This window comes from Silurus aristotelis, assembly GCF_946808225.1.
Source record: "Silurus aristotelis genome assembly, chromosome: 27".
Taxonomy (NCBI): domain Eukaryota; kingdom Metazoa; phylum Chordata; class Actinopteri; order Siluriformes; family Siluridae; genus Silurus; species Silurus aristotelis.
Window position 1 is genome coordinate 6,594,579 of NC_139600.1, and position 72,089 is coordinate 6,666,667.

The 72,089-nt window shown below is 38.4% G+C and overlaps 3 protein-coding genes across 3 annotated transcripts in view; 1 reads left to right on the forward strand and 2 right to left on the reverse strand.

Moving 5' to 3' along the window:
* Positions 1-6,167: 6,167 nt before the first annotated feature.
* LOC310721559 (multiple PDZ domain protein) lies at positions 6,168-28,912 on the forward strand (the record flags this gene model as incomplete). Its single annotated transcript, XM_083533343.1, has 19 exons — positions 6,168-6,339; positions 7,988-8,186; positions 10,868-11,170; positions 11,316-11,570; positions 11,707-11,884; positions 13,351-13,449; positions 14,252-14,311; positions 14,470-14,535; positions 14,652-14,826; positions 16,371-16,564; positions 16,637-16,728; positions 20,594-20,639; positions 20,745-20,816; positions 20,912-21,259; positions 22,156-22,239; positions 22,647-22,864; positions 28,246-28,393; positions 28,524-28,595; positions 28,829-28,912. The coding sequence occupies exons 1-19, from the start codon at positions 6,255-6,257 to the stop codon at positions 28,910-28,912; spliced, it is 2,778 nt and encodes a 925-aa protein (XP_083389469.1). The 5' UTR covers positions 6,168-6,254.
* Positions 28,913-39,870: 10,958 nt separating this feature from the next.
* On the reverse strand, positions 39,871-68,683 carry rfc1 (replication factor C (activator 1) 1). The gene is made up of 24 exons (XM_083532526.1): positions 68,396-68,683; positions 67,266-67,361; positions 67,122-67,188; positions 66,564-66,662; positions 63,134-63,429; positions 61,894-61,968; positions 60,381-60,458; positions 59,730-60,053; positions 59,438-59,542; positions 58,350-58,529; positions 58,118-58,222; positions 56,851-57,238; positions 56,557-56,669; positions 55,196-55,310; positions 52,425-52,513; positions 52,201-52,338; positions 52,000-52,095; positions 50,409-50,507; positions 49,298-49,452; positions 47,339-47,456; positions 46,007-46,152; positions 44,869-45,082; positions 41,954-42,142; positions 39,871-40,673 (listed from the first exon to the last, which is right to left on the reverse strand). Exons 1-24 carry the CDS (start codon positions 68,396-68,398, stop codon positions 40,584-40,586), a joined length of 3,378 nt encoding a protein of 1,125 aa, XP_083388652.1. The 5' UTR covers positions 68,399-68,683; the 3' UTR covers positions 39,871-40,583.
* A 2,576-nt stretch (positions 68,684-71,259) lies between these two features.
* rpl9 (ribosomal protein L9) overlaps positions 71,260-72,089 on the reverse strand; it is a 4,344-nt gene continuing 3,514 nt past the window's right edge. The window contains exons 6-7 of the mRNA XM_083532606.1: positions 72,073-72,089; positions 71,260-71,420 (exon numbers count right to left, since the gene is read on the reverse strand). The exon at positions 72,073-72,089 is cut by the window's right edge and continues 100 nt beyond it. Coding sequence (XP_083388732.1) covers positions 72,083-72,089 — 7 coding nt within the window. The 3' untranslated portion in view covers positions 71,260-71,420; positions 72,073-72,082. The remainder of the gene's footprint in view (positions 71,421-72,072) is intronic.

A 72,089-nucleotide genomic window follows, 5' to 3' on the forward strand; every position in this document is an offset into this window, starting at 1 on the left:
ATTATTTGCTATTTACTATTCATTTACTATTTGTTCATTTGTATATATTTGCACAAGTTGTAGTGATTACACAATGCTAAAACACATGCTTCATATTTATTTTATATTGTCTAAAATGGTTGATAATTTCTACTTGTATAAAGGAGCCTTTAGAAACAGAAAGGCATAGCCAGGCATATACAAACTGAGTATGATTTTTTTATATGTAATGTAATACATTTATCCACGGTCACCCCATAGTATGGTGTATTTGCACATCATGTGTTTTTCTTAGTTTTGTTTCATCCTGCTGTGCTTTCTCAACAAATGACTAATTTGGGATGAATTTCATCACAACATCAATGTCATCAATATCAGCTTTGAGAGTTCAGATGACCTTGTGCTATGATGCTCTGGAGACAGGTGAGTTTGACAGTTGACGGCTTTTTCTGCATCGTAAAAGGCACTATATAATACATAAATTAGTTTCATCATTGCAAATGTAAAATTTTGACATTCTCTATTTTGTACAAAAAAAAAAAATAGATTTTAAATGAAATATGTTCCTCTTTTGCACATATCTCATCCACAAGTGAACAAGTAAAGGTTTTAATTACTCCATAAAGGACAATTATTATATAAAGATAGTTGGACAACATTTTGACAGTCAGTACCTAATTATATCTTTGAGTTGATAAGAAGTATGTATTTTTCTCAGTGACACAGCACTTGATGAAAGCCTGTCATTCAGTCTATGAGGTCATCACACTGAGCTAGCAAGGTTTAAGATGTTTTTATCTAAATCATCATGGGACACTGAGTAAAATGTAAATTAAAACAGAATGCAATGATTCGCAAATCTCATAACCACATATTTTATTCGTAGTAGAACATAGAAGGAAAAATGAAGGGCATTTTTAAATTGATGGATGCAACACAACTTAAAAGTTGGGACAGTGCCATGTTTACCACTGTGTAACATCACATCTTCTGTCCTTATACATCTGGGAACTGTGAAGACCAGTTGCTGAAGTTTTGGGAAAGCAATGTTGTCCCATATGTGTTTGATAGAGGATAGTTCTGAGTGTCATTTCATGATGCAGCAAATGTTATCAAACTGTGAAAGTTCTAGACTGCAGGCAAGCCAGTTCAGTTCAAGACTCTTCTAAAAAAAAAGTAATGCTATTGTAATAGATGCAGTATGCAGTTAGCATTGTTTTGCTCAAATATTTAAGGCCTTCCCTGAAAAATATGTTTTCTGGATGTTGCTTTAAAACCTGTATATACCGTTCAGCATTGATCTAGCCTTTCCAAATGTGCAAACTGCCTATTCAACAGGCACTAATACACTTCCATACTATTATAGATGCAGGTTTTTAAACTGACCGCTGATACCAAGCCAGATGGTCCCTCTCCTCTTTAGTCTGGAGGATGTGGGTCCATGGTTTTCATGCAGCTTTTGTAGCATTCAAATAATACACCTAAAATGTTGTTAAGAAACAGGCACAGGTCAGGCAATACACTAACAGACAAAACTAGGCACTGACAAGATCAAAAAACAAGGATAAACCAGGTCGACAACAAAGGTTGGCTTGGGAAAATGCTATGAAACAAATTTACCAAGCTTCTACTTCACATTGGTTTTGTGAATGAGATCTTTTGTGTGTGTGTGTGTGTGTGTGTGTGTGTGTGTGTGTGTGTGTGTGTGTGTGTGTGTGTGTGTGTGTGTGTGTGTGTGTGAGAGAGAGAGAGAGAGAGAGAGAGAGAGAGAGAGAGAGAGAGAGAGAGAGAGAGAGATTGAGCACAGGTGTGATGAATCAGTAGCTGGGTGATATGTGATATTGGAGTTTGGCCATGTTTGGAGGCTGGGAATAGGAATCATGGTGGAACTGAGATCTGACAAGATAAAAATGTTGCCACAGTGTTCAGTTTATATATAATTATAGTATCATAAAGTTTAACAATAAACCTTTATTTGTTACATACAACATAACAAACAATGTAACATTGTTTTTAATTAATTTCTACACATATTCAAGATCGTTAGGAAGTTGCAGTCAGAGCTTAGGTCAGCCAGGATATGGTGCCCCTGGAGCAGAAAAGGTTAAGGGCCTTGCTCAAGTGCCCAACAGTGGCAGTCTGCCAGTGCAGGGGCTTAAAGCCCTGAGCTTCTGATCAGTAACCCAGAGCCTGAATATTTTATTTAAAGTAAAATAATAATAAAATATATAAAAGTATGTTGTATAAGGTTATTAGACTTATTTAAATTTACATTTATTGTATTTTCTTGGTAGAAAACTTAAGCAGCAACTGAATAGCAACAAATTCAAGACACAAATACATTTTGAAAGCCGAGAGTCAAACAAGAAGGACGAAACAAGTATTAGACTACATTTATTTGATATAAGTGCTCATGGCTCTCAGGCCCTCAATAGCATGCATTTGTATGGGTATTGTTCATTGGGTTTTGTTGGGAACCAGTAACCCAGGCACATGCAGTCTCCAGTTACTTCACACACTTCAATAATTAATGTTGCCTGAATTCAAACTCCAACCTCTCCTTCAAACCAGAAGTACGCTAATCAGGACCTAATGAGTCTAATCCCACAGCCACACCTAAACTAAACAGGACATGTTTGCATCTCTGCTAGTGTAGATTTGTGTAGCGTGTAGATTTATTGTGTAACTTAAATGTCTACGGGAATACGAAACCGACGAGGACACACAAGCGAAGGTCATACTAGACAAAGTGATGTGATCATCTCTGCACAGCGCAGGTACATAATCTGTTTTTTGATTCTATTCACTTTCTATGAAGAATATTGTCATAAAGCTTGTTGTGGTTTTCTGAGCATTTTTTATCATATTTTATTTTAAGTAATAATGATGTCCAAATATCTGTAAACCTTTATCTTAACACATTTATTCTTATCTAAGGACACTGTGAAACCTATAGAACAAAATGTTTATCATTTGATTATCAAGGAATGAATAATGGTATCATTATAGAGCTGTATGAGTAGCTGTGTTATTTTACCATCTAACAAGAATTACACTCATGGTTAAAATTTTCTTTGAATATGTGTTTAATAAAAACATGTTTAGGTCAAGCACAAGGTCAGGTTTTTTAAGGTGGTAGTGTCAAAGTTAATAAACTGCCCTTTTATACTATTTATCTATAGTGGTAAGGTATATCTTTTAAAATGCAATAGAAACAATTCAATTAAATGCTTTAATGTTTGTGATTTTCATTTTCCCGATAATAGAAGTAGACATGCATGCCATGTAAATCTACATTCTTGAAAAATATAAGTGTCACAGAAAACCAAAAAGAGCCCAAATTGATTCCTTCAAAAGCAAAAACCTTTACATTTATTATATTAAGAGCAAAGCAACTCATCGCTTTTACAGTTGCCATGTACAAGTTCACACATACAATCTGTATATAATAAAGAAATGAAAGCATGTGCAAACCTTGTGCACTATTAACCCCCATTCAAGCATCAATTATTAAGTCACAAAGTAAGAATTTTTTTATGTTTATTTTTACTTTTAAACAAGTGAAAAATCAAGCCATGATTTTTATGCTTATTTCTAATATACTTTATTTTGAGGGAGTTACACATATGTCCACTGTAACGGACACCATGCATCAACAGTATAAAATTTTAAAACAAAAAAAGCAGATGGCATAAATAACACATAAGAACATTAAATATCAACAACAATAGAAAGAACATTTAAAAATCACATTTTATGTCTTGAAACATGATTGTTTAAAATAGCTTCTGAATATTTGTCCACTGTAGTGGAGACCATGTATAAAACGGTTAAACCGTCATACAATCTATTTAGTTTTATCCTATTCAGTCTAATCCAGTGAACCACTTTATATGAAATTGTAAATGATCAGCATTTTAGAATAATGAGTTTGAAGAACATTGTTCTTTTAAAGAGAACCTTCCATGCAATAGAAAGTTTCCATGGACATTAAATGTTCTTCGAAGAACCATATACCCATTTAAAAACCTTTATTTTAAGAGTGTAGGCATCTACCAACCATGAGTGCAAAGTAATCCCCCCCCCCCCCACAGTAAATTCCTTTGTGGTTGACTAGATCAGTTTACATGGTCCCTGACATATATTATATTCAGCTGCTTGTTTACAACAGGAGAAAGTGTTCGTTTTTCTTTTTCCACTGACCTCATTCACTACTGTCACTCTAGACCCAAAGGTTAAATTAGTGGAATATTTGTTCACAGGAGACGTGTGACTTCATTTCTTATTCACACACACTCGAGTATAGGTTACTTTCAACAATGACTACATTTGTCGAGGAAGTTCCACTCAAAAAAACATATTGAAACATCTTTCACACAGAGGCACTTTGTGTCTTTCAATAACTTTCAATGATGCGCTTTAAGGATTAGTGTTTAGAAATGTGCAAGATAAGAAAAAACATAACAGGACGGGACAAAGGCTGATAATGTAGTCTCTCTCCACAGGACATATCAAGGCAGAAAACTCAAATTGATTTTTACAAGGACAGGCCAGAACAGGAGTAAGCCATGTTTAATACCGTACATATAGTAAAAAAAAAAAAAATAAATAAATAAATAAATAAATAATAATAATAAATCTCACAGCCATTAAAACCTTAGTTGTTTACTGTAACCTCTTTAAGTAGGTGTTTTAGTGATGATTTGAACTTTTTTCCATGTTCTTTGCATTATGCAGAGCTACATTTCCCAGCAAGGGGTCTTGTGCTTGCTCTCATGTCAACACCAATCTGGAAGAGCATCGGCTATACATGCCTGCTCCAATAAACCTGAAGCCTTCCACTTAGATCAGTCAATTCTTCCTGTCATCCCATCCATATGTATGTACAGTCACCACTACAAAAGTATTGGAACAAAATATTCTGCAAGACACTGAAGACATTTTAGATCAGGCTCAAAACATGAGATTATCAGGATTTCAGCTTTGCCTCTGAGTTTAACACATCTTGATGTAAATATCATGATGTAAGTTTTAGGAAATCCAAATATCAGTAAAGCTTATATTCATCTTCTCGATTCTCAAACTCAAATGACTAGAAGAAAGCAAAAGATAATAGAAAAGGTTCTGGCTCAGCAAATAACATGCTACATTATTAGTGTTTACTTTCATCAGTCGAGACATCAGTTCGAAATGGTTCATTTTATTCAGATTGATGCTTCATGTTAACAATAATGCTGCCACATTTGATTAGTGCCACAGACTTCCAGATGTCTGTTTTAAACTAGAAGAAAGAATAAATGTATATAGTTGCCTACAGTATATATAATTTTGCTGTTATACACCTAAAAGCATTCTGCCTTTTGTTCTAAAGAAATTGTAAACAAACAAAAAAACTTTATGCAAATTTAATACCTGCAGTTCGCTCATATGAATTACAAAATAATATTTTGTTTAGAAAATGACTTTCAGAATTGGTATGATTTAGTTGGCACATTTTCACACACATACACACAGTGGAAATATAGGACAAAAATACTGCTTAATTTAGAGTTAAGTAAAAAATAAGGTTTAAAAAAGGTTTAAAAAAAAAAATGTTACCTGCAAAGAAAAACGTTACAGTAATTCATAAACCTTCTATTGGTTCTATATACAGTATTTTGTGTCTATTTTCTAAAATGTAAACTTTCTCTTATAGCTTTTTGAGAGATTTACATAGCTAAGACCATAGTAGCTTTACATTTATTAAACATCCCATAAGAGAAGGTGCAGCTGATTGTACATTTCTACACATGCAAATACTGCTATCTAAAGTGTAATTAAGCAAAAACCCTTTTTTTCATGATGTAATTGTATCGTAAAGGAAAATCTCAAGCGTCGGACACTTATGTGTAAGTTATCAATCAGTGACAGACACAGAGCTCTTTCCATTAGAGTCCCTGATCAAAGAAAAAGTGAACGTGATCATTTATCAGCTCTTCTGCTGAATATAGAGAAAAATATAATCGTGATAACGAGAAAGCAATGTTTGTTATGTTTGAGATCACAAGAAAATTAAGTCGTTATAATGAGCAAACATCTTTTGTTAAGTCGTGATCACAAAAAAAAAACACTCGTTATTTCAAGATCACAAGAAAACAAGAAATTAAAATGTTACAATATTAAAAATGTAAATATTATAATGCATGGACTTGTTGGTTTTGTGTAGCGTCACTTCCCCTTTGTCAAGATTGATGCGTACTCTGACTTATTTTGCAGAATAACTGCAGGGCAGCAGCATGGAGGCACTTTGTAAAGTCAGCGCTCATCAATCTACAGGCCTTGAGAAGACCATCACTGTGTTCAGGGGCAACGGCAGCCTGGGTATGTTTATACTGAATATGAATAATATGAATGAATATGAGTTAATATGAAATGGTAACGTTTATCTGAAAGAAAATGTAGTTTGTTTACTAAAACTTGGGCGTATTAATTGAGGTTACAAGGTTAAGCCACTTCATTTCAATGCTGATAGATTTTATTGTGTTGCCCAAAGGCTATTTTGGAAATTACACTGCTATATCTACAAATCTGCTCCTTTCATCATTCTTTGAGAGCATCTAATTAGACTTTTGTCTTGAAAAATAGATTAGAATGTAGAACTATCTACATGTTAAGTCATGTCTTTCAATGAATTGTAAGACTTCTCCCTCATGAAAAAGATGTCAGGCTATGTATGTTTAACTATTGGTTATTGTATGTCAACTATTTTTCATGCATGTGAATGTTAATTGGTCTTGAGAAATTTGAAAGCTGGGAATTGTTTAGTTCACACATCATTTTAATGTTTTACAATTACAATAGCTCCCATTAGGGGTCGCCACAGCGGATCATCCGTCCCAATACCACTCTGTCCTCTACATCTGCATCTTTTAAACCGAATACCTGCATGTCTTCCTTCACCACATCCATGAACCTCCTCCTTGGTCTTCCTCTTTTCCTCCTTCCTGGTGGCTCTATTCTCAGCATTCTCCTACCGATATACCCCATGTCCCTCCTCTGCACATAACCAAACCATCTCAATCTCGCTTCCCTCACCTTATCCTCAAAACGTCCTATATGCGCTGTCCCTCTAATAAACTCATTTTTAATCCTGTCCATCCTCATCACTCCCGAAAACCTCAACATCTTCAGCTCCGCTACCTCCAGCTCCACCTCCTGTCTTTTACTCAATAATAAGCAGATAATAATATGTTATTAATTAGATGATACTGGAGCAAATGTTATCATCATTTGTTGTGTATTTATTTGTATTTTTTCATCTTTCTCTAAAGATTTACATTGATTCGGTGGATTAAGCTTGATGTGGTGTGGTTTTGCTGCACTGTATTTTCAGACTGTGATGTGCTTTATTAATGAATAGACTATGTTGTTATCTAGCGTATATTTTTTTTCTTGCAATTATTAAATAATATCTTTTAAACGTTTTTAGAGCCATAATATATTTTTGATATAATTTTGATGTGAACAAAAAAAACTTCACTGTAAATGTGCTAACATAACATGAATTAAGATAGTAAAAGTGTATGTAATTTATTTCATAAAGTAACATGAAGTAACACAGCTGAATGTTTAAAGCAGCTTTGCCTGCTAGCTAACATCGAAAAAATTTGCATTAGCATTTTATACATCTAGGTACATCTTAAGTATATTCAATTATTTAAGCTGCACTGTAAAACTTATCTGTCATTCCTACCAATGCTCAATAATGTTTTTTGTTTTTCATACACATTTTGTGTAAACTCTAGAAACTGATGTGTGTAAAAATCTCAGGAGTTCAGCAGTTCCTGAAATACTCAAACCAACAACCATATTACGGTTAAAGTCACATAGATCACGGCTTGTCTTTCATTCTGAAGTTTGATGTGAATGTTAAATTAAACTCTTTGACCTAGTGTGTGTGTGTGTGTGTGTGTGTGTGTGTGTGTGTGTGTGTGTGTGTGTGTGTGTGTGTGTGTGTGTGTGTGTGTAGGTATGACAGTGAGTGCTCTAAGAGATGGATCAGGCGTATTTATACGCTCCATGGTTAATGGAGGTGCTATAAGTAAAGATGGCAGACTGAAAGTGGGAGATGGAATCATATCCTTCAATGGAGAACCCACCACCAATCTTACAAGCACAGCGGCAAGAGCTATGCTACGCAGACATTCACTTATTGGACCTGAGCTCAGGTATGCACACATGTGCAGGGAAACTTTATACCACACCATACTGCACATGGACACTTTAAGGACAATCACTAAATCACTTTAATTTGTACTGTTAAAATCTGCAATACGCATCCACCCCAGTCTAGATTTAAATCAAATCAAATTAAATCAAATCAAATTTTATTTGTCACAAACACATACATACAGAGTACAACATACAGTGAAATGCTTTTTATGACGGTCCGGCATGAGGGAATAGGATGTGGAGAAAATAAACCAAGAAAAAGAAGGCAGATAAATAAAGACATTAACTGTATAATATATAAAAAATTTCAGCGATTACACTTACTCACAGTTTCATTTCGTCTTTTTCTTTTCACCAATTTAATCATATTTTTAATAATAAAAATAGTTCAATAGTTCAAATCAATGAGATTATTTGGGAATGATTAGGTAGAAAATCTTTTGCATGCATCATTAAGCTATCTTTGAGAATATCCATAGGAAGGTTTAAATGCTTTTAGCAATCACAAAATGATGGAATGTTTTTTCCATTTTATCAGTTCCTCAACAGGATCCACATTTTACATTCAATTGCCGATAAATTCAATCCAATTCATTTTTAATTGTATAGGGCTTTTAACAATGAACATTGTCTCAAAGCAGCTTTACACAGATGATGTGGTGATTAAAAATGAATATGTTCTTTATAAGTGTAAGTTTGTACCTGATGAGCGAGCCGGTGGCGACTGTGGCAAGGAAAAACTCCTTGAGATGGCATAAGGAAGAAACCTTGAGAGGAACCAGACTCAAGAGGGAACCCATCCTCATCTGGGTTACACCGAATGTCCATTTAAAGCAGATATACAATGTTGCAGGGTGCAGTGATGATGATCAGAAGCGAAAAGTAGTCCTGAGTCAATGTAGGAGACTGTTGACATTAACTACAGTCCAATCCATCCTCAAAGCTCCCGTTCTTACTTCAGAATTTCATGAAACCACCCAAGGTGTTGATGAGAAACCGTCCCAAGCTGCACAGAGTGGCCTCCAGTCGAAGAGAACACTATCCAGACGCAGGCCTGGACGAAGTGGGAAGATCCACGTAGGGGAGAGGGGCAGGAACAGTGGTCACTGGAGCCTCAGGAGAATGTTTAACTCGACTGAGAGAGAGAGAGAGAGAGAGAGAGAGAGAGAGAGAGAGAGAGAGAGAGAGAGAGAGAGAGAGAGAGAGAGAGAGAGAGAGAGAGATGGGTGACAGAAGGAGAAGGATATGGATTATTAAGTGTTCTTATTGTTGTAAGAAAGTTAATGTCACTGTGCAGTTTGGACTCCAGCAAGACTCGCTATAGCAACGTAACTACAAGGGAGAACCAGAAGGTAACACAGACATGAGGGATCTCTGGGATAAGAGACGACCCACCACACCTCCATCAACAAACCTGAGTGAACGTGTGAATGTGACGGGACGACAGCATACAAATATCCCAGTTCACCAAACACTCTATATCCATGTTCCCTCCAGATCTGTGCTTTTACCTGAGAAAAAATCTACTGATCAAAGGCTTGTCTAAATAAATACGTTTTCAACCTCGACTTGAACACTGAGACTGTGTCTGAGTCCCGAACACTGATAGAATGGCTGTTCCATAACTTCAATAACCATTATGTGAGGAACCAACAGATAGCCAGCACCTTTTGATCTAAGTAGGCGTGGAGGATCATACTGGTAAAGAAGTTCACTCAGATACTGCGGTGCGAGACCGTTAAGTGCTTTATACGTCAATAGTAGTATTTTAAAATCAATGCGAGATTTGATTGGGAGCCAGTGTAGACTGATTAAAGCAGGAGTGATGTGGTCATAAGATTACAGTCTAATAAGAACAAATCATGCCCCAGATATGTGATCATATTGCCATGCATGAAAGCTCCCAGAATTTCATGCACCCTGTGTATGTTTAAAGCCCTTAATAGGTGCAAAAAATAAATAGCCTATAAGACAGAGAAAGGTGTACATAATTATGTAAATACATTTTTTATTTGAATTCTGTTGTAAAAATAAGGTTCAAGAAAGAGTTCACCTTACATTATCGGTTTGAATGCTGCTATTTTTAGCTTTGCTATGGATTTTGTTAAATAAAAAAATGAAAGTTTTAAAATGCAGCCACTGTGTTAAAAAAAATGAACAAAAAAGTGCTAATTAACTCTCATTTGCTGCGTTGCCACAAAGAGCAAAATCATTTATGCCACTGCATTTTATCTCAAAGACAATCTCAGTGACAGTTCAGTGTCAAAGCTTGTCATTTAATATGTTAACTTCTAGCTGAATTCCTAGTATAATACCCTTCACCCATACTCATAAACTCCAATGTAATGCACAGGGTCACAAGCTTGTAGCAACCTCCTTTCCTCAGTTTTCCCTGCTTTATTGCACCCATTTCAACCCAGAAAGGGTTGATGTGCAACAGAGCTCCCAATGATTCAAAAGAAAAGTGTCTGGAGATGAGTGAATTTAAATCCTGACAATGCCCCAGCCATCTGTGGCCAGGAGTCTAAGAGAGCAAAACTGGGCATGATCACCTGTGAGCTCATGTTTTTGGAAAAGCGAAGATCATTTCTGTATCTGTCTATGTCTATTATATCTTACATTTACTGCCAATTCATTCAGTACATTTATTTTATCTTATCTTATCTTATATTGGCAGTGTGACTTATGTACCTGCTACATTTTATGACATACACCGAGCCATCCAATTAAAACAAGCTGCTGAGACAAGCCAAGCTTCCATCATCCATTCAAAACATGAGCACAAACTGGACCAAGACACCGTCATCCAATCGAAACAGGAAATGAAACTAAACCAAGACTCCATCATCCAATCGAAACAGGAGCCGAAACTAGAAAAAGCCTCTGTCTTCCAATCAAATAAGGAAATGAACCTGAGCAGAGACCCTGCTTCCCAATCATTTAAAGGGCAGAAACCTCATGACACAGCTTTTTCAAAGAGGTAAGCAAAATGGAAAAAGAAAAACTTATTCACAAAAATGCATTTATTCAAAATGATTTAGAAATTTTAACAAGTTTAATATTTTATTTTATTTTGTAAAATATTATGCTGCATTTTTAAATATTTATGATGTATGCATTTTCAGGGAAGGTATTCCAGAACTAGCCAAACTTCAGGAGGAAGGAGGAAGAGTGATTGAAAAGAACTGCAGACAACAAGAGAAGGAACAGGCTGAAAAAAATCTTCTGAGATACAGACATAACAGAGAGAGACAAGACAAACAGGAAAGTGAGGCAAGAGACAGAATACTTTCACTGCAAACAAAGGGATGGAGAATAAAAGTGACAGAGGACAAGAGGCAACGAAGTGATGAACAGGATTCATGGGGTCATCCCAGGAGGTATGATTTAATTTATATTTCTCATCGATTCTAGTGATTTTAAAAATATAATAATAATAATAATAATAATAATAATAATAATAATAATAATAATAATAGCTGTGGGTGGATTTTACCCAACACTTTTTTCTTTCAGAGTAACACTGATCAGGACAAATGGAGAAAGTCTTGGCATCAGTGTGTTCGGGGGGCGAGGTATGGGCCATCGTCTCAGCAACGGAGAAATTCGGCGGGGCATCTTTATAAAACACATCTCTGAGTGCAGTCCAGCAGCCAGAAACAACATGCTGACACCCGGAGATCAGATATTACAGGTGCGTAGAGAAGCCACTCAGGTACACTGGGATGCTCTGGTCTTCTAAAACGCTGTAAATATTCATGGGCTGTTACCGATCATAATATCATAAAGGCAATACCCCGATAGAATCGATTTATATCATGATTATTACAACCCCAATTCCAAAAAAAAGTTGGGACACAAAAATACAACAAAGGACACACAGAACTGTTGAGCAGTTAGAATACTGGATTCAGACACCTATTGATCACCATTCTTCTCCCAAAACTTCTCCCAGCAACTTGTCTCCTCAATTCCCAGATGTATACGGACAGCAGACGTGATGCTACACAGTGGTAAACTTGTCCCAACTTATTTAGACCAGTTGTAGTTCTTAAATTCAAAATGGCCTTTTTTATTTCTTGAAAATGGTTGAAACATTTTATATGTTTTTTCTTTTACTATGAATAGAATATGGATTTATGAGATTTGCATTCTGTTTTTTTTACATTTTCACAGCGTCCCAACTTTTTTGGCATTGGGGTTGTATTTCAGTGTGTGCAATAATATTTTGGCTATTTATTATTTAGCTCTAGAAATACAAAAGAAAGAGAAGAAACAAGCAAAATACAAACTATTCCATTTACTTTTGTTTATTGCTATATCACATTAGAGGTGGAAGGGGATCTGACATTAACTTAAAAAAAGAAAAACACTTTCAGCCTTCACATTTTTTAGCTGATCACATTTGGAAGGAGACTATTAAGCTTTTGAAAGCATCATGGCTGTCAGAAAAGGCCTTTTTTGTTTCCCAAGGTGAAACGTAGCATGTATTCTAGCAGCAGTCCTTGAGGTCTAATTATGAACTTTAATAATGTTCCTCTATAAGCATGCAGGTCTAATTAATAAGCCCTTGAAGCTAGCACCACAATGACAGGCATTTTTACATTGAGTACTTTTTAAATCCTTTTTCTGTTTCCTGAGTGTCATGGACAGCCAGGACAGTTACAAATACAGGTTAGGCAGCTTTCTTTAAAGCACAGGCTAACAAATGCAAAATGTAGCACAGGTTTAAAATCAGAAAAAGCAGCAACAAATCAGATAATTTGGCAAAGAGGATAAACAGGATGAGAATGAGGGCAGAAACATGAATCAAATTGGTCAGAACAAATAACACTGTGTTTCTATGCATGCAAAGTATATGCTCAGTCTTGTCCTTATGCACGTAACATTTAATACTCTCTCCGTTTCTGTTTTTGCAAAGTATACGCTGTAGTTTGCTCATGACTTATTCCATATATCTGGTTTATTACTTATGATCATCAGGTCTGGTTACTGATGCACAATAAATAAACTCATAAACATAAACAACATATTAGATGTATCAGACTGACACCAAGTATTTTGTGTGTGTGTGTGTGTGTGTGTGTGTGTGTGTGTGTGTGTGTGTGTGTGTGTGTGTGTGTGTGTGTGTGTGTGTGGAGGTTTATAACTGCGTTCTAGGTTGGAGGTGTGGATGTGAGTGATTTCACGCATAAAGAAGCAGTAGAGGTGATTCGCCAGGCAGGGGACAAAGTGGAACTTGTAGTGCAGAGCCCACAGGTAACACACATCACTTATACAACAATCAGGCATTACATTATGACATTATAACATTATGACTGGTGAAGTAAATAACACTGATTATCTCTTCATCATGGCACCTGTTAGTGGGTTGTATATATTAGGCAGCAAGTAAACATTTTGTCCTCAAAGTTGATGTGTTAGAAGCAGGAAAAATGGGCAAGCGTAAGGATTTGAGCAAGTTTGATGACTGCCAAATTGTGATGTCTAGACAACTGGGTCAGAGCATCTCCAAAACTACAGTTATTGTGGGGTGTTCCTGGTCTGCAGTGGTCAGTATCTATCAAAAGTGCTCCAAGGAAGGGAGCTAGTGTAGCTCAAATTGCTGATAAAGTTAAGTCTGTTAATGTTTGACAGGTCACGAGTGTTTTGGCAGGAAAACTATTTTAAGCAGGTGGCCGTAATGTAGCACAGTGTTTATGGCTCTGGGTTACTGAGCAGACGTTTGAGGGATTAAGGCCTGGTATTGCCAAGCTGCCAGTCTTGGGGCCCTTGAGCAAGGCCCTTAACCCTCTGTGCTCCAGCGGCTCTGTATCAGGGTGGACCCTGTGCTCTGACCCCAGCTTCCCAACATCACTGGGATATGTGAAGAAAGAATTGCACTGTGCTGTAAAGTACAGGTGATGAGGATAAAACACATTTATTTGTAATATGTTTCAGGTGTATAACATGGATTTATTACTATTCCTACACCTAAAATCTCATTCACATCTAATTTCAGTTTGAAGGTTTTTGCAAAATGAGAATTAAAGGATGTTTTAAAGTGCACATTTTCTTCCAGGTCCAGGTTTCAGACCTTGTCACAAGCATTGAGGAACAATCAGTGCAACACAATCACTTGGTATGTTTGTTTTCTTTTGTAGTGTGTGTGTGTGTGTGTGTGTGTGTGTGTGTGTGTGTGTGTGTGTGTGTGTGTGTGTGTGTGTGTGTGTGTGTGTATGTGCTGTAACACTATGCGAAGGGTTACATTTATATTTTTTTCTTTTTTTTGTCCTGTAGATGTGTGAAGATGCCAGCAGTCTATGCCTCTCCTCATACAATCCCCTCAGTCCCTTCCCATATAAGGTTTAATACAATCTTAACAGCTAAAGACAAGTTATGCATTACCTGTGGTTTGGAATAGAAACAAGAAAATTGTAAATTAAAAATAAATAAAATGCAGGTGTATCCATCTCTGCTAGCTTACAGGGAACAGTTTGTTGAAAAAGCCTCCACTACACCCACCTCCACCTCCCTTAAGGGTCCCCTCAGGGCCTGTCAGCCTGTTAACAGATGGAGGCAAAAATGTTTTAGAAAGACTGAGTGGGCCATCAGAGAGTACACAGCACTGCCGACAGGGACAAGTGTCACACTGGGGTACGTGTACGTGTGTGTGTGTGTGTGTGTGTGTGTGTGTGTGTGTGTGTGTGTGTGTGTGTGTGTCTTGTCTATGTGGGAACAGTAACATTTTCAGCACTTTCAATCATGGTTTTAAGGCTTTCCAAAGGTTCGAAACAAGTCCGTTATTTCTGTCGATCAAAATAATGTACACTGTGAAGTCAAGTGTAGTAGTAATTACACTGTACGACAAGTAAAAAAAAAAATAGCCAGTCTTCATTTAGACCATGTTGATAGATAAATGGGATATCATCTATCAACCGACATGTGAATGTAACATTCCAGTTGTCCTTTTATATATTTGAAATAAGGAGGAATCCAATTTTTTTTTATGTTGGACGGAAACGTAAGCACAGGCTAACATTTGTCTGTACAGTACATAACAAAATAATAAACTAATCTAGCATTAGGAGGCATAATAAACATTTAAAATCCTAATAAAATCTCCAATGTAATACTGGAAGTCAGTCCATCCGATGTCATTTTCTGTCACAGACAGATCCGGCCCCACATTAAAAAAAGAACAAATTATGTGGCCCTAACAGAGAAATGTTTGGAGACCCCTGGTATATAGTCACTAAATCTCACTATAAATCTATACTCAGATTCGTGCATTTGGGTGATGTGGATTAGAATATGTTGTAGGATTCTGTTTTATATATATATCTCAAATTTCTGGTCTGGGTTTCTCATTGTTACTGGAGTGTATGGTATTATTATTAAGGAACAAAACCACACACAACTCTCCACAGAGAACAAGAGCTCTCATAGCCTTCAGAAAAAACTGCTGTAGATGTGTACGTATTTAAATCATAAATCAATCGCTCCATTACCTAATTTTCCACCATCATGTTAAGGCAGAGAAGATTTCAAATAATTGGCAAAGTGTCCAGTCTTAAACAAATGCATTAACAATGTTAATAAGAGTTAATTAAAAATAAGTACGAATAAAAGTTGGAGCTGATGACATGGATTTTGCAACAGGAAAATTATCCTAAACTTGCAAGTGAATCTAACAAAGAATCACTGAAAATGAAGACTAGGCCTATTCCATAACCCCAGGTCTAAATCCTAAACATTTACATTTACATTTGTGGCATTTAGCAGACGCCCTTATCCAGAGCGACGTACAAAAGTGCTAAACCCAGGTCTAAACAAAGCCCAGGTCTTAATCCCATTGTAATGTTGCTGGGGGTTTTAAAAAGGTTGTGCATGCAAAAGTTGATCCAGCATTGCACAGCTGACAGGATTCGGCATGAAAAAGTACATTGGCAAAAATTTCTCCCAAGATTTCTCCCAGTACATGTTGGAAACTGGTAGGCACACCTACATAATGCTGCTTCTAACAAAGAGCGACAATTTCTAGTTCCTGGAGCGAGGAGTGTACATGCCATTGTTGCCTTCCAAAATGCTTATATGTACATACATTTTAACTGAAGATAAAATAATAACAGATATTGTACTAGTTATGGGGTGCACTCACCTTTTTATTCAACCAAGTCTGATTTTCAATGTGTGTGTAGGTGCTATGCTGCAGAAGTATGGTAGTTTGCCTGGTGAGCTGAAATTAGTCGAGCTGGACTGTAGCACACACAGATCTGGTCTGGGAGTGTGTGTGTCAGGAAGCAGAAATGGAAGAATTACAGTCTCAGAGCTAAAACCAGACGGAGCAGCCGCTGCTGATGGGCAAATCAGCGTGGGAGATGAGCTGTTGGAAGTGAGGGCCATAACCTCTAGCTTAACTGTAGGTTTTACAGCTTACTAGTTTTTACTGTGTGTTCTTTTTTAGATAAATGGGCAGGTTTTATATGGACGGAGTTTCCAGAATGCAGCAGATGTGATCAGCAGTGTTTCATCTAGAGTTAAGATTGTACTGTTCAGGTAAAAACAACACACAGACACACACATACACAGACTAACACAATGCACAATATCCAAAAATCATTCTGTCTTCAAAATTCTTTCTTTCACAAAAGTCTTTCTTCCCATGCAGAAGAGTTCTTCTTACACCAAAGCAATTTACTGTTGTTTTCCTACTTTTCAACTATTTACAAAGAACGTCACTAGGTTACGTATGTAACCCTCGTTCCTTGAGTGAATGGGACGCTGCGCTGAAACGCTTTGGGAATGCCTCTCATTGTTCACGCTTTGAATCACGTGTAAAATCGGGCCAATAGGCAAGTTGTGACATCATCAGCGGGCGACGGCACGTAAACCAGACAAAATGGGTTAGCGATGGTTGCGACATTAGCTTCTGCTAAAGGAGAAGGTAAGCACTGCAGAGATGCAGGGAGTATGGCCTGTTGACGAAGAGTGATGATTCCTCAGGGAACTAGGGTTACATACATAACCTAGTGACGTTCCCTTTAAGGAACTCAAGCTGCGTTGAACCCTCTTAAGGAAGGAAATTGCCAGAAGAAAAGCGGTCTTAACCGACAGATACCTAAGGGCCATCTTAGCCAAGGGTTCAAAGGTGAGCTCAGATAGAGCCGCCAGTACAATAGCCAAGTCTCACACACACCTCCGGGTGCCGCATAGGAAACGTGTCATGAGGGGGTGTTTCCCCAGCGACTGCCCCGAGAGGTACAATAAGCCACGATAGCGGACACATAAACCTTTAGGGTTGATGGAGCCAATTCTGTGGCACCCTGTTCCTGCGAAAACTCCAGAACTGAACCAACCGGGCAGTTGACTGGGTGCAACTAGTGGTGCTCACACCACGTGGTGAACAGATGCCATCTAGCGGCATACAACCACCTCGTGGAGGGAGCTCTGGAACGGAGGATAGCCTCCACTACCTCAGTAGAGAGTACAGCTGCTAGGAACTGTGCCCCCTCAGTGGCCACAGCCACAGCTTCCCTAACTCTGGGCAGGGATGAACCAGGGTTCCCCCTGCCTCTGAGAGGAGATCCCTGCTGGAAGGAATTTCCAAAGGAGGTCCCTCGAGGAGGGACAGCAGGTCCATGAACCATGGTCTGCCCGGCCAACGAGGTGCCACCAGGAGGAGAAGCCTCGTCCACGTCTGCACCATGGCGTCCAGCCCAAGTGGGGTTTGATGAGAGAGAGAGAACCAGAGGGGACATTGTGAAGTCTCCTGAGTCGCAAACAGATCCTCCTGGGCTCTGTAATATCTCTACCATAGAGATATTATCCATTCCACGAAAGAGCCTTGCCTCGAAATGGCATCTGCTCTCCAATTTAAATGGCCCGGGATATACACCGCTTTTAACGAGAGGAGTTTTCCCTGGAGCAACAGGAGGATCTGCCATGCCAGCCTGTACAGGTGACAAGACTGGAGACCCCCCTGGTGGTTGATGTACGAGACCACCGACGTGTTGTCCGTACAGACCAACATGTGGTGATCTCTCAGGTCTTGGAAGAAGTGTTTTAGTGCCAAAAACACAGCAATTATCTCCAGGCATTTTATTTGCCACGAGAGATATCGCACCGACCTTGGGCAGAGGGGCCACTTATGACCGCTCCCCACCTCATCAGGGATGCATCCATTGTTAGCATTATGCAACAAAAAGGAGCTCCCAGAACGGAGACAGAAAAATCTTCCATATTCTTTACATATTTCTAAGGCTCGAAGGGCTTGCCGAGAGACCTTGAAAATATGGAGTGGATTGCCTTTTCCGGGAGAACCCTCTGCCTTTGAGCCACCACTGGAGGGGTCTCAAATGGAATAGGCCAAGTGAGATCACATTGGACGCTGCCGCCATGAGACTGAGCAGCCTCTGGAACTGCTTCACATTAAGTGACTGGCCTTTGTTTACTCTCTTGACTGCCGAGAGGATGATTTCGATCTGGGCAGGAGACAATTGTGCCCGCAACACGGTGGAGTCCCGTGAAAGTGGTTCTCTGCAGAGAAGAAAGCTGAAGGAGCCATCCAGTGGAGTGAGACAGTGCTCTGAGACACGTCTTGTGGGAGAGCTAACAGTCGGGCCTCTGGTGGTGTCGAGGAGGTACGAGCACCGTGTAATGAGGTTTAATACGCCCTCCTCGAAATAGGGAGGTCTGATTGTCAGCAAAGGTACCAGAACACCTCGGTGTGCAGGTCAGGAAAAAACGGTAGGCCCTGGGGCAGAGGCTGTGCTGTGGGATGCAGGTAACGCTCATCCAGCTTGCTGGGAATGCATTGCTTCCACTTCTTATTGGGCCAAGCTATCTCTACTTAGCGACGGCCCATGTTACTACCTCCAGGAGCTCCAGAAGAAGGAACCATCGAAGCGAGTGCTTTTCCCGGGGAACGGGAGCTCGGCCCAGCAGGGGAGGCTGGAGAGGACTCGTCCGTCTCCATGCCTTCTGCAATGTCGGTCCGACTCAGCAAGAGCGAAACCTGAGCCTGGAGGTGAAATCACTCTCCTCGAAGAGTGCTTTCCGGGAGCGGATCGTGCGCATCGAGTGAGCCGATTGAGCATGTTCAACTCCCAAGCAAACAACACAAAGCTCATTTGTGTGTCCCCCCCGTAATAAAACAGGGGCAAGGAGAGACACACATGCAAAAGTTTGCTTGCTTTTTTGCCATTGCTTGCACAGATTCACACACAAAGTGCTTACCTGAACAAACAGAAGTTAATGTTGCTACCATCGCTCACCCATTTTGTAGCTTCCTGGTTTACGCCATGTCGCCAGCCAATGACGTCACAACTTGGCTGGATATTGGCTGGATATTACACTTGATTTAAGGCGTGTACATGCTAGGTGTTCCCAAAGTGTTTTAATGCAGCTCAAGTTCCTGAAAGGGAACATCCACATGTGAATCAAATAGAATTCAGTCGTAAGCAAACTACAGTAGTTCCCATTATCAGTCGTCATTTTCTGTTGTTCTAATTAGAAACAAACGTGATGGAATCTCATACCATACCTGTTAAACAAACATTACCTAACAGAAAACATCATATCAGAAACATGTTTCTGTGGGTTGAATAATGTGATTTATTATTATTATTATTATTATTATTATTATTATTATTATTATTATTATTATTATTATTAGCAGTGGAGAATTCACCAAATAATCCTTGTCAATTAATTGTTTCTGTGGAATTGATAAAAGAATGAGTTCACTATAAAACAGCTGTGATTTGCCATACATTTACATTAAAGGCTTTTGGCAGACTGTTTATTAGGACCCAAACTAACAATACCATCCTGTTAAAACTATGTTGAGAGAGAAATTACAAAAAGAAAACTTGTTTTATAAGAAAAAAAGAGGTGCTGATTTAACAACCTTTCGAAGACGCAGGTCTTCAGAAGTCGGTCAACGCCGCCACTACTATCCGAGCTGCTGTTATAGAAAATTAATCAATGACTGGTTGTTCAAAGAAAACAACCCTTAATTAGGATCAAGAATTTAAATGGTGAAACAGCCCTGTGTTAAACAGTTAAATAAACATCACACAGTAACTCAACCCTTTTACTTAGAAACTAGAAAAGAAATAGAGAAACTACTTACCTTTTCTTCTAGTATTTTTTCTGCTTTTTCAATTAATGTTTGATTTCTAAATATTTAAGGCATACGTGTAAACTATCATCAAGGAAAAAAACACTAAAAAATAAATACAATCATTAAATCATCAAACAAGCAAATACACACACATTTTATATATATATATATATATATATATATATATATATATATATATATATATATATATATATATATATATATATACATTTTATTTGTTTTATTACATTTTTAATTAGTTTGACTTTATATATATATATATTCCTGACACTTCAGGAATAGGACTGCACTACAGAACTCAGCAACAGGAGCTTTAATTGAGGTAACATTCACAAGCACTCTTGTCAAATTAAAATAGCAATTCGAATAGAATAATCAGTGAACTGTGCTTGGTATGATGATCTGAGTCGTGATCTGTTATGATTAGGCAGAAAACCACACCATCACATCACCCACGGATAAAAATAAAGAACCAAAGCATGATGCACCTGTGAATCAGGTAAATAAATCAAATACAGATTTAACATAATGTACATACAGATCAATGAAACATCTCCCTCATTCTTTTTTTCTCATTCTTCTTTTCTCAAAAAGAGCCACTGTATCAATCCTGCCATTTCCATTGCCTTATCCAATCACAACCCTTTAAATAACCCTACCCCATCCTTCTCTCAGATCACACCATCCAGTCACGTTCCCCCCTCAGCTCACAACACAGCAGTTGGTTATACACATAGTTTTCACCATAAGCAATCCAACTGCAGTTCCTTGATCAATCCCTCTGCCTCTGGAATACAGAGCCCCTTCTACTGTTCTGCATGCAGTGTGAGATCAGACCCCCTGACATGCCCCATCATCCCAGGCTGCATAAACATCATCGACATCTGTAAAGGACACTTAAGTCTGGGTCTTACCATTGTGGGTGGCTGCAACACATTACTGGTGAGAATTTAGAGGCTTCACTCAATAATAAATTAACACAACTTAAAGGCAATTTATACTATATTTTTAAATGCTATTAATATTAATAATACAACCCAAATTCCAAAACATTGGGATACTGTGCAAAATGTAAATAAAAACAGAATGCAATGATTTGCAAATCTAATAAATGTATATTCTATTCACAATAAAACAAACAAAAAAACATTAAATGTTTAAACTGAGAATATATTCCATTTTAAGAAGAAAATAAAAAAGTGAATTTTGTATTCTGTCACATACTATGTACTATCATGTCTATCTTGGAACAACTGAGTAGATCAGTTGCTGAAGTTTTGGAAAAAAGAACGTTTCCCATATGTGTCCAAAACAGGATTTTAGCTGCTCAACAGTTCTGGTTGTCTTTTGTCGTATTTTTCAGTTCATGATGCGCCAAATATTTTCAAATGGTGAAAGGTCTAGACTGCAGGTGGGCCACTTCAGCACCCAGAATTTTCTACTATAAAGTCATGCTATTGCACAAGATGCAGTATGTGGTTAGCATTGTCCTGCTCAAATATGCAAGGCCTTCAAAGCATTTGTTTCTAAGACCTGCATATAGGTTCAGCATTGATGGAGCCTTTTCAAATGTGCAACCTGCCCATTCCACAGATGGTCCCTCTACTATTTAGTCCCGAGAACATGGTGTCCATGGTTTCCAAGAACAATTTTAAATTTTGATTTAAGACATGTTGCAGCCATTAAATTCTAAATCATTGCATTTTATTATTTACGTTTTACATAGTGTCTCAACTTTTTTAGAAGTGGGGCTGTATAACTAATTTGTTTTCTAAAACTTGAATCTCTCTTGACCTCAAATTGTATCTGTTCTGACCCTTCATCTTACTCACTCTCAGGGAGCGATTCTAATTCATGAGGTGAATGAAGGAGGTGCTGCTCATCGAGACGGGAGATTGATGGCAGGGGATCACATCCTTGAGGTATTTATAATTATCCCGGAAACAATACATCAATCACTATTATATAATCACTATAGAAGTATTCACACCATCAAGACACAATAAACTGCCACCATATGGAACGGTTTAGCACCAAATGTGTGATCGTTATATAAGTATAGCAAATTTAGACCTAAAAATAAAAAGGGATTTTTCTTGTGTTTATCTTAACTACATATCGCAACAAAACACAAGTCTAGTATTACACATCTCTCTTTAAGGCCAGCCATGTGTAAAAAAATAAAATAAAAAAAAAATGTTTTTGTCTAATAACAGACAGTTCATTACATTGGCTCTATGCCATACTAGTTGACTCATATGAACTTAGATACTGAATAATTGAATTGTATTGAATATTTTTTTTTTACCTCACACCCCTTTTTGGACAGGTGAATGGGATGGACCTGAGAATGGCTAGTCATGAGGAGGCTCTAAGTGTCCTGCGCTTGAGTCCCCAACACGTACGTCTCTGTGTGTACAGAAACACTTTGACACATACCGTTCACAGCCAAGGTACACACACTCATGAGGACACGTGGAACCTTTTCACTGTCGACCTGCAGTTACAACCAGGGCAGGAGCTGGGCCTGAGCATTGTGGGTAAAAGGTATGCACAATATTCATGTGTAGATTTGATCAGACAGTTAGTAGGATTATTATTTCATGAACAATGCACAATAATGCATAAAACCAGAAAGCTGTTTTGTATCAGTAAGCAATGCATGGTTTCAAGTTCCAAATGCTCTGATACCTTCCCAGGACGGATTATTCCATTTGAAAGTTTTAACCTTAAGCAAGCTTCTATTGCAGCATGAGTATTCTTAAAGATGCATGCAGGCAGTCTTGTTGCCTTTCATGAATATAAAAATACTGCCATATTTGGACTACTTGTTTCTAATAGTTCACATCATGGAACATCCACCCTCACTTTTTGCTCAGTTTCACTATGTGCTCAAGTCAAGTCAAGTAGGCATTTATTGTCATTTCAACCATATACAGTGCAGTACACAGTAAAACAAAACAACGTTTCCCCAGGACCACGATGCTCTTTCAGACAACATAAATGAACTGAAAGGAACACAGAACTACACAAACCTCAAAACTAACAACATAACATGCACATGTGGAACATTTCTGCAAACAAAAATAGACAACTTAATACAAGGAGAATGTGACAGTCAAAACAGTAAACACAGTGACACTGTAGCATTGACTAGTACTGTTTGAAAGTTTTGTGCAAATGGATTGTCCATATCAAAATAAATACTGTACATGTAAACATGGAGTTCTATCAGCGGAAAATGAAATGTTTGTGCAAAACAGAATTTTTCTTGTTCTTGATGTGTGTCAGTCCAGTCCCTTCATACTGAAGACTCGAATGGTTTGTGAAAGAAACTGTTACACAGTTGGGGGACTGAAAGCTTTGGCATCTTCTTTCAAGAATGCAGGAGAGTGAAGAGTGTGTGTGAGGGGTGTGTGTTGTCAGCCACAATGCTGGTAGCTTTACAGGTGCAGCATGTGGTGTAAATTTCCAAGATCTTCACAGCGGAGCCGTTAATTTTCAGCAGGGAGTGATCACTACGTGTTGTTCTAAAGTCAACAACCATCTCTTTTGTTTTATCCACATTCAGAGACAGGGTGTTGGCTTTACACCATTCTGTTAGGCTCTTTACTTGATCTCTGATGCTGAGAGTAACACTTCTCTGTAACACTGAATGAGGTCACACAATTCACCTGTTTGAGATTTGAAGAAAATGCTAGCAATGCCATCACCTCATGAGCTGGTTGGAATTATGGAATTTTCAGAAGTAAATAACAGCCTGGGACTAAACCCCAAATAACATAAGATGGACACAAGTGCTAACTTTCCAAAGATACAAGGGTCATGAAAAACGGTCCACCTCAAAGCAGTTCCTCATTCGAGTACGATGGTTGCTAGGGAAGCTTTCTATAGAGGGAAGTAAACTGGTGCCACACAAAGCATTTGTGACCCGAATGTGAGAATAGAACCCATCAATCAGCTGGAATTGCAGGAATTCTCAAGGATTCACTTCTAAAACACCACTACATGCTGTTCAGATAATATTGTAATAGTCAAACAGTCACCAACAAGGCACAAAACACCATCAAGACTAGAAAAGAGCTCAGAAACTGGGGTCTACATGGGGAAAGGTTATTCCACAGCTTCCACCCTCCCTGGACCCCATGCAGTTTGCGTATCGTCCAAACCGTTCCACGGACGATGCCATCTCCACAACCCTCCATCTGGCCCTCACCCACCTGGATAACAAGGACTCATATGTACGAAAGCTGTTCATTGACTTCAGTTCAGCATTCAACACAATCATTCCTCAGCACCTGATTGAGAAGTTGAACCTTCTGGGCCTGAACACCTCCCTCTGCAACTGGATCCTGGACTTCCTGACTGGGAGACTTCAGGAGAGCACAGAGCAACCAATCTCCACTGATTATTGATGGATCCTCTGTGGAGATCGTCAAGAGCACCAAATTTCTTGGTGTTCATCTGGCAGACAACCTCACCTGGTCACTTAACACCAGCTCCATCACCAAGAATGCCCAGCAGCGTCTCTACTTCCTGAGAAGGCTGAGGAAAGCCCACCTCCCTCCCCCCATCCTAACCATGTTCTACAGAGGGAACATTGAGAGCATCTTGAGCAGCTGCATCACTGCCTGGTTTGGGAATTGCACCGTCTCGGATCGCAAGACCCTACAGAGGATAGTGAGGACAGCTGAGAAGATCATCGGAGTCTCTCTCCCCTCTATCATGGACATTTACACCACACGCTGCATCCGCAAAGCAAACAGCATTGTGGACGATCACACACACCCGTCACACACACACTTTTCACACTCCTACCATCAGGAAAACGGTTCAGAAGCATTCGGGCCGTCACAACAAGACTTTGTAACAGTTTCTTTCCACAAGCCATCAGGCTTCTCAATACACAGAACTGAAACAACTCGCACACACTCACTCACTCACACTCACTTAAATGTCTGTTACCGAACTGTACAACCTGGACTAAACACAATCATCACTCATCTCGATCCACTCCACCACCATTTATCTATTTATTATTATTTATACTCGCACCTTGTACTACTGTAGAATGTTTACATGCTGTCTTTGCACCTTTGTATTCAGTATAATGTTTACATGCTGTCTTTGCACCTCCTTGCTGCTATTTTTTTTTTGCACTACATTGTTCTGTTCTGTTTGTATTCTCTCCTGGGTATAGTTTTTACATTTCTCCTTCACAGTACTGTATAATCAAGTATACAGCAGGTTTACTAGTCGGCGCTATACTTGGTTTTTTGTCTTTTGTCTTGTCTTGTGTTGTCTGTCTGCACTGTCTGTCTGTACTGTTTCTTTGTTTGTACTGTTTGCACCAGGTTGCACTCGATACACTTTATGTTTGTGTTGTAGCTCTATGCTGCTGTTGTTCAGTGTAGCACCAGGGTTCCGGAGGAACGTTGTTTCGTTTTTACTGTGTACTGTGTACCACTGTGTATAGTAAAAAATGACAATAAAAGCCTCTTGACTTGACTTGACTTGACTTGACTTCCAGATTCCAGATTGCCACAGTTACTAAAATCATGCTTAGACTCACAGTCTAAAGTACCATTTCCTTTCCTACTGTTGTTTCCAGTGGTGGACAGTAATGAAGTAAATGTAATTTGTTACTGTACTTTTTTTTTTCTGTTCAAGTATTTTTATTTGGGAACTTTAACTTTACTTTACTATCACTACATTTCAAAGTCAAATATCGTACTTTTACTCAAACTATTGAGCCACAAATCAGGGTAGAGCGAGCATTCTGTTGATCTTGTTCTGATTGCCGCTTGATGGTATCTACTTAACATACAACAGTTCAACAACAGGCAAAACATTTTGAAAGGAATAAATGAACTCGCCACAGCACCTGTGACCTTATTTGCGTAAATTTTTATTTTAAGTTGAAAAGAAGCTTTGGGGCTCATTATAATTTGAATAGATCAGTGTTTAACTCATTAAACCCATTATAATAATAGACTGGTGTGCTAAGTAATATTAGAGTCTTTTCACATAAACTAAGTTGATCAAGCAAAGAGTCGTGTGACAAAAATGATAATAAGACAATATAGCCATAATATATCAAAGTACTTTGGATACTCAAGTACATTTCAAAGCAAGTACTTTTCTACTTTTACTCAAGTGAAAGTATAAAGGAAGGAATTTTACTGTAACTTAACTACATGGTTTGTGTACTTTGTCCACTGACACATTGCAAATAACGGAGCTATCAGACCTCAGAGTCTCATCACTGGACATGTCCCAAATGAATAGAAAGATTTGTGCCTGTAGGTATAGGTTTGGCACCTCATACTGAAGAGCAAGGGACGAGAACTATTCCACCATGCACTAGTGTAAATACTGGGATTTCTGGACAGGTGAATGTCAAAAGCTACACTGAATCATCTCGATTTAACAAGTAGCAGCAGTGTGTCACAGCACCATGGATGGGCTGATAAAAGCTCACAAACTTGTCACCACCTCTCTTGTAGAAGCAAGGTGAACTTGTCCATAATGCTCCCCTAAAAGCCCAGTGAGAAATCTCACTGTTGTAGTGCAATCCCTTAAGCACTCTGCTAATACGCCATTGGAGGATATCAAATTTAAATGGGTCCTGATTTATTTATTTTTTTCCTGGCAATTACATGAAACAGATTGGGAGGACTTGTACATGCCTTGCATGCACTGGTAGCCAGATGGGTTTGGAATGACCTTGTGGCTGAAGGTTTTTTTTTTTTTTTTGTTAAACAAGTTATTGATTTCTCATTGATCCATGAAAGGGAACCTGTTGGGGAGAAAACATAGAGCAGCTCTGGGAATGGTCAACCGATATGGGATTTTTACGGCCGATGCCAATTTTGAGAAAGCAATCTGGCCAATTGGCCAAAATAAGGCCAATAAACTGTAATTCATATAAATGAGTTCCATGCAGAAACTCTGTGAAACTAAATGCATTTATTATGCATTATATTTATAAGATTATCTAAGGCACATAAAAAATATTTACTAGTTAAGACATTTAGACAAATAAAAAAAGCAGCTTCAACTTCTGAGACTTGACTTGTTTCTGCTAAAACGTCTTCAAAAAATAAATATATATAAAATCTAAACAAAATGTAAATAAATGAGGTAACACTTCAATAAACACGGTTTAGTGCAGCTTTTTCATGTCTCCTAAACTATTCCCACTGGGGATTTGTTTTCTGTTCAGCCATCAGAATAGTCACATTACACATTACAAATTACTGTTTATAATTACATTTTTAATCAATGAACAAATAAATATTCATAAATTAATATCAAAATAGTGTGTATTTCTATGTATTTTATGTACAATACATAGTTAATAACAAAACACATAGTTTGTTTACAAAATAACAGATTGTGTTACTTTAAATAGAAGATCATTTGTGAATCATTTGTGAAAAAAAAATATTTAGCCTTTTTTTTTTCATTAGTTTTGATGTAAAAAACTTGCAGGCATAACATTATGGCATTATAACATTATGACCGGTGAGTGAATAACACTATCTCTTCATCATGACGCCTGTTAGTGGGTGAGAAATATTAGCCAGCAAGTGAACATTTAGTCATCTTGTCTTAAAGAAGAAGCACTAATGTACGATCTGGCATCATAATCTGTTTTGAAAAACGTTTGCCAAATCTAAAGCTCGGCCAATGCTAATAATTTAAAGATTCCAAATATCGCCCAATAAATCGACCACGGGCGATATATCAGTCAACCACAATAGAAACTGAGCAAAGGTGGGTGGTGGATGTCACAAGTTCTTAGTCGGGACAAGGTTTAATGGAAACAACACTAAATCATAACAAATAAGACAAAACATGGACCATTTCAATACTTTGTGGTAATGTCTATGGTTATGACCGCTGTGTGTGTATATGTGTTGCAGGAATGACACAGGGATATTCGTATCTGAGATAAGTCAGGGAGGGGTTGTTGAATCAGACAGGAGACTTTCACTTGGTGATCAAATTCTGTCTGTAAATGGAGAGGACATCCGAGCTGTGACTCAAGACTACGCCCGCACACTACTACAGGTGTTACTCATTCACTTACACAGTCACTTTTTACAGTACATTTAACACACAATAGCGCTGTTCATTTTATACAATAAAGTTCATACAGCAAATGATCAGGCTACATCATTACTGGGTCTGTGGGTTTCAGAAGTGCAGTGGGGCAGTGATGCTGGAGGTAGCACGTTTTAGAGCTACTCCATATTATTCATACGAGTGCCAGGTAAGGAACATGATACTGTCATTCCAAACTGCTTCACTGTCTTTAACCTTTGTAATTACTTAAGTAAATGCAGAACATGTTTACAGTATAGGAAAATAAGTATCAAACACTGTTTTGTATTTAACAAACAAACTGTATAGCCAAATTTTGTGAACATCTGACCATTACACTCACATGTGGACCTTACAAATGTTGCCTGTGAAATGTGGGTCACGTCTTACACAATTGAGCAGGACAATGCCCAAACGCACAAAACAGGGCCCATTAAGACAATGGAGAGTAAAAATACTCAAATGGCAGAACTTGAGTGGCCTTGACTGTACCCTAAACACTTTTGATAAGACTGAAAGGCAACACATTCAAAACAAAGCTCCATAATCCTGAAAAGTTGAGTTTCCTATAACCTCAAAGTGTGGACTAAATCTAAAGTGTAATGATCAGGTGTATATAACAAATAATTATTAGCCTGACCATAAACAATTATATATACACTGGCGATCAAAATTAGAGAACAATTTATAAACAATTGAACAATTTTGAAATAATGTCATCTTCACTGCTCAACAGTTGAGGGAGTTTTTGTCCTGTCTATACCATGCTACCAGAACACCTTTTCCATAAAATAACTAAGGCATTTAAAAAAAAAACATTATTTTGCAGAAAACACACTGATCAAACTTTCAAGAATATTGAATCTTTACAACATCACAAACTCATTCAAGTCTGCCAAGAAGGCTGGTTGTCCACGGAAGACAAATACAAGAGAGGACAGGATACTGCGGAGGATCTCAATGGGCAATCGTTTCCACACTGCAGCTGGAATTGCTCACCAGTTCAGCGCTGAACAGGGTAAGGATCTGTCTCATCATACAGTGACTCGACGTTTAAGAGCATTTGGACTGAAAGCCCACTCTGCAGTGACCAAACCTCTCATTAGCAGAAAGAATCAAAAGCTTTGCTGAGGAGCATGTTGTGGGGACAGAGGGGAACTGGTCCAAAGTTCACTTCAGTGATGATAGCAAGTTTAATTTATTTGGGTCCGATGGGAAACATTATGTTCGGCGACAAACTGGAGAAAGGCTGAACCCAAAGTGTGTAAAGAAGTCAGTAAAAAGTGGAGGAGGAAGTGTCATGGTTTGGGGCATGTTTTCTGCAGCAGTAGTCGGGCCTCTTATACAGCTACATGGCAGAGTGAATGCAAATGTTTATCAGAACCTTCTTCAACAACATATGGTTCCTTCCATGCGTTCATCACCCAATCAGCCCGCAGTGTTCATGCAGGACAACACTCCATGTCACTCAGCAAAACAGGTAAAGCAGTTCCTTGAAACTGAAAACATTGAAATAATGACATGGCCTGCCCAGAGTCCTGATCTCAACCCAATAGAGAACCTCTGGAAAATCCTTGGCAACAAAGTTATGGCCAAGAAACCCACTACAGTCACCGAACTGTGGAGGAGACTGGAAGAAGAGTGGACCAAAATCACACCAGAGCAGTGTGAGAGACTAGTGCTGTCCTGTGGCCACAGATGTGCTGAAGTCATTCAGAGCAGAGGCCTGTACACTTCCTACTAATTGCTGACTGTTGTAACCTTCAGAAAATTGTGTTGTAATCTTTTTCCATGCTACAGTCATTGTTGTTCTCTAATTTTGATCAGTGTGTTTTCTGCAAAATAATGTTGTTGTTTTTTTTAAATGCCTTAGTTATTTAGTGGAAAAGGTGTTCTGGTAGCATGGTATAGACAGGACAAAAACTCCTTCAACTGTTGAGCAGTGAAGATGACATTATTTCAGAATTGTTCAATTGTTTATGTATTGTTCTCAAATTTTGATCGCCAGTGTATGTGTATATATATATATATATATATATATATATATATATATATATATATATACACAATCACCCACACACACGCGTGCACACACACACACACACACACAAAGACACACAGGTGTAAAAAAGTGTTTGTCCCCTTCCTGATTTCTTTTTTTTTTTTGCATGCAATAAGAAGATCAGTATCACCCTGAAACTGAGTTACAGTACAGTGATTAGGGCCATACAGAGGTTTTTCAAGACGGGTTCCACTCAGAACAGACCTCGCAAATGTCGATCCTAGAAGTTAAGTCCTAGTGCTGTTTGTCAGGTGCAGAAGCTGCTTAAAAAAACAGACTCATAATTGCTGCCAGCATTGGTTTAGAGGTTGCAGAAGCTGAAGGTCTGTTTGCCAGTGCTCAGACCATACGCCACACACTGCAACAAGTTGGTTTGCATTGCCATTGTCCCAGAAGGAAGCCTCTTCTTATGCTGGCTCACAAGAAAACCACAAACAGTTTGCTGAACCATGTCCTATGGTCTGATGAGACTAAAATAATCTTGTTTGGCTCAGATGGTGTCCAGAATGTGTGGGGTTACCCTGGTAAAGAGTACCAAGAAAATTGTGTCTTGCCTACAGTCAAGCATGGTGGTGGTAGCATCATGGTGTGGGGCTGCATGAGTGCTGCTGCATTCCAACATGTACTGTGACATTCTGAAGCAGAACATGGACCCCCCTTAGAAACTGGGCCAAACTGCAGTTTTCCAACATAATAACAAACACAAACACACTGCCAAGATGACAACTGCCTTCCTGAGGAAATTGAAGGTGAAGGTGATTGAATGACCAGGTATGTCTCCAGACCTGAACCATATTAAGCACCTGTGGGCAGCCTCAAATGGAAGGTGAAGAAGTGCCATGTGTTTAACCTCCAGCAGCCCTGTGATGTCATTATGGGAGTGAAACAGCCTGTGCAACTCTGGTGAATTTCATGCCCAGGAGGATTAAGACAAGTGCTCACACAAAATATTCACACTTTGGACACAGTTTTGACATGTTCCCTTAGGGTGCACTCACTTTGTTGCCAGTTATTTTGACAATAATGGCTGTATGTTGTTATTTTTAGAGGACTGTAAATCTGTACAACCTACACATTGACTACTCTATAATATATCCAATTTTAATTTCTATAGTATTGTCTCTTGAGAAGAAACACTAAAATGCTTTCAGAAATGTGAGGGGTGCACTGCTCATTGCTTATGAATGAAGACACAATGAGGAGCAACTGGTGTGAAGAAGCTTCCTAAAGTTCTATTAAACAACACTAATGGAAAAAGGTGCATAACCATAAGAATCTTAAACATCAATGCCAGTAGAACATTTCTTTAATAATGTGCAGTTGTACAGTTCATAGAACCACAACTAATCATATTTGGACTGGATTTCACAGAACTCTCAGAATAATAATAGGAAAAGGTAAGGAAGTTGTGAAAAGTGCCAGCAGTCATTTGAAGAGTTGTAGGAGAACTTGAAAGCAGCAGGAACAACAGTTACACCGAGAATAATGAGCACAAGCAGTACAATTATTTTGGTTCTTCCAGCTTACACATGACAATCATAACTTCTTTTTTTAGAATTATGTACTCGGGTCAGAAGAAAAAAAAAGATTTTGGCAATAATTCAGTATGTATTGTTTGGAGAGAAAGAGTAGATGGTCATATAGTATGTCCCTAAAGACACAATGTGCACAATGAAGCATGGGGGTGGGTGTATCATGATATTGGGCTACTTCTTTTTAAACTGTACTGAGGTATTACACATCACAAAGGAAACTATTACCAGGAAATTAATAGAGAACATTAGTTTTTAACTAAGAAACTTAATCTCTGGAAGAATATAAACCTTTCAATACAAGAATGACCACAAATCTAATTATGTTTTACTATAGAAATCCTAAAGCTTTAATTGCCAAAATGGCTTTGCAACAAGGTGCTAATTTTAATTTGTGCAGCTTTTAATTTGCATTGATTAAACCGGTCCTTCAATAATTTTAACTCATAAATCCATCTCTCAGAATAATCTTCCAGGTTGGTGAAGGGAGTTCCTTCTGATTCTTGTTACAGTAAGTGCATCTCACTCATTACAGTCCATATCCATGGTTACCATCAATTTGAAATGAATATGACTGGATAATCAACAATCATCTCTTGACATTTACAGCTTTGGAAAAGACCAGAGTAGAAACATGGAGCCTGAATCTCGGCTACAGCTGGGGCCTGTAAGTGACAGGAAGACCTTTAGAAGAATCATACACTTGGGAGCACTGGAGAATATGAGATGCATCAGTGATATCACACTGTCCATATGGTCCCACACACACTGTGTATACTAATGATGGCAAACCCAGTATTGTTTAACAGGGTCCTAAAAATATATATAGTTATATCATTTAAACAGCGATAGACTGCAGTTTTAGCTGGGCAGTAGACAAATATAAATATATAAATACATATATAATATATATATACACACACACACACACACACACACACATCCTGTTTAGACCAAAGGGTGTTTTTCCTTGCCACAGTCACCACCGGATTGCTCATTAGGGACAAACTTACACTTAGAAAGAACAGTCTTATTTATTATTTATTACCACATTATCTGTGTGTGTCACATTATCTAAAGCTGCTTTGAGACAATGTCTATTGTTGAAAGTGCTATACAAATGAAAATGCTTTGAAGTTTGTGGACACCTGACCCTGATGTATTATGTGCTTGTTAAACATCCCATTCCATATTTAATCCCCATTAACTGTTACAGTGAGGAAAATAAGTATTTGAACACCCTGCTATTTTGCAAGTTCTCCCACTTAGAAATCATGGAGGGGTCCGAAATTGTCATCGTAGGTGCATGTCCACTGTGAGAGACATAATCTAAAAAAAAAGAAAATCCAGAAATCACAATGTATGATTTTTTTAACTATTTATTTGTATGATACAGCTGCAAATAAGTATTTGAACACCTGAGAAAGTCAATGTTAATATTTGGTACAGTAGCCTTTGTTTGCAATTACAGAGGTCAAACGTTTCCTGTAGTTTTTCACCAGGTTTGCACACACTGCAGGAGGGATTTTGGCCCACTCCTCTACACAGATATTCTCTAGATCAGTCAGGTTTCTGGCCTGTCGCTGAGAAACACGGAGTTTGAGCTCCCTCCAAAGATTTTCTATTGGGTTTAGGTCTGGAGACTGGATAGGCCACGCCAGAACCTTGATATGCTTCTTACAGAGCCACTCCTTGGTTATCCTGGCTGTGTGCTTCGGGGTCATTGTCATGTTGGAAGACCCAGCCTCGACCCATCTTCAATGCTCTAACTGAGGGAAGGAGGTTGTTCCCCAAAATCTCGCAATACATGGCCCCGGTCATCCTCTCCTTAATACAGTGCAGTCGCCCTGTCCCATGTGCAGAAAAACACCCCCAAAGCATGATGCTACCACCCCCATGCTTCACAGTAGCGATGGTGTTCTTGGGATGGTACTCAAAACACGTTTAGTGGAATTATGACCCAAAAGTTCTATTTTGGTCTCATCTGACCACATGACTTTCTCCCATGACTCCTCTGAATCATCTAAATGGTCATTGGCAAACTAGTCTCTAGTGTCTTTGGACAGCTCTTTGGTCTTGGCCATGTTAGTAGTTGGATTCTTACTGATTGTATGGGGTGGACAGGTGTCTTTATGCAGCTAACGACCTCAAACAGGTGCATCTAATTAAGGATAATAAATGTAGTGGAGGTGGACATTTTAAAGGCAGACTAACAGGTCTTTGAGGGTCAGAATTCTAGCTGATAGTCAGGTGTTCAAATACTTATTTGCAGCTGTATCATACAAATAAATAGTTTAAAAATCATATATTGTGATTTCTGGATTTTTTTTTTTTTAGATTATGTCTCTCACAGTGGACATGCACCTACGATGACAATTTCAGACCCCTCCATGATTTCTAAGTGGGAGAACTTGCAAAATAGCAGGGTGTTCAAATACTTATTTTCCTCACTGTATAATAACCTCCACTGTTCAGTTGATTTTGGAGTGTAATTGTGGAGGTTTGTGTTAATTCAGCCACAAGGTTGTTAGTAAAGTCAGGTAGTGATGTAGGTGAGGTGAGGAGGTCTGGGGTGCAGTCAGCATTCACATTCATCCCAAAGGTGTTCTAAAGGGATAAGGTCAGAGATTTATAGCAGGCTTCCAATCTTCCACTTCCACCCATGTAAAGCAGATCTTCATGTAGTTTGCTTTGTGCACAGATGCATTGCAGGTTTGAACAGGTTTGGCCCTCCCAGTTCAAGTGAATGAAAAATGTAATACAAACACATCCAAACAATTGTCTGCCTCCAACTTTGTGCTTGGGTATAAGTCAGGTGTCCCAATACTTTTTTTTCTAAAGTGTGTGTGTGTGTGTGTGTGTGTGTGTGTGTGTTCTGTATATAAAACTGATTGTATACTTACAAGTTGTATTTTTTTTTTTTTCATTTCTGTAACTACACACATTTACCTTGTTACCACAATGGCTATTAAATAAAATGCTGTAATACAAATAATTAAAAAAGTGGCTGTTCACTGTAACTTTTTTGGAATTGGGTTATATATATATATATATATATATATATATATATATATATATATATATATATATATATATATATATATATATACAGTGAGGAAAATGAGTATTTGAACACCCTGCTATTTTGCAAGTTCTCCCACTTAGAAATCATGGAGGGGTCTGAAATTGTCATCGTAGGTGCATGTCCACTGTGAGACATAATCTAAAAAAAAAAAAAATCCAGAAATCACAATCTATGATTTTTGTAACTATTTATTTGTATGATACAGCTGCAAATAAGTATTTGAACACCTGAGAAAGTCAATGTTAATATTTGGTACAGTAGCCTTTGTTTGCAATTACAGAGGTCAAACGTTTCCTGTAGTTTTTCACCAGGTTTGCACACACTGCAGGAGGGATTTTGGCCCACTCCTCTACACAGATATTCTCTAGATCAGTCAGGTTTCTGGCCTGTCGCTGAGAAACACGGAGTTTGAGCTCCCTCCAAAGATTTTCTATTGGGTTTAGGTCTGGAGACTGGATAGGCCACGCCAGAACCTTGATATGCTTCTTACAGAGCCACTCCTTGGTTATCCTGGCTGTGTGCTTCGGGGTCATTGTCATGTTGGAAGACCCAGCCTCGACCCATCTTCAATGCTCTAACTGAGGGAAGGAGGTTGTTCCCCAAAATCTCGCAATACATGGCCCCGGTCATCCTCTCCTTAATACTGTGCAGTCGCCCTGTCCCATGTGCAGAAAAACACCCCCAAAGCATGATGCTACCACCCCCATGCTTCACAGTAGCGATGGTGTTCTTGGGATGGTACTCAAAACACGTTTAGTGGAATTATGACCCAAAAGTTCTATTTTGGTCTCATCTGACCACATGACTTTCTCCCATGACTCCTCTGAATCATCTAAATGGTCATTGGCAAACTAGTCTCTAGTGTCTTTGGACAGCTCTTTGGTCTTGGCCATGTTAGTAGTTGGATTCTTACTGATTGTATGGGGTGGACAGGTGTCTTTATGCAGCTAACGACCTCAAACAGGTGCATCTAATTTAGGATAATAAATGTAGTGGAGGTGGACATTTTAAAGGCAGACTAACAGGTCTTTGAGGGTCAGAATTCTAGCTGATAGTCAGGTGTTCAAATACTTATTTGCAGCTGTATCATACAAATAAATAGTTTAAAAATCATATATTGTGATTTCTGGATTTTTTTTTTTTAGATTATGTCTCTCACAGTGGACATGCACCTACGATGACAATTTCAGACCCCTCCATGATTTCTAAGTGGGAGAACTTGCAAAATAGCAGGGTGTTCAAATACTTATTTTCCTCACTGTATAATAACCTCCACTGTTCAGTTGATTTTGGAGTGTAATTGTGGAGGTTTGTGTTAATTCAGCCACAAGGTTGTTAGTAAAGTCAGGTAGTGATGTAGGTGAGGTGAGGAGGTCTGGGGTGCAGTCAGCATTCACATTCATCCCAAAGGTGTTCTAAAGGGATAAGGTCAGAGATTTATAGCAGGCTTCCAATCTTCCACTTCCACCCATGTAAAGCAGATCTTCATGTAGTTTGCTTTGTGCACAGATGCATTGCAGGTTTGAACAGGTTTGGCCCTCCCAGTTCAAGTGAATGAAAAATGTAATACAAACACATCCAAACAATTGTCTGCCTCCAACTTTGTGCTTGGGTATAAGTCAGGTGTCCCAATACTTTTTTTTCTAAAGTGTGTGTGTGTGTGTGTGTGTGTGTGTTCTGTATATAAAACTGATTGTATACTTACAAGTTGTATTTTTTTTTTTTTCATTTCTGTAACTACACACATTTACCTTGTTACCACAATGGCTATTAAATAAAATGCTGTAATACAAATAATTAAAAAAGTGGCTGTTCACTGTAACTTTTTTGGAATTGGGTTATATATATATATATATATATATATATATATATATATATATATATATATATATATATATATATATATATATATATATACAGTGAGGAAAATGAGTATTTGAACACCCTGCTATTTTGCAAGTTCTCCCACTTAGAAATCATGGAGGGGTCTGAAATTGTCATCGTAGGTGCATGTCCACTGTGAGACATAATCTAAAAAAAAAAAAAATCCAGAAATCACAATCTATGATTTTTGTAACTATTTATTTGTATGATACAGCTGCAAATAAGTATTTGAACACCTGAGAAAGTCAATGTTAATATTTGGTACAGTAGCCTTTGTTTGCAATTACGGAGGTCAAACGTTTCCTGTAGTTTTTCACCAGGTTTGCACACACTGCAGGAGGGATTTTGGCCCACTCCTTCACACAGATCTTCTCTAGATCAGTCAGGTTTCTGGCCTGTCGCTGAGAAACACGGAGTTTGAGCTCCCTCCAAAGATTCTCTATTGGGTTTAGGTCTGGAGACTGGCTAGGCCACGCCAGAACCTTGATATGCTTCTTACAGAGCCACTCCTTGGTTATCCTGGCTGTGTGCTTCGGGTCATTGTCATGTTGGAAGACCCAGCCTCGACCCATCTTCAATGCTCTAACTGAGTGAAGGAGGTTGTTCCCCAAAATCTCGCAATACATGGCCCCGGTCATCCTCTCCTTAATACAGTGCAGTCTCCCTGTCCCATGTGCAGAAAAACACCCCAAAGCATGATGCTACCACCCCATGCTTCACAGTAGGGATGGTGTTCTTGGGATGGTACTCATCATTCTTCTTCTTTCAAACACGTTTAGTGGAATTATGACCCAAAAGTTCTATTTTGGTCTCATCTGACCACATGACTTTCTCCCATGACTCCTCTGGATCATCCAAATGGTCATTGGCAAACTTAAGACGTGCCTGGACATGTGCTGGTTTAAGCAGGGGAACCTTCCGTGCCATGCATGATTTCAAACCATGTCGTCTTAGTGTATTACCAACAGTAACCTTGAAAACGGTGGTCCCAGCTCTTTTCAGGTCATTGACCAGCTCCTCCAGTGTAGTTCTGGGCTGATTTCTTACCTTTCTTAGGATCATTGAGACCCCACGAGGTGAGATCTTGCATGGAGCCCCAGTCCGAAGGGAGATTGACAGTCATGTTTAGCTTCTTCCATTTTCTAATGATTGCTCCAACAGTGGACCTTTTTTCACCAAGCTGCTTGGCAATTTCCCCATAGCCCTTTCCAGCCTTGTGGAGGTGTACAATTTTGTCTCTAGTGTCTTTGGACAGCTCTTTGGTCTTGGCCATCTTAGTAGTTGGAGTCTTACTGATTGTATGGGGTGGACAGGTGTCTTTATGCAGCTAACGACCTCAAACAGGTGCATCTAATTTAGGATAATAAATGTAGTGGAGGTGGACATTTTAAAGGCAGACTAACAGGTCTTTGAGGGTCAGAATTCTAGCTGATAGACAGGTGTTCAAATACTTATTTGCAGCTGTATCATACAAATAAATAGTTAAAAAATCATATATTGTGATTTCATATTGGGAATCCGCTGCGGGACCAAGTGTACAAGAATGTTAGGAATAAAAAACCGTTTGCCTAGGCTGATGGAAAAATGTTGCCTGGTCTGATGAGTCTCGATTTCTGCTGCAACATTCGGACGGTAGGGTCAGAATTTGGCGTCAACAACATGAAAGCATGGATCCCTCCTGCCTTGTATCAATGGCTCAGGCTGGTGGTGGTGGTGTAATGGTGTGGGGGATATTTTCTTGGCACACTTTGGGCCCATTAATAGCAATTGAGCATCATGTCAACACCACAGCCTACCTGAGTATTGTTTCTGACCATGTCCATCCCTTTATGACCACAGTGTACCCATCTTCTGATGGCTACTTCCAGCAGGATAACGCGCCATGTCATAAAGCGCGAATCATCTCAGACTGGTTTCTTGAACATGACAATGAGTTCACTGTACTCAAATGGCCTCCACAGTCACCAGATCTCAATCCAATAAAGCACCTCTGAGATGTGGTGGAACGAGAGATTCGCATCATGTATGTGCAGCCGACAAATCTGCAGCAACTGCGTGATGCTATCATGTCAATATGGACCAATATCTCTGAGGAATGTTTCAAGTACCTTATTGAATCTATGCCATGAAGGATTAAGGCAGTTCTGAATTCAAAAGGGGGGTCCAACCCGGTACTAGTAAGGTGTAGCTAATAAAGTGGCAGGTGAGTGTATGTATGTGTGTGTATTATATATATATATATATATATATATATATATATATATATATATATATATAAAAACAGAATAAAAATCAAAACCTAGAGTGATTAATGTTAACTAATTACATTGTCAACAGTAACTTACTACATACCATGGACTAGATCAGCGGTCTCCAACATTTTTTGTGCCACGGACCGGCCTTTAAGGTGTGGCGGATAAATACAACAACAACAAAAAATGATTCGACCAGCATAAAAATTGGTATTTTCTAAATATAATAATAATCGTGTTGTTGTTTGTTTATTTTGCTCGCTTGGGAGTTTGAATTTAGCGGTAACGTATTGTGTTAGCGGCCGGAGCAGGTAGGAAGCTAGTGGATGGAGGTAAGACATGTGACCGAGGCATCTTAACATGCATCAAGAGTCATCGACAGATGTGGTGGAGAGAATCTGGTAATTTTCCACAATAAAACATCATTCAAAATCAGATAATAAATAAAATGGAAATAATGTAAGTTATGTATTCTTTCTGTGCGGCCCGGTACCAATTGACTAACAGACTTGTGCCGGTCCGCAGCCCAGGGGTTGGGGACCACTGGTTTAGATGATCAATTGGTCAACGATTTTGCACATGCAAACTCCAAAAAGAGAAAAGGTAAGAGAGGACAATAGTTCAATAAATCAGTAAATCACATTTTTAATTGCTGGTTGAAATCCCAAGTCATATACAGTCTATTCTAGAGACCAGAACATCGCACTGTCAGTTTGTAAAAAAACATTTTAATAGAAAAAAGGACAAATGTTCTTTCTACAACTTTCCAATTGAGTAACTATCAAATTATATAGGGGTTTGACTGTGTGTATATATTTACATCTCAGGGTTCAAAATGCATCTGGATGTGCATTGTCTGCAGGAAACCTTCAAGAGCAGTGTGTGATTTATGCAAAGTGCTTATGTAACCTTATAAGAGCTGCAAGTGAATAAGAAATAAGAGGCTTAATGATAGTAAGGGCTGAGATGAGAGATGTTTGATGTCACAGATGGGACTAAGTTTGACTTTGTGTATGGAAATGAGTGCGCTCTGTGTGTGTGTGTGTGTGTGTGTGTGTGTGTGTGTGTGTGTGTGTGTGCGCGCGCACTCCATGATTCTACCGTCCTTTTCGTCCAGTTGAGAGCGAGACGATGACGATGGAATGGCCACCCACTCATTTTTAATTGCTTGAAAATGCCTCCTTTGCATCCCTCACTCCTTGTTAATACTGACCTTTCGATAGCCTTAGGAAGGTCTGATCTTTGCTGCCTGCCATCAGAGTTTTTTTTTTTATCATTGAGGAGGAACGAGTGATTGTTTACAATTTGCCTGTCCGAATGGTTCTTCATTGCAGGCCTCTGTTTACTTCTTGCCTTTTCCTTTGCCTTTGCCCTTTCCAGAAGTGCCTGCTTTCTCCTGCTTGACCTCTTTTGCAGGTTTCGCCTTCTTTTGCTGTAGGGTCAGGGCAGAGAGATATTTATAGAAAGAAAAAAAACAAAAAAAAAACAAAAAAAAAAAACACCACATCCAGAGAGAAGATAATTGGATAATTTAAACACTATAATACGGACTTCGCTGATCGCCTGTAACACTCAGTATAGATTATACTAGCGGTGTTTGATTCATTAACAAAGCTGCGTTTTTAAACAAAACATTTTAGTTTATTAACTCATTTCCCGTTCATTAAAGTCCAAACCGTGTAAAACATCTGACTGCTTTGGCAGCTGTGTAGGAACATGTCATTGGCTGGAGCTATTGAAAGGAACATGACTCTGAACCAAACATGGTAGTGATTCTGAACAAACTGGTAATTATCAGCTGATAGATGCATGAGGCTTGTTTAGTTCACCATCTTTTCCATACGAAGACAGAGAGGTAAGAACAGAGTATATGAAAAGACAAAGCCTAAAACTAGACAAAGTCAAGCTTAAGGTTGTGGTGTGTTGTTTATAACATAATCCTTTTGAGCCAAATGCCTAAATATGATGCCGGCTTTTTTTTTGGCCTGTACAAGAGATGGTCAAATTCACTGTGAAACACTGATTGGAAAGAAAAAAAAAGAGTGGCATTTGTATTGTGATGCATCGTTTTTACACATTTGCATCGATAAAAAAAACCAAATGTATTTATATAAAATGATTAGAAGATGCGCTATACTTTTTTAAATTTAGAAAGTGATTAATAATTCAATATGTGGATTGATTTCTCCTCGCTAAACTGTTTCTCAAGTTAAAAAACTGCACCACTGCTGCTACGTGAATATGACGCGTCACAACACTACAGAGCCCAAGACACACTCCGAGAGTCACAAAGAATACAGATTAACATGGCAGAGGTAGAGCTGCATCTTCCTGGAGACAGAACAGGAAAAGAACATCCGGTTTTATTTGATTTAACTTTTTTTTTTTTGCACTGAAAAGGCCTGTTTGTGAAAGGGTCATGTGGTTGAAGTCAGAAGGCACTAAAGTAAATTGATTCGCTGTCTGTCTGAACCAAAGAAATAAAACAGAACTCTCTGTACCATTAATTCTGCAATTAAATCTGAATCAGATCGCACTAGGGGTGAATTGTATCTCAACGCATCTAAACTTGATATAAACTTGAGTTCCTATCAGAACTACTGATATAGAAAATTTATGAGAATCTTGATTTAAATTAAATAAATAAATATAAAAACGAAAACTGGAAAGCAATGTAGAACTAAACCAAATAATAGTGGTGTTGTAGTTCACCTTGATCATGGCATCACTATTAACAGTTCCCTCTTCCTCCTCCTCCTCGTCCTGCCCCCGGAGGTCAATATCGGTGTCTAAAGCCAGATCGGCGTCGACCGCTCCTTTGCGACTTTTCTTCACTACCTGCAGTGAGTACGGCGTCAAGTGGGACTTCTTGTTATAAGCCCGTGTGAATGCAGCTTTCACCTGCAGAGAAAAGAGCAAGCTGGTGACTGTACTTCACAAATTACTGCAAAGCATTGTCTTATTTTGTGTGCAAAAATAATTATTCCCGTAAACAAATAAACAAAAAATAAATATATAAACATTAAGAATAAGATTCTTTGATTCGCATCAGTATAAAAGTTTTTCAATTCTGCATCAATTTTAAAAAGTGTGCATCAGATACAAGTTGCAATTTCCATTGCGATGCATCGTTATTTTTTTTTTTATACATAACTACATCGATAAAAACTGATTTATTTATCACCCAAAACCTGCACTGGGGATTCACAGATTCGCATTGGCATAAAAATTAGTGATGTATCGAATTTAAAAAAAAAGTGTGCATCAGATACATGTTGGCATTAGTTTTTAACATATTTGCACCCGTACAAAAATGTATTAATATATAATTATTAGAAGATACGCTGTACTTTTATTATTTAGAAAGTGACCAATATTTTGGGACCAATATTTTATATTTAGGTTGATTTAAGCATGTCCTGAGATTTAATTAGAATATAGATTAACATGGCAGAGGTAGAGCTGCATCTTCCTGGAGACAGAACAGGAAAAAAAAAACATCTGGTTTTATTTATTATTTATTTTCCTTTTTTTCTATTATGGCAGCAAAAACATTTAATACACTGTGAACCTCCCTTTGCCAACACAGAATACAGAGCCTGAAATCAGGGCTCGATATAAAATCTCTCCACGTCTCCTTTAGTCCTGTCTTGTAGACTCTCCTCTTCCACTCTGGACTGAGATGGCCATGTCACAAGCTTGATTCTGTGCTCAGTCACTGATTACTCTTTTGCTCGAAGATCCAGCCATGAGCCAGATGTAGCTTCTGGGCAAAAGCAAACAGATTTTCAACCAAAATCCTCCTGGTATTTCACGGAGCCCAAGATGCAACGGTTCCTAACAAGGTTCCTAGGGACTTTATGGGGGAAAACAATCCAAAATTCCACAGATTCACCACTGTGATTGTCAGGTAAAAAGTTCTGGCAGCACCTAGCGAACAGCAGGTAATAGTTTGTGGTTAGAAAAGACTTTTCCTTTTTCTTGGCATGAAGGAGGAGTCACGATTTTTGTTCTCTAATTTTGAGACCTTTTGGGGAAAAAATGCTACCATCTTCTGGAAATCTCCAACTATGTATTACTGTGTGTTTAGCGACAATAAACTGGGCAAAAAGTCAGCACTCTTTTGATGTGTATTCTCTATTGCTCCTCATGTTGTTAAATAAGTGTGAAATTTTTGTAATTATGCCGACTTACACTATATGGACAAAAGTTTGTGGACACCTGACCATAAGATTGACACGCTTTTTGAACATCCTATTGCATCCACACTTAGTCCCTATTTGCTGGTACAGTAAACTTCACTCTTCTGAGATTTTACATTTTTGGTGTGTGCTTGTGCTTTGTGCTTATTCTGCCACAAGGTTGTTATTACAGTCAGGTACTGAGGCAGGGTGAGGAGGTCAGAGCTCTATAGCAGACCACTCAAGATCTTCCACAACCCCCCATGTAAAGCATATCTTCATAGAGCTGGCTTTGTGCAGAGGGGCATCATCATGCTGGGACAGGCCTCTTAGTTCATGTGAAGGTTGAATGCAGACATCCCAAACGCAGTGCATTCAGAAAGTTTTGAAACCCCCCTTCACTTTTTTATTTTGTTATGTTGCAGCCTGATACTACAATCTTTCCAATTATTATTTTTTTTCCTTAATCCACACATTAGGTCATACTGACAATGTAAAAACAGAACTCCAGAAATGTGTGTAAATTTTTTTTAAATGATTTTTTTTTAATAATACATGCATGTAAATATTCAGACCCTTTACACCACTATTAGAAAATTAGTTCAGGTACCTCTTATTTCTATTGATTGTTGCTGAGATGTTTGTGATTGATGAGGGGGGGGGGGAATCTATTTAGACGATTGTATATCAGGGTGCAACATAAAATTAAAAACAGTGAAAGGGGACTGAATACTTTTTGAATGTACTTTATAATTGGGGGCCTCCAAATTCATGATAACACTTTGCAGAGGAACCTCATAAGAACATTTTTCTGGAAAAGTCAGGTGCCTCATTCTTTTATCCACAAAATGTATATTTGAGGTGTTTATTATGGAGTACTGTGAAACCAGTGAAAGAGGACTGTTTAAGAGCTTTTAAACATTAGTGGATCTCCAACACTCAGTTAGAAATTGTTCATAAGAATCAACAAAGTGCCAATAATTGGTACACGGGTCCTTGTAAAAAAAAAGGTATATTTGAGAAGCACAATGACGTATTTTTCTCTCCCCACATTCACCCAAAGTAAAATAAATCCCTGAACTGACAGTGAACAGTAGCTTCTATAAAACGAGACACGTGCCTGAAACTGTATGTTTGTGTTTTTGTTTATTGTTTTATCGGTGGCTATATCCACGGCATGACCAAGGCAGGTATGATGAGGTGTTATAGCAGGGTTTTAGAAATGGCAGAGTTTAACATGGAGTCATTCTATTTAATGTTCAATAAGTATTTTCTTTGGTAAAAACAATTTGGAAGATCCCTAGATATATAATATATATATAATATATATATATATATATATATATATATATATATATATATATATATATATATATATATATATATATATATATATAATGTCTGTGTAGAGCTGTGTTTAGTTTTTAAGTGTATTGCACTTTATACCTTAGAGTCAAGCTTGGAGTACGGATCAGGTTGTCCACCCCATGTACTGATCTCCATGATGCTGTCAAAATCCTCTTTGATGATGTCATAGTCATCTATGAGCTTGACGCTCTGACTGGCTCCGTCTGCTCCATGACACTGCAGAGGCTGCAGCAGGGCGGTACGCATGTAGGGCAGGTAGTCTAGATTTATTGCCCCCTTACTGCCCAATGTTCTACACGGAGAGAGAAATATTGCTAGGATTTAAGAACACAATACAGCAATCTGCACTACCACACTTCATTATCAATTCTCAGAGAAAGGAGCTGTTAGGAAACTGAGATAATGAACACCTGTCGTTAGAAGGCGAAAGGACTTTTTTTCAGGGTTTCACCAAGTCAAACTGAAGACTTTTTAAGAGGTTTTTAAAGCCATTAAGAAAAAAAATTTAAGACCGATATAACAAACACACAAATATGTTGTTAGCAACTGGCATTAAACAACCCTAAATTCATATTTTTTCAAGCCAAGTATCGTTAAACTTGCACTTCCCCATAGCTGAAAAATAAAATCCATTTGGGCTGTTGCCTTTTAGTCTCATTGGTAGTTGTAATAAAGCAAATTATATTTGGACTAGCGAAAGAAAGAACTACAACACCACAGAAACAACAACAAACAAAAACTTTGTAAAGTGCTGCAGGAGCATCTCAGTGGGCATTAAAGGTAGAGTTACATGGACATTGGAAAATGATGACGTTCAAAATTATTTAAGACCTAGAACAGCGAATTTAAGAGTTTTTAAGTACTAAAATGTTAATATTTTAAACTTTTTAGTTTTTTAGACCCTACAGAAACTCTGTAATTGCCTCTGTCCTGAAGTTACATCTTTACTTTAACTCTCAGAAAATATTCACTATATTGACTCCTATTATAAATAAACGTCTTTATGTGGAGCATCCTGGTACAGGTTGTTTCTATAGAAACAAAAAGCGCGTGCACGCTGAGCCAGCACTCCTGTCAGACCTGCCGTTATATTCAATAAACACCTTCTGACAAGCAAAAGCATTGTGCTAGAACACAATGATGACTTCCTTTTAGTCATAACTACCACAAAATAGCTGTGAATGTGTGTGCGCAAATGTGTGTGTGAAGTACTCACTTTAGACTCATGTGTGAGGACAGCTCCTGAACAATGCGACTGTGTTTGCCTGTGGATGAGAACTTCCCCAGCCAGCTGGGAAACGTGGGAAACTGACTCATATAACCACGCATTAATTCCCCTGGCAGCACACTGGCGTAGATTGCCTAGATGATACACACATTTAGAATAAATTAATTAATTTTAAAAAATACGACGATAAAAAAACAACACAAAAACAAGTTCAATAAGAAGCATCTTTATTTAAATTAATTTGAATAAAAATTAATTGAAATAATAAAATGTATTAATAAAAATGACTAGTAACATTTTACTCTTCATTTTATAATTAATACTGTAAAGTACTGTATACATAAAAATACCATTTTCGGGGTGGCGTCTGTTTATCACGGCTTATAGTTTATCGTGGGCGGTTTTAAAATGTAACTAAACTGTGATAAACAGGATCATTGTGTGTGTGCGTGAAAGATAGATAGATAGATAGATAGATAGATAGATAGATAGATAGATAGATAGATAGATAGATAGATAGATAGATAGATAGATAGATAGATAGATAGATAGATAGATAGATAGAGATGTATATAGAGATATATATAGTTATATAGTATATATAGATGTCAGTGATTCGGCTCTAGAGGCCTCTCTAAGTACAGTATCATGCAACCCGAAAAAACTATAAAAATTTAATTTTGCCCATCAGCAAAAACGATGATATATACAATATCCTTAAACGCTCTTCATCAAATATACTAAACTTTAAACTAACAGCTAAATCTGATAAAACTCACTAAGAGCTAAATCTATTTTATTATGGCTAAATAACTCATCATGATTGATTTCTAGCCTGGGTATCGCAGATTTTATGTCTGTATTATTTATTTTTTTAAACAGTTTGGAAAAACATGCTCAGTAGGCTGTAAATATAGATATTGATAATACATGACACTCTTTCTGAATCCTACTCACTTCTGTACTACACGTAGTTGTTTTTGTTTCTAATTAGTGCACTCAGATAACCTTTTCAGGACTCAGGACTACACAGGTATGTGGAAACTTTGGATCAAACAAGCAAAGAAAAAATAATCAAGCACAAAAACATTTATATAACTGTCCGAGGTGTCTGTGTACAGTAAGCAGGAGTGAATAAACAATAAAGGTGTGATCCAGAATTGAATAATATCTATAGGACAGGATATAATGGGCATTTAAACGTACACTTCACTTTCCAAAAAGGTTAACTAAAGATTTTATGGTTTGCCCATCCCTACTCTTTCTCTTATGATATAATAAGATCATTTCTAAAGAAGACGATGACCGTGTCCACGTTACCTGCGTGGGCAGCAGAGACCAGGTCTGGCGAGAGCGGATCTGTCGGTCCACTAAATCTCCGTCACAGATGCTGTCTGCAGTTTTGCTCAGCAGCACTAAATGATTCTTCAAATTTCCCCTAAAGCACATCATTTATTTTTACTGAAGGAATAAAAAAAAATATATATATATATATATATATATATATATATATATATATATATATATATATATATATATATATATATATATATATATATATACACACACAGTGAGGAAAATAAGTATTTGAACACCCTGCTATTTTGCAAGTTCTCCCACTTAGAAATCATGGATGGGTCTGAAATTGTCATCGTAGGTGCATGTCCACTGTGAGAGACATAATCTAAAAAAGAATAATACAGAAATCACAATATATGATTTTTAAACTATTTATTTGTATGTGACAGCTGCAAATAAGTATTTGAACACCTGTCTATCAGCTAGAATTCTGACCCTCAAAGACCTGTTAGTCTGCCTTTAAAATGTCCACCTCCACTATATTTATTATCCTAAATTAGATGCACCTGTTTGAGGTTGTTAGCTGCATAAAGACACCTGTCCACCCCATACAATCAGTAAGAATCCAACTACTAACATGGCCAAGACCAAAGAGCTGTCCAAAGACACTAGAGACAAAATTGTACACCTCCACAAGGCTGGAAAGGGCTACGGGGAAATTGCCAAGCAGCTTGGTGAAAAAAGGTCCACTGTTGGAGCAATCATTAGAAAATGGAAGAAGCTAAACATGACTGTCAATCTCCCTCGGACTGGGGCTCCATGCAAGATCTCACATTGTGGGGTCTTAATGATCCTAAGGAAGGTGAGAAATCAGCCCAGAACTACACGGGAGGAGCTGATCAATGACCTGAAAAGAGCTGGGACCACCGTTTCCAAGGTTACTGTTGGTAATACACTAAGACGTTATGGTTTGAAATGATGCATGGCACGGAAGGTTCCCCTGCTTAAACAAGCACATGTCCAGGCACGTCTTAAGTTTGCCAGTGACCATTTGGATTATCCAGAGCAGTCATGGGAGAAAGTCATGTGGTCAGATGAGACCAAAATAGAACTTTTGGGTCATAATTCCACTAAACGTGTTTGGAGGAAGAAGAATGATGAGTACCATCCCAAGAACACCATCCCTACTGTGAAGCATGGGGGTGGTAGCATCATGCTTTGGGGGTGTTTTTCTGCACATAGGACAGGGCGACTGCACTGTATTAAGGAGAGGATGACCGGGGCCATGTATTGCAAGATTTTGGGGAACAACCTCCTTCACTCAGTTAGAGCATTGAAGATGGGTCGAGGCTGGGTCTTCCAACATGACAATGACCCGAAGCACACAGCCAGGATAACCAAGGAGTGGCTCTGTAAGAAGCATATCAAGGTTCTGGCGTGGCCTAGCCAGTCTCCAGACCTAAACCCAATAGAGAATCTTTGGAGGGAGCTCAAACTCCGTGTTTCTCAGCGACAGGCTAGAAACCTGACCGATCTAGAAAAAATCTGTGTGGAGGAGTGGGCCAAAATCCCTCCTGCAGTGTGTGCAAACCTGGTGAAAAACTACAGGAAATGTTTGACCTCTGTAATTGCAAACAAAGGCTACTGTACCAAATATTAACATTGACTTACTCAGGTGTTCAAATACTTTTTTGCAGCTGTATCATACAAATAAATAGCTAAAAAATCATACATTGTGATTTCTGGATTTTTTTTTAGATTATGTCTCTCACAGTGGACATGCATCTACAATGACAATTTCAGACCCCTCCATGATTTCTAAGTGGGAGAACTTGCAAAATAGCAGGGTGTTCAAATACTTATTTTACTCACTGTATATAGAGGTATGTGATAGTAGGAACATTACGTGGGACATTTTATACATACGGCGTTGCGTATCTGCGTACGTCTTTTGCGTACATCTTTGCGTGAATGACCTACCCTGCAGCAGCCGGCCGTACGTGGATGTAGTTCTCTTGGACGAACAGCGGTGCCAGGGAGTAATCGTGAAAGAAAAGGTCCGACTTGTCGATCAGTGACATGTGGGCGGTCTCTTCACCTGTAACAAACACTTTCCTGCACACGTCAAACGGTCCCTGGAAACAAACACGCAAATAAAGACACGTTTTGATGGAGAGACAAAACTAACAATGTCATTATACATATATGAATGCAAGGGTTTCAAGATATTAAAGGAAAACTCCATCCATTGGCAAACTTGCTTAAGAAAGCACACATATCTTTAATTAGATATAAGATAGTTTGTCAGATATACAAGAGTTTAAATAAACACACACTTATATCTTATCAAAACTTTTATCAGAGAGAAAAAGATGGCAGAGGGATATGACCTTTAATGAAGAGTAGCCAACTATGTGGAAATTTCAATAGAAATCGTTCATTAATAGTTCATTAATTTGGAAGGAATTCTATTGGAAAAACATTGATATTTAAAAACACCAGTACAAACGGCCAAGTACAGTAACAACTATTCAAAAACCTTTGCGAGACTGTGGATGAAATGAAGCAAACCATCACCATATATTGTGGGAATGTTTACATATTTAAGAATACTGGAAAGAAGACAGGAGGCTCTTCAATATATTTGTAGAATAGACACTTCTGGACAGCAAATTGTATGATTTAGGCTGTGTTTGTCCAGATATAGTAACAATAACAAGAGATAATAAATATATCTGATGGTTATGCTTTTGGCAGGCAGTGACCATAGATAGATGTGACCATAGACCACACAGCTTCAAGAATTTCTCTTCCACAGGGGGTGAATGAATGAAGGATGGAGAGAATAAAGACATTTGTTAAAATATGCTGAAATTAGTAGAACAGTTAAGTAGAAGATTAAGTTCCAGAAATGGAAACATGAAATGGAAAATTCCAATCTTTATATTCTACTATGCACAGATTTTGAGTATAACTTACACTTAAAACACATTAGGTAATTTTACATATTATATGTAATTAAAAATATGCCATATGATTGTATTCAAATTAATGTTTAAAATAAAACAAAGCAAGGGTGTGGAGCTGGTACCATTTTCATGTCCTTCTTGGCCTTTTGGGCGTCTGCTTTAGTCTGGTCGTAGGTCATGACCTTGTCTGTGGCTGACCACATACTCAAATTATGCAGCACCTAAAAACAAAGTGATGGCACAAAAAAATATCTGATTTGTAGCAGAAGCATCAGCATGATTATTATTCATACCAAAACAGATTTTTATCTGAATCGTTTCATGGCTTTCATGGCTCTGGATACAGGGATAACCTTGGTGTGATTAAACTTCAGGACCTTGCAATATTTTCACAAAAACACAACATGAATAACAACAACCATTATACAACATTTAATGAGGAAATGAGTAGAATACAATGCCAACGGTAAAGGGATCCCTTGTTACTCATTTGCACCCTTAGAAAACACATCAAACAGGACGGAAGAAGCGAATGAATAATACAGATCTTTAGACATTTAACCTTGCTGTGACCTTGGCCCTGTTTTCAATCATTTCCATACTTTCATCAGTTCATCTGCTGCTTACAGTGATATTTCTACATAGAGCCTAAAAAAACATTAAACTGTTCATTCTCGAGACATAATCTGAACTGCTATTTTGGGCAAATGCATGAACGTCAACACAAACACATGCTGCCACCTAGTGGCAGCGCCATAAACATGTACAAAAGCGAGAAAAGAGTTGTAAACTTTATATATATATTTATATTTGATAAAAATGTTGGTCTGCCTGCATGGTCAAAAAAACATTTACAGATTACTAGACCACATTAGTAATACTGCATTATAAAGCTATGTAAGTGTTCCTACCATCTTCTATAATGGTATTTTTATAATGAGATATTTTCAATAACATGACATTCACTACATGAGGAAATCACACTTTGCGTAAGGTTTATCTACACCCTGCCTTTTAACCTTTACATTTTTAAATGTGAAAACATACACACTACGGACAAAGGTTTGTGTACACCTGAGCTTTGTATGAGCTTTCTGAACATCCCATTCCATATTTAGCCTCCATTTGCTGTTATAATCACCTCCACTCTTCTGGGAAGATGTTCCACTAGATTTTAAAATGTGCTTGCAGAGGTTTTATATTCATTCACCCACAAGGGTGTAAATAAAGTCAGGTAGTGATGTAAGGTGAGGTGAAGATGCCTGGGGTGCAGACCACTCAAGATCTTCCACCTCAACCCATGTAAAGCAGATCTTCATGGAGTTTGCTTTGTGCACAGGGACATTGTCATACTGTAACAGGTTTGGGTCTGCTAGTTCAAGTGAAGGGTAAATTTCATCCCATCACCCCACCCCAAGCCAAGACGTCCTGTACAATTGTCTCCCTCCACGATTGTGGTAACAGTTTGGGGGAAAACCCCCATATATTAGAGGAAAGCCCAGGTATCCCAATACTTTTGAACATATAGAGCATTTATTTATTTATTTGTATTAGATTTTTTGGTATTTTAGAAGCATCAGTGTATACTGCAGGCAGGAAGTTTCACTTTTGTTGAAGGGGCATCCAAATGTGTACCATCCAATTTATTACAATATCAACATCCCATATTATTTCTCAGACCCAGTTGAATATAAACACTGCAGGGAAACAAACCTGTCGAATGTCCTGATTGGACGCCAGGATGACTTCATTGAGGGCCGGTGGCGGGATTTTTAAACCTTCTTTAAAAGCGATGGACATCATTGCCCCCTGATCAGTGAGAAAGAAGGAAAAAAGAAAGAAACACATTTAAAAATTCACTCAGCTTGAACAACAAGACTCAAGAACGACAAGTTCTTGAGGATGCTTCACTACCTTTATCTGTTCCATACGAGGTCGCTGAAAACGCAGGTCGAAGCAGTAGTTGGCGAGCGAGCGGATCTTCATGTGGTTGCGGTCGTTGCACATGCAAATGATGGGGATTTTAGAATTTTTGATCAGACCAATCATCTCCTGTAGGCACAAATAAAAAGGGAAAAAAATTATAATAAGAATTAATTCATGGTGGTTATAAGAAATGTGCAAAATAAAAACAAAACCTGTATTCCTCCTCTGTCCTCATTTCCTGCCATGCCATCAACCTCGTCCATTATCAGAACGTGTTTATCGCTGACCGTCTGAGACGCACCTGACAAAACACACACACACACACACACACACACACACACACACACACACACACACACACACACACACACACACACACCTTTAGTGATTAATAGTCAAATGTATTTGTACAAGGTTTAATTACTATGCATACAAGTCATGTGACAGCTAATTACTAGATAAGCCAAACTATTTTTAATGCATTGTTTAACCTTGGCATTGCTTTATTTCAATGCAATCACTGCCAAACTTTAGAGAAACACCTGGACGCCTGTTTATTCCTGCAATTTTCAGTCGACCAATCACGATGCAGAAGAGCAATGCACAGAATCATGCAGAATAGAAAAAGATTTAGCAGATTTATATTTCTGTACTGACAGAACTAAAACCCATAGTAATCTTCAGCTTTTGAAGGCCTAGCCACCTCAGCATTACAAGCATGTTGCATGCTTTTCTGCTCACCACGGTTGTACACAGTGGTTATTCGAATTACCGTTTGATCCGCCTGAAAATTAGGGCGATTATTAGGCAGGCGCATCCAACACAGAAAAACTGTGTGTACGTTCTGTGCTCACGTGAGAGAACAGAACTCAGTAGCAGTAATCTGTATTAATCAACGGAACTGGGAAACCGGACGTTTTAGAACTGTGAATTTGGAAAGCAAGCAGCGTTTGCACCTGCCGCGATCATTACGAATGTGTGTAGCTTTTTTTCAATCATGTCTGCTACGATAAAAAACAAGAGCGAGAAATGTTCTCATGCAGTGTCTGTGCATATCCTTTTTGCTCCATTATTGTTTGTTTTTGTCAGTCTTGATTATTTCATGCGCTCATTTGCTAAGCTGAACAGCCAATCGAGCTTCGGCGATTAAAACATGCAGAATCGAACGAAAAAACAGCTGACGCCGGCCAACAAGATCAAACTTTGCGGAACACACTGACGAAACTAAAGCTGACCTACGTTCAAAAAAACACCATAGTTTTTCGTTCTTAATCTAGCCTTATAAATGTCAGTAATTCAATATATTGCTGTATTTGGAGAGAGAATAAAAATACAATTTTCAGATAATGATAATGCAGCTGTTAAATTTATACTCAAAACTCCATTAAACATATGGCTGCTGAAATCGAAATTCCCAGAGTCTGCTGTTTGATGTAAAGATTGACTCAAGCCTGTGACGTGTGCCTTCAAGAGTTTATTCATTGTGTGAATAAGCAGGACATTCAGTCTGTTCTGAATAAAGCACTCAATATAGAGAATATAGTGCATATGCAAATGTGTGGACATATTTTTTTACCAAGGTTCAATGGTTTTAGCCTGAGGAATATAAAATGATTTTGAGGGAAACTCTGAATCATAAAAACACAGAGCCTCTGCGCTACATAAATATCAAATATGATCCTTTTTGCTTGAAGCAAGCCGTAGCAGTACTGTATCTTTAAAGCATGCGAGTGCATAATGGTTAATGATGCAAGCTATAAGCTGCCCTTAGACTTCCATTAAAAATGAGGGTTTGAGTAAACACGCGTTCAATTTTTGCCCCAGTATGAGGAGAGTTGAAATTTGCCTGCGATAATTACGCATACACTGTCAAAAGTCTCTGATCGAGATATGAAAATACAAATGTCCATGTGCCCCTTTAATGTTTTAACATGAGCTATGAATTGCATTTACTACAGAATCTGGGAAATATTATAAATTATTTAAAATCTAATAATACGTTTTAGGTGAAATATTTAGCTCTTAAACTTACACGAAAAAAATATAAACGCAACATTTTTGTTTGTGCCCCCGTTTTTTATGAGCTAAACTCAAAGATCTAAGACTTTTTCTATGTACACAAAGGGCTGATTTCTCTCAAATATTGTTCACTGATCAGTCTAAATCTGTTAGTCAGCACTTCTTCTTTGCCGAGAGAATCCAATCACCTCACAGGTGTGGCAGATCAAAATGCTGATTAGACAGCATGATTATTGCACAGATGTGTCTCAGCCTGGACACAATAAAAGGCCACTCTAAAATGTGCAGTTTTTTCACACAGCACAATGACATAGATGCGTGCGATCGGCATGCTGACTGCAGGAATGTCCACCAGATCTGTTGCCCTTGAATTTTATGTTCATTTCTCTACCGTAAGCCGTTTTCAAAGGTGTTTCAGAGAATTTGGCAGTACATCCAACCGGCCTCACAACCGCAGACAATTACAATATTGGAAGTGGAAGCGAGAGAAAGCTGGAAGCTTAAAAATGCAATCTAATAAAGAAAATACAATACAAGTTTCAACGTAGTTATAATATTAAATACACAAAACAACCTTGTACTATATACAGTAATCCCTCCGCTTTACCGACGATAGCACAATAGACCAAAAAACTGAATGAAATTGTTTTTAGAGTTTTTTTTGTTTTTTTTTAATAAAGAAATGTATTAATAAAAACAATTATTAACTATAAAATGAAGTCAAATGTTAATACTGTACAGTACATGTACTCAATATAAATGTGATACAGTCTGCAGTATTTCTACGAATTTGCACAAAATTCATGCAAATGTTTTCTGTGTGTTCAAAGTGTGTGGGAGGATGATTTACGGCTTAAACAATAATAATAAATAAAAACATTTAAAAAAACATTTTTTTACCGGGGGATTACTGTATTTGATTGCCAACACATCATGTCCTAATAAGTGTAAAAGGTTTAAGTACCTGTGTAGAAATTCATAATACTTGTGTTATTGAGAGACTCTGCGATTACTTCTTTCAGACTGTTCTTGCTGCGGGTGCAGCTGGCGTTCATCTCCACGTAACTGTAACCCAACTCCTACACACACACACACACACACACACACACACACACACACACACACACACACACACACACACACACACACACACACACACACACACACACACACACCTGCATTTTTATTCAGCAGTGGGTAACTGACCTCCTTTACTCCTACTTGCAGATACAACACAAAACAACAAACGACTCCAGTGAACAACACAATTGAAGATCTCTCATGACCTTTTTATTGACTCTGAGCTTCTAGTATTTACACGCGAGTTTACATGGGCTGCGTTTTTTTTCACAGCTTGCAGGAGTATCGAGTTCAAAAACCCGGAATGCTGTAATAATAAATGTATCATTAAAACCACAACGATGAATTGCTCAAATCGGCCTGGACAGTAGCTTCTAATTCGGTCAGCAGGTTTCAAATTCTCTATAACAGCAGCTCTGGCTGTAATTTAAATCAATATGTTCTCATGTCAATCACTTGTACAGTAAGAGCCAATTCAGATTCTCCACATAATCGAAATCTAATACTAAAGTAAATAAAGAGAAAAACACATGTGTAACTGATCAAAACACATCCAATCAGCTGAATTACAAAAACATTTCTGTTCGGAAGAAGACGTCAGTCCCAGGACAGTCACTGTTGTGTAACGTTTTCAGTATTGCTCTTTCAGTGTATGGTGCTGGAATGACGAGAAGTAATAGCTGCCATAAGAAACAACAAGAAATCAATTTGTTTTGCAGCTGTAAAAGTCTAACAAGTGTAAAAAATATAAAGAAATAAAATAAAATCAACTGCAATTAAAAGTACCAAGTTAATCAAAGGCAGCTTCTTTTTAGAGCTTTATTTTAGCATGTGACGATTGTAAACAGGAACCAGGAACAGGTGACTATTATATATATTATTATATATTATACTATAGGCCCAGTCACATGACTACAGTCTTTGAATAAAGTTTTGCACACTCGCACTCTCAACAAAAAGTCAGCAAGGTAACAGGTGACGGTTGAGTTCGAACTCGTTTGAGTAAAATGTAACTGATAAATGCCTGATAAATACTGCAAACTGACATTGTTACAGTTCGTGTCAACTCTCCGAGAAATGGATAGGAGATGAGAGATCACTCGTGTGAAATGGCCTCGTATCAGAACGAAAAAAGACAACATGACTCTTCTTTTGCTTATTTGGCCTCTTAATTTTTCACTCCCGAAATGAGAAATTCAAATGCTATACGAGCTGAGCATATTATTACTGTAAATAATGACTAACCTCGCACACGAGAGCAGCGGTGGTGGTCTTCCCAATACCAGGAGGTCCAGATAGCAAAGCAGCTTTAAACGCAGACCCATCATCCTTACCTCCGGACTTCCCAAATCGAGCAGCTGCAGAGAAAACGAGAAGATGAGAGATAATGACGAGAGGAACATAACTGAAGACAGAAAGACACACTGTGGGCTGACATGTTATCATTTATCATTATTAGAATTAGTGAACATGGGCATGAGAAAAATCTCATCAGTACATGCCTCATGCCAGCTTTGGCTAGAATCAATATTTACTCACCTGTTGGTTTTGTGTTGCTGCTGTGAGATTTATGCCAGTTCTTCAGCCATCTCAGTAACTTATTGGCACAGCTCTGCTCACCCTGCTGCCCAATTAGATTCTTCAGGCTGCGAGGGCGGTACTTGTCTACCCATAACAAGCTGTTGCCTTCATCCTCTGCCACAGGTGCTGCGCTTTTCCCTGCACCAAATTCCAGAGTCTTTCTAACCTCGTTCGAAGAGCCTTGATGGGAAGCCCTGGAAGTTCTACGAGTAGAAGAGGAGGATGACTGAGATTTCCCTGGTGAGGGACTGCTCTTGCCTGTGGGGGTTTTTTGGCGTGAGACTTTGCATGCTGGAGGGGTGTGTTTGCCTTTAGAGTCTGGAGTCCTTGATTTGGTGGCTTTATTCTGGAAGATGGAAAAGTGAAAGCTTTAATTAATTCTTTAATCAAGGAAGGGCAACTGGAGGCCCACAGGCCAAAAACAGCCTGCAGTATATTAAAATGTGGCTCACATGACCAGGTCAGGTTAAAAGACTTCTAGTGATATTAAGATGTTAATTCACCAACCAGCAGAGGGTGCTAATTTCTGCCAGTCACCATAGTAATAATAGGATGCGAGCTATTGAGAACTATGGAGAACTATGGAGATTCCAATTATTGGAATGGAGAAGTAAAGCTGTAACTAGGTTTTCTGATGCAGAATCTTCAAGACAGAGGACTCAATAGATAATCGATAGATTCTCGAAAACAAGGCTGGTCAGCTGTTTATATCTGCTATAACGGTAGTGTGTCTTGGGACAAAATCTTCGCAGCACATTAAATGGTAAAGGTCGATTGTTGGAACTATCGACTAATCAACAAAAAAAACATGCCGATAGTTTTTCCGATTTCTGGTCTGCTGCCATTACGAGAGCGGCCTCTAGAGGCGAACCACTGACACCACATGCAGTTTGTTTTTACACGCAAGACTGTGCACTGCATGGAGAGAGCTACAGTATATTTATTACTTAGAATTTATTAATTATATAACAATATTATGAACTAATATTATAAGTCATATCTCATTTATTATTAAAGAAATTAAAGAATTGTGTGTTGCTCAAATCAAACTATTTAGAATGAGCTTTTATGACTATTATTCACCTAATTTGGCCAGGATATTGAATAATTATGAATCATTATCTATTTATTTGCTAACAAGCCTGCCTAGGTTTTCTTTGGCACAAAAGCAAAAGCAGTAAAAAAAAAAAACCAGCACATTCACATTGTGTGCATGCGGTCAGACCTCAGCTTCTGCAGCGATCTCGTATTTCGACTTTTTGCCCGGTTTGGTTCGGATCAGTTCCAGTAACTCGTCCTCGTTTAGGATCTTGGTCCCAAAACTTTGTGCCTGAATAAACATAAAAAATAAACAGGTTTATTTTGAAAACATTATTTACTCAAAGCTTGACACAGAGACATCGAATATAGAGAAAGACATTAGGAAGAGGAGAAGAATAAAATAAAATAAAAAGGACCTTCTCAGTCTTGGAGGCGCCACTGTCTCGTCCCAGCACCAGGTAGGTGGTTTTCCGGCTGACATTTCCTGTGACTTTCCCACCATAACGTTCTATTAATGACTTTGCATCGTCCCGCTCCAAAGACTCCAAAACACCCGTTAACACAAACACACAGCCCTCAAGGCAGTTCTCTTCACCCTAAAAAATCACACACACACACACACACACACACACACACACACACACACACACACACACACACACACACACACACACACACACACACACACACACACACACACACACACACACACACACACACACACAAGCTGTTGAACAAGCTGGTATAACCAAGTCACTATCAGTGCATTTACATGTTCCTAACATAAAGGATGTATCCAATGCAGATATTTATTTTAGGGCTGTCAAATTTAAAGCGTTAACACAAATTCATTTCAACGGCACTAATTTTATTAGCGCACGATGGATGTAGCATGTTTCTGTTTAATCATTTTTTATAAATAAATTTAAAAGAGGCGAAATTAAAACCTTCAACGCAACACACATTGATTCATGACGTCCTTTCTTTAGTTAGATATAAAAAAAAATTGCACCAAGTCTCAAATCAAGCACCAAAATTCACACATCCGGCATGATGCACACATCCGGCAATTAAAACCGTCCGTGTGGAAACAAAAATTTCGTCTGGTGTCCTGATGATTTAAAACTTTATAATTACTTTAAAACATTTACAAGAATATTTTGGCTTCATGCTCTATGTTGAGTTTGATTTCATTAATAAGTCAAGAAGATTGTCATTTCAACCATATATAGCTGACGCAGTACACAGTGAAATGAAACAACGTTCCAACGCTCCACTGCAGTGTGTAAAAGAGTACTGAGTACACAACTGAACATTGTAATTCAACCAATTTTATTTATTTTATTTTTTTTGAGCATCCATATTTGTCTATGCCCATGTTGATTAGGGAATTAAAACGTAAAAAAAGTGTTAATTTAAGGTACATTTAATCACAAATTAACTCATGTCAATCATGCGATTAATCACAATTAAATATTTACTATTGTGTTTGTATTTTTCATACCTGTGGGATCTCCTTAGACCCCAAAGCACGTGGTCCTTCTCGGTTCAAGTAGTTTCGATATGCTGCGGTATTTCCACGCTTCTTCTCAGAGTCCTCTGGGCTGGTCTATCACAAAAAATTATAATAAACAAACAAGTAAATAAATAAATAAAAAAGTGTGTGTGTGTGTGTGTATATATATATATATATATATATATATATATATATATATATATATATATATATATATATAAATAAAATGCAGGCTTTTAAACATAATAATATAATAATCATCTCAGCATTCAGTGTTTACCTCTGGTTTTGTAGGAGAGGTTTTGCTACTTCCCCCTCCACTCTTGGGTGTGGAAATTCGTTTCCCAGTGCCTGCAGTAACACCTGATTTGGGTGTGGCCGCTGTCTCCGAAGACGCTTGTGTGGTCAGCTCTTTCTTCGGGGAGATAGTTTTGCTTTTCTTTTCCTCCTTCTGCCGTTCCTCCTCTTCATCAGCTTTCTTCTTCATCAGAGCCAGTTTGGAACTGGCTTTTACAGTACTCCTCTTCGGTGATGGCTGTTTCAGCGCAGGCTTGGTTTCTGCACCACTTGCTCCAGGTGAGGGTGATTGCGAGTCCATGCGGGCCTGAAGGAAAATGAATAACAGATATGCAATTTGGTAATAAAAGTCAAAGAAATGAGACGAATCAAGAGAAATTGCTTACGAATTGAATCTTCACATGCTGGAAAGAAACTGATTGCAAGTGCTGAACAAGTTGACGTTTAAATTCGAGTTGAGTAAATTAAATGCTTAAGCACAGTAAGTGTAGAATTATTAGACACAGATTTAAAGAAAACAATTTTAAAAAATGCTCATGGCTGCTTATGGAATAAAAAGAGAAATGAGACTTGCAGGACTCACGCACACATGATTTAACTAAAACACCAGGTTAACAGGTTAAAATAAAAGTACCTTTTTAGGCACAGGGGCCTTGTCAAACATGGCCAGGGTTCGAGCAAACTCCTCATCTTCATGGATCTGCTTCTCCAACTACCACACACACACACACACACACACACACACACACACACACACACAATTCAGCGGTACATCAACAATACACAAATATGATTCACAAGAACATAAATTCAATTCAACACAAACATGTTTAAAATAAACAAAGATGCGACCAAATAATCTGTTTTTATCTCACTTATTTTCAGAAGAAAATTAATATCATGTGCAGTGGATTCTGGGAACCACAAATCACTTGGTGGGATGGGTTTAGGCTGAAATCTCTACTAGAGGTTGACCGATTAATTGGTTTTGCCAATTAATCGGCACCGACAGTTGATTGCTGTAACCATTGGCTATTGGCAAAAGCCCATACCGATCGTTTTTCTGGGTTTCTGAAGCAGTTGAGAAGGTCCGAAGTCATTATAATGTACCAAAGCGGCCTCTAGAGGTGAATTCCTGACACTACACTACATAAAGATTATGGACCTTCAAAGAGTAGATGCTAGACCCGCAATCATCCCGAAACATCTAGAGACGTACCAGCAACATTTGAATCCCACTTTATGAAGAGTTTGGACATTGGATGACTTTGAACATTTAAAGGCTCTGGCATTGAGGAGTTGGTGTTGGATCTATAATGATCTTATGATGTTGAGCTATTTTATGAGTTGCTCAGTAGCTCCTGGTTCCACAACATCAACACATGGTATTTCTCAGTCTCTGGTGTTTTGTATTGTTTTTTTTAGATTTACAATCAGACTCTTGATATCATTCAAATGAAGAGTGGGTTCCCTTTTGAGTCTGGTTCCTCTCAAGGTTTCTTCCTCATACTATCTAAGGGAGTTTTTCCTTGCCATAGTCATCCAGGCTTCCTCATCAGTGATAAATACACATAATTCGCTTACAATTTCACAAAATTCACATAAAAACATTTTATTCTATAATTCTTAATTTAATAAATGTCCATTGTAAAAAGCGCAATAGAAACAAACTTGAACTTGAACATGCTGTTTGTTGAAGTGTCTTTATTTTTATTATTAATTTTGGATTAATTACATTTATTTAGTGTTATTTTTTTGTTTCAGTTTGAATGCATATTTTATTTCCCCCAATATTTAATATGATCTTAATTAATTCATTTAGCCAATTTGTATGATTCAGTGATTTATTTATTTATTTTTGTAATAAAGTTCAGTAGTATTTTACATGAAGTGCTATGTTCTGTTTTTTTTTATCCCGTATCCATCGGTTGATTAATCGGTTATGGGCAAGTACGATGGAACCAAGCTATCTGTATAAGGCTGTTTATCTGTATAAGGCAAGATCGACTATCGGTTGGCCTCGAATCTCTACGGTGCAAAATGGAAGAGACTAAAAGAGCAGATTTGTGTTTATCACCGAAGTGTTTCAACACAAAGGGCTCACCAGCATTCGTTCGTGAGATCAAATAAAAGCATGTCAAACTCACCTCCATCTCCTCGTCCATCTGTAACTGTTTGGCGATGGCCGCGTCATCGTGAGTTTCCTCATCATCTTGTGTAGTCTGCAAAACACACACATTCACACAATATTAATCTGTATAAATGGACCAAAAATAACTTTGTAACTCAAGCGGAATGCACATCAACAGAACTACATCATTCTCACTATGGTGTGTGTTTGTTTTAGGGGTGACCCCTGAATATTTAAAGATTCGATGCTTCGATAGGAGGAGCCGGATTCGAATCCCAATCTTACAGTCGAATCTGCGCAGAGGTCGTGCCATTTTGGCTAAATGGGGTGCTCAATGTCAGATTTCACACAGAGTTCACAAGTTAATATACAGCCTATAATGATAATGCTGAAAAGCAGCTTTTCATAAACATTTGAAATGTGTGTAAATGAATCCAACCCCCCATGACAGATATTAGTTACACGTTCAGTAATGTTCAGTAGTTAGTTATACATTCTATAAACTAAATTTGAACGTTTTTTGGTACATCGATGTTGCGCTGTATTTTTATTGTGTCTATCAGTCGACTACATTCAAGACTTGACAATTCTAATTCGTATACATGTAAATCCTTAGTTGGACAGCCCTAGATTATTTGTTTATATATTTAATTTTCACTAAAAGATTTCTTTCTCCAATTGAATTTTGTTGGTTGCTGTATCTCTGTATATGTAGGAAATAAACCATTTTAACAGGGGTGCATAAACTTTTAATATCAACTGTATGACATTTGTAGCATTTTGCTATACAGGGCAACCTCGACACTCGCGGGGGTTACGTTCTATAACCCCTTACGAGAAACAAAAACATCAAGAGGTTTTGACTCTCTGCTTTTGATGGTTCCTTTTTCAAGGGGAATTAAACATGTATTGTAAACTCAACAAAAATTGTGTATTACTTCTCATAAATGTTTTATTTACTACTTTAAATGAATACAATAATAAAATAGTTTTTTTAAACATTATGTATTTTTTTAATACAAACTATTGAGGTCGCGAGAATCGAGGTTCCACTGTACTCATCACTTTTGACGCAAACGGGCCTTTTCACGCCGAGCTGTTTTCTCCAGTCAAAACTCTACTCCAAAAGTTGTGCTGTATAGTGTTTTTACTCTTTCTATTAGTCTCTGAACTGCAGATAATTTTATTCATGTGTAACTCGATGACAGCACCCAGTTTCTGAACGAGAAACACGGTAGCTCTTCTGATGCACTTACTGCTTTCCTCTTGGTGCTCGTACTGGCCACCAGCTTCTTATCGGACCTCTTGGCTGTAGAGTTGCCGAAGTAATCGAGCACGGAGGTGGGGGTGTGTTTGGGCGCGGCCGGCTTCGGCGGAGTCGGGCTGAGGGCGCTCTTCTTCTCTTCCCCCTTCGTGCTCGGAGATTTAGCAGGTGGTGATTTTAACTGCTTCGGTTTGGTCGCTTTTGGATTCAAGCCCTTCTTGTCTTTGCTGCAGCCATTCTCTTCAAGCTTCGAGGACTTTTTCAGTGACAGAAAGTCTTCATCCGAATCTGGAACAAAATGACAGAGGTGTTTACAGGTGGGGTGGTGAGAGTGGTGTTTGGAGGCGCTTGATTCATTCATACAAGTTACATTGAGAAATGAGAAAAGAGAAAAAAAAAAAACAGACTTGACTTACAGCACTTTTTTGTGTGTTTTTTTTCTCCAGCAAGTGAAATTGGATTCAGGTCAAATGCACAGTCCAGGGTTTTCTACATATTTTTCATCTCAAAATTCCACACATTTCCTGACTCAAATATGCGGATTTCCCTAAAGATTTCAAAAAATTCCAACTGTAACGTGTTACTTCACAATCTCTAATGTGTTTAGTCACATGGTCGGGGTGCTGAAAGTGTCATGGCATCTTTAGACTATGTCCACACGTTTTACAAACACACGTTTTGAAACCACAATTTTTTCCCCGTTTTCACCTTCTGTTCACACTGAGACGTTTGTTTGAAAAACGCTCTTTGAAGTGGATACATTTGAACCCAGCCATTAGGGTTGCACAAGCCAGTGCACTCTTAGTGCTGGTCTAAAGCCTGGATAAATGGGGAGGGTTGCGTTAAAAAGGGCATCCAGCGTAAAACGTGCCAAATCGAATATACGGATCATGAAAGAGAAATTCATACTGGATCAGTCGAAGCCCGGGTTACCAACAACCACCACAGGTATCGTTAGCCAACAGGGTACCGGTGGAAATTGGGCTACTGTTGGCCAAAGGAGGAGAATGAGAGGAAGAAGGACGGCAAGGAAAGGAGAAGTGGAGGAGAGTGGAGGTTCGGTTTGGTACTTTAAATGTTGGTACTATGATTGGTAAAGGGAGAGAGGTAGCATGCAGGTAGTTGGTTTAAAAGAGGAAGAGGGTATGGAGACGATGATCCGCTGTGGTGACCCCTAATGGGAGAAGCCGAAAGAAGAAGAAGAAGAGGATACATTTAAAAAAGGCGTTTTCACATCGCTGGATGGACTGTGAAAACAGAGGCTTTCGAAAGCGATGACACGTTTTTAGTCACTGCTGCAAAGTTTCAAAGATCCGTGAAGTAAATAAACGACAGGAAGAAATACAAGGTTTCCAGCGTCTTATTTGAGCATGTGCAGTACAGGAACTTAAGCATTTTCAAAAGTTTCAGTGTGGATGGGCAACTTTTGGGAAACGATAGAAATGAGCAAATGTATCTACACAAATATTTTTCAATACTTCGTGTTCTTTTTTTCTTCACTCGAAATCACTCGAATCAAATTCCATATTATTTCACACATTTTCAAAATGCATTGGAACCCTGACATCCCACTTCGTTCGTTATCCACATGTACTGTGAATCAATGTCCTTTTGTGTAGAAGCTTTGGGGAAAAATCTCAACAAACAATAAAGCCCATTACACAGTAACTACAAGGAAACCGGTCCCATTAGCTAAAGGTGTGCTTTGGATCATGAGTTGGCCCTTTCCTAATCCACACTCTTCATTTCAGTACAAGTTGAGCTTTGGCTCCTCTGTCCATAAGATTTACATTTACATTCATGGCATTTGGCAGACCCACTTATCTGAGAAACTTACATTTATCTCATTCATACAACTAAGACGTTATGGGGTTATGGGCCTTGCTCAGAGTGCCAGGCGTTACAACTTGAAGTGACTGGGATTTGAACTCGTGAACCTTTGATTTAAACCTTCTGATCCAAAGTCTAATACCTTAACCACTAAGCTACCACCTACCACACATAAGATTTTGGTTCTAAACTGTTAGTCTTGTTATTTTTTATTTTAGTAAAACCTAAAAACCTCAAATTCCTACATGTTGAGAAAAACCCTCTCAAGATTGGATTGATTGGTGACTGACACAGATACACTTAAATCCAGGAGAATCAGCTTGCTCTGGATGTTCTGAATATTCTATTTGTTTTCTGCAATCTAGGCGTTTGTTAATCATGAGCTCACTAAAATTCAGTGCATCTAGAAAGTATTCAAAGAGCCTCACTTTTTCCACATTATGTTACAGCCTTATTCCAAAATTAGTAAAAAATATTTTTTTCCTCAAAATCTTACAAACAAAACCCTATTTTGACAATGTGAAAAAAAGTGTTTTTAAAATCTGAAAATAAAGAAAAACAAAAAAATTTAAATCACATGTACATAAGTATTCACAGACTTTGCTCAATAATTTGTTGAAGCACATTTGGCACCAATTACAGCTGAGGGTCGTTGTCCTTAGAGTGCTTCTCCTCTCTCCACAGAGGAACGTTTGAGCTCTTGCAGAATGACCATCGGGTTCTTGGTCACCTCCTTGACTAAGGCCCTTCTCCCCCGATCTCTCGGTTTGGCTGGGCAGCCCGCTCTAGGAAGAGTCCTGGTGGTTCCAAACTTCTTTTTAGGGATGATGGAGACCACTGTTCTCATTGGGCCCCTAAAAAATGCAGACATTTTTCTTTCTGTTCCCTTACTCAGATCTGTGCCTCGATACAATCCTGTCTCTGCGGTCTACAGACAATTCTTTGAACTTCATGGTTTGGTTTGTGCTCCGACATGCACTGGTAACTGTGGGACTTCATATGCAGGTGTGTGCCTTTCCAAATCATGTCCAATCAACTGAATTTCCCACAGGTGGACTTCAATCAAGTTGTAGAAACATCTCAAGGATGATCAGTGGAAACTGGTCTGTGAATATTCATGTACATTTAATTTTTTTATTTTTTTATAAAATTGCAAAGATTTCAAACAAAATTATTTCATGTTTTTATTATGGGGTTTTGTTTGTAGAACTTTGAGTGAAATAATGAATTGAATCCATTTTGGAATGAGGCTGTAACATAAAATGTGGAAAAAGTGAAACGCTGTGAATACTTCCCGGATGCACTGCATACTCTCATAGCGCTCTTTTTTTTTTTTTTTATCTCTGTTAGATCTGAAATCAACTCTAGAAACAACTCAGAGAAACAGCTGTGCAGACAAGTTTCTGATTCTGGAGGCGTCCAGAACTCCCGCCCTTTGAGCATACATTCACTGTTTAATTCTAAGCCCAATATATTGCGATAGACATCTAAAATAACAATAACTGACATTTCCCATATATATATATATATATTGACCTGACTGAATAAATGGGAACCACTAAAAGGGTTCATGTTTATAGGATGTCCATTACCTGAATCAGACACATAAGTCACAGGATCTTTCTTCGCAGATGCAGCAGGCTTCTCCTTTTTAGGGCTTTTCTTTCCTTTCTTCTCTTCTTCCTCCTCATCTGCCAAAAATGAGAAAGACAGACATGATGGCTTTAAGTATGACAAAGAAAACCTTATTTTATTAGTATTTAATTTACATTTTTATGTTTTTGTCATGTAGACAAATATTTATTCTGAACTGCTTGAGATGATGTAGGTGCAAAGTTGCGGTTGTATTGTAGAGGTTTGGAGTCTTAACTGGATTTCCTGATTTAGTAAAATTATATTCACCCTCCATATGTGAAATGTCTCTCTGTAATGACACGCGTTGTTATTTTGCGTTTTTGTATAGTATTGATGGTTTCTACAATTCCGACGTAATGGTGGTAATAAGAGGTGGATTAAGTCGGGTACGTCCACACTGAAGGCCCTGGTACCAAATGCACAGCCCGCCACTGGTATGAACACTCCCCTAATGTCACATTATGGTCCGACCCAGAGACTATACCATCTGATAGGATTCATTATATAATTTGTACCCGAGTCAGTGATGACCCTCTTCTTCCGTTTGGCTGATCGCTTTTCCTCTAATTTGGAGCTTGTAGTCTAAGCGAAAGAAAAGATACGATCAATATGTAATTAAACATCACTACAAAGTATGTTTCTACAGAAATAACGTGAACCTTGCTAGCCGGTTTCTTTTTATTCTTTGGCTCGTCGTCGGTGCTGCTGCTGCCACCCGCAGTGCCGGGCTTTGGTGCGAAGAATCTGCGTATGTCCTGCAACAGGAACAGGGCATAGTTTGAAAGGTGCAACAAGACAAAATGTTTTCCCCTCAATTCAAAAGCAGAGAACCAACTGTTTGTTTTATGCCTGATGTCACTGTTACTTCTATAGACTTAAAACAGCAGAAAAGGAAATAGGAAGTTCGGATTATTCCGAAGTTGTGGAAATCTTTATATATATATATATATATATATATACATATACACACACAGATTTTTTTTTCCATTGGAGATTTATGGTAGGCTGTTTATCATGATAATTATCAACCCCTTTCATGTTTATATTAAATAAATATATATGGGAATATGTTTTGTTAAGAGGTGAAATAAAATAAATCTTTATTTTCCAAATTTTGTCCTCTAATAGTCAATGTAATGCAAACCAATGAGGAAATCAATAATAGTTCGTAGTTACCCTGTAACTGGGGTTTAAAAGAAAACAAAACATAACAGATGTGCATGCACATGCAGTAAGGATTATTTTTTTATCAGGGAAAAAATTTTAAATAAACTTGATTTTCCCTCCAGATTAAACATCATCATGCTGAGTTCCTGTCCATGCTCCAGGAGTCTGCTAGCTATTTTTCCATCTCCCCAAAGCACCTGCTGAGCTTAAATTCAAGAGCAACAGTTCCTATATTCTTTCCAGACTTCAATATTTAAATTCCTTTTATTAAATATAAATAATAATAACAATAAAAACAGAAATAGAAACGCATCCGGTTGTAAACTTGTGCCAAGCACTTTGCCATTAGCCTGTTATGCTTCGCAGACTCGCTGTATCCTAATAAACATCTCCTTAAATATTTAGTGCTCAACGAGTCTCCCTAGACTCCTTCTGTCCATCCCTATGAAGTGCACAGAAACAAGGAGGACTGATTCGTTTGAAAAACGACCAGTGAAAGTTGCTGTTAGCTGCTGGTGCAGGGTTTTGCTTTTACTCCGAATCTGCTCGGATAGAGCGCAGTGCAGGGACCAGCTACAGAGTGCGCATTTAAACTACATCAAGTCAAACAAAAGCGACTCACCATCTTTACCAGTTGTCATCAACTTTTTTGTTGTTATTGTAGCCGAAAAGTGCGCAATAATGCGCGTCCAGTCTTTGGCGCCAGAAGTGATTCTTTCTGGCGCGACGTGATGACGCGCAAGAGGGGGCGGGGCCTCGCCGGAAACGCGGGGAAGTAACAGGACATCAGGGCCAGAAAGACATTCACTCACCTTAACTATCAAAATCACTGTGTAAGAGTGATTTGTGTTGAGAGTAGTAAACAGGTTGAGGAGAGCCTGGAGAGGTGGAGGTACATGCTGGAGAGAAGGGGAATGAAAGTCAGTAGGACTAAGACAGAGTACATGTGTGTGAATGAGAGGGAGGGCAGTGGAGCGGCTGCAGGGATCAGAGGTGGAGAAGGTGAAGGAGTTCAGGTACCTGGGATCAACGGTGCAAAGTAATGGAGAGTGTGTTAGAGAAGTGAAGTAAAGAGTGCAGGCAGGGTGGAGTGGGTGGAGAAGAGTGACAGGAGTGATTTGTGATAGAAGAGTATCTATGAGAGTGAAAGGGAAATTTTATAGGACTGTGGTGCGACCTGTGATGTATGGTTTAGAGACAGTGGCATTGAGTAAAAGACAGGAGATGGAGGTACCATAGCTGAAGATGTTGAGGTTTTTGTTGGGAGTATGTAGGACGTTTTGGAGACAAGGTGAGGGAGGAGAGATTGAGATGGTTTGGACATGTGCAGAGGAGGGACATGCGATATATCGGTAGGAGAATGCTGAGGATGGAGCCACCAGAAAGGAGGAAAAGAAGATGGCCAAGGAGGAGGTTTATGGATGTGGTGATGGAAGACATGCAAGTAGTTGGTCTGAAAGAGGCAGATGTAGAAGACAGTAGGGTGGAGATGGAAATATATATATATATATATATATATATGTGGGTGTGTGTGTATATAATAAAAAATAAATACACCTAATTAATTCATTATGATGCCACGGCTAAAGAAACCATCAGTATTTTTCAGCAGGTCCCCAACCTGTCTGTGGTCTACTGAGAGAAATTAAATACATATTCATGTACAAAAATATATAAAAATGTAAGTTAGTGATTTCTGAAGGTGTTGTTGACCCTGACGTCCTGCTACACAGTGCATTCAGAATGTATTCAGACCCCCTTCATTTTTTCAATTTTGTTATGTTGCCTGATTCTACGATCATGAAAATGTATTTTTTCCCTCAGGAGTCTACACTCAGGTCCCATACCGACAGCGAAAACAATTCTTGCATTGTAAAATTCATTCATTCATTCATCATTCATTCATTCATTTTCTCCCGCTTATCCGTAATTCGGGTCGCGGGGGCAGCAGTCTAAGTAGGCCCCCCCCTTCGACTGCTGCCCAATCCTCACAGCACCGTCCCTTACGGTCCCTCCTGCAGGTGGTAAGCCCACTGGAAGGCGGCCCAACGTCACGGACCTTGATATTTCCCTCGTAAGGGACCCCTGGAGCATAGAGGGTTAAGGGCCTTGCTCAAGGGCCCAAGAATGGCAGCTTGGCGATACCGGGGCTCGAACCCCCGACCTTCCGATCGGCAACCCAGCGCCTTAACCGCTGGAGCCACCACTCTCCCCGCATTGTAAAATGTATTTTTTAAATACACAAGTATAAAAGTATTTAGATCCTTTACTGAGTACTTAGTAGAAGCACCTTTGGCAGCAGTTACAGCCTCGAGTCTTTTTTGGTTATGATGCAACGCACCTGTATTGAAGGATTTTCTGCCATTCTTCATGGCAAATCCTCTCAAACTGGTCAGATTGGACGGGGAGCGTTAGTGCACAGTAATGTTCTTTTCTCTCCAGTGATAAATAGGGTTAAAGTCAGGACTCTGGCTGGGCCACTCCAGGACTTTCACATAGTTGTCACTAAACCACTCCAGTGTTGTGATCCTTCAACCCAGACGGAGGTCCTTTTCCCAGGTAGACTTTAGTCAAGATGTAGAAACATCTCAGCAATTTTTAAGAGAAATGAGGCACCATTTTTAAGTGTTTGTGCAAATAGTCAGAATACTTTTATACATGTAATATATTTCATTTAAAAATCGTTAAGATATTTCTTGAATTGTTTTCACTTATATAAAATTTTTTTTTTTGCATGTTTTCTAGTTACACACACACACTAGCCAAATGTACAATATATTAACACCGGACAATCACATTTACTTTCTACACAAACTGCAACAAATCATTGCAATCTCATTTCACTGAAATTAATATGTCCCTGCATGAGGAAGACCTGAAATTGTAAAGTGGAAGAACCTGGAAAAGGCCGGACTTTGAGCACAGTGAATAACTGGAAAACCAAATGCACCTCAAACCTCCTAAACTGCTTTTGGTACCAACACATTTAACATTGCAGATATTGTTTAGCAGAGCTTTTAGTCTGACTCAAACCTATTCACAACTGATCATCTATACTACTACACAATCACACTATTCTTATAGCCCAGATTTAATAGTGACAAGTATAAAATCTGCAAGGGAAAACAAATCTCAACATTGAGGCTTAGACAAGCACCAAAACTTAAATGAATTCAAGGCCATAGCATGAGTGGCACAGCTGCCACCACTAACGGCTTACAATCCAATCACAACTCGTTTAGTCTTACAAGGGGATAAAACAGTTTTGAGTCAACTTTTGTAACATGCCAACAGATGGCAGCATAAGGCTGCATGCACAGTCACAGGGAGCACAGACCTTAATAAGTCACTGTACATTAGAAGCTGTGCAACTGCTGTTATTCTGACCACGTGCACCTCTCACACGTGAGTTTCTCGCCTGAAACAAGATCTCACTTCTGCATTATATTATCATAACTTAAATTAATGCAAGCAACTACAAAAAACTGGTGGTGAAAAAAAAAGATGTTTATTGACAGATTTTACAAGGACCAATGTTGCTAATCAGGCTGCTCCACCACAGTGGTCTTTTTGCTGACGTAAATCCCCATCCAGAAAATTTCGGATGTCCATTTTCCGTACAGCAGTGGCCTGCTGGATTATTGCAGCTGAAAGAGAAGAGGGGGGATGGGGGGTATTAAAATAGACCACACACATGCATACACAGAAATTAAAATTCAGGAAAACTAACTCATGAGGAATAAACATGCAGATTGTGTGTGAGCTGAAAATGACAGTAGCGTTAGTAGTGTTAATAAATTCACGCTGCACAAAGTTTAAACAATTAAGACGTTAAAATTAGAGGTTGACTGCTGGAACTATTGCCAAAAATCCATACCAATCAGGGCGCTTAATACAGTACAGAATCACTGATACTACATGCTGTTTATTTAAATTGTATCAATTTTGGATGCAACTGTTTTTCAAGTGCTACTTTTTAAAGTTTGAACGCATCCTTCATATTCTCTCTCTCTCTCTCTCTCTCTCTCTCTCTCATACACACAATCAACTCTGAGGACTTCATGATTCAGAAGTGTTTATTTTTTAAACAAAGTTTAGTCATTCCGTTTGATTAATCGGTCATCGGCAAGTACGATCTAACCCATCTGTAAAATTCACTATCGGTCGACTTTTAGTTCATACACTAAGACACACCATTCTACAAAGAAAAGCAAAAAATGTGATACAGTTCCAAGTGGACAAGAAAAATCCAACATTTAGAAAGCGATACAAAGCCAGACAAAAGGCCCCGGGTCTAACCTCATGTCCTCTATGAC

Bases quoted from the DNA above. Each gene is read 5' to 3' on its own strand.
- rfc1 (XM_083532526.1), bottom strand. The intron at 57,239-58,117 runs GTCTGACCGCAT...TCCATCTTCCAG, and splicing joins AGATCGCTGCAGAAGCTGAG to AATAAAGCCACCAAATCAAG. The intron at 55,311-56,556 runs GTTAGTCATTAT...GTGTGTGTGTAG, and splicing joins CCGCTGCTCTCGTGTGCGAG to GAGTTGGGTTACAGTTACGT.